Source organism: Leptopilina boulardi, unplaced genomic scaffold, assembly GCF_019393585.1.
Source record: "Leptopilina boulardi isolate dan_hultmark-lab unplaced genomic scaffold, ZJU_Lbou_2.1 LbouV2_389, whole genome shotgun sequence".
Classification (NCBI taxonomy): Eukaryota; Metazoa; Arthropoda; class Insecta; order Hymenoptera; family Figitidae; genus Leptopilina; species Leptopilina boulardi.
This window is the reverse complement of record NW_026137961.1, coordinates 280,742-352,830: the sequence shown is the minus strand read 5'-3', so window position 1 is coordinate 352,830 and position 72,089 is coordinate 280,742. Positions and strand designations below refer to the sequence as shown.

Sequence of the window (72,089 nt, the reverse complement as noted above, 5' to 3'; positions counted from 1 at the left end):
TTATTTTTATATTTTAAAGTTGAGATTTATTTTGATAAAACAAATATGTATTAAAGGGTCTTAATTGTTTTATTGTGTTTTATCCCTTAAATTTATTCTTGAATAAGGTAACTTGGCAGTTTCTTTTAAAATAGCATACACGATCCCATAAAATAAACGGAATTTTTTTTAATTTCGGTAGCTTGGTGCCTCCAGGACATAAAAGATAATAATTTTTATAATTGATATTTTTCGGTTCGTAACATACGATATTTCAAATAATTCAGGATAATTCATATACTTCAAGTTAATTCAAGATAATTTTTAGTGATTCCATATCATTCAAAGTAATTCGAGGTAATTAATGATAATTCACAATAGTTCAGATAAAGAATAATTCATATACTTCAAGATAATTTATAATAATTTCATAGAGTTCAAAGTTCTTCATGTTAATTCTCGATACTTCAGATAATTCATGATAATTTATATACTTCAAGTTAATTTACGATGATTCATTATAATTCACGATACTTCAGATGAAGGTTAATTTATATGCTTTAAGTTAATTCATTATAATTCGAGATATTTCAAAGTAATTCTAGGTAATTCATGATAATTCAAAAGTGTACACCTTAATTCACAAGTTATTTCCACCTCAGAATTTTACTAAAATATTAATATTATTGGGGTTTTACTTTTAATACATGATATTTCATATTTTATTACCTCTTTCCTTATCTATTTGATTCTCCTTTTCCACAAGATTAAAATATTCTGCAATAAGAAGTTAATAAGTTTTAATATATTATTAATACTTTACATAGATATGAATAATCAAAATTGCATTTTAACACGTAAAGCAAATTACAAATTCTTGCACACATTACATTTACGATAAATCTTAAAAAGACTTCTATCCTTTAAAGAGTATATAAGTAAAAAAATGTATTTACCCAGTAAGAAGCGAGCAATAGAGAAAGGTTGAAATTTTGCATATATTAAACATTAGTTGGTCATTTTTAAGTATTCCGAATAGGCGAATTTACATTTAGTAAACATCTAAATATAAAAATTGAATTCTTTTCAATTCCCAGTAAAGATAATTTAATGGAGAAAAGAATTCAAACTTCTTATTTTTCTTAATGCGCAAAGTTTTTTATTTTTAAACTTTTTGAAGCACAGTTTTCTAAGGCTCTCATGTTGAGACCATAAACAGCATCAAAACGTTATATTATCAACAATTTGATATACTTTATGGTCTCAATTTGATATCCACAGAAAAACTGTGAGCGAATAGAAAAAAAATTAAATGTTTGGAGAGTAAATTTTAAATGTCTATTCCTTTCAATCGCCAGTTTAAAAATTTCCAAAGTGTATTGTAAGGGATAATAAATTTGAAAAGTGATGTAGATGTGGTTATTTCTATAAATGAAATACATATATGCTAGGCCATTTGGAGCGCATTTAGAGGAATAATTGACTGCGTCAGGTTGTTAAGAGGAATATGTATAATTTAGAGTATAAATGTTTTCCAAGTCAATAAAAAAGAATAGATTTTTCTACTTTTTTTGCTTCATCGAGGAATTGAATAGAAACGAATTTATTGAATTCACCTATTCAAACGAATTGAAACTGAATTCTTTTCACTTATTCGCTTCATACCGGGTATGTATTACACCGTCCGACACGATTTTTCACACACGAAAAAATCCATGATTTTCAGAAACTAAGACCAAAAAAAAGATACCCGTGTCAGGCCGTTTTGCTAGATCAGGTCATTTTTTGCTTTTAGCGGTAAAAACAACCCTTAAATGAAAAGGTGATAGGAAATCTTGTACAAAAAAATAATTTTTTATGAAACCTGGTATCTCGGGGTTTTCCGGGTCGCTGATTACGAATCTGATGTCAGATTTTCAAAATTCAAAATGGCGGATCCAAAATGGCGGTCGAAATTTATAAAAATTCACCAATTCATTTGAAAGTTGTTACTTAGGGGTTTTTGGGGTCGCTGATTACGAATATGATGTGAGATTTTCAAAATTCAAAATGGCAGATTCAATATAACGGTCGAAATTTATAAAAGTTCATCGAATTCACTTCAAACTTGTTACTTGAAGGTTTTTGGGGTCGTGATAACGAATATGATGTCAGATTTTGATAATTCAAAATGGCGGATCCAATATGGCGGTCGAAATTTATAAATATTAATTATTTTTTATAACACTTGGTGTCTATGGGTTTTTGGGGTTGCTGAGTACGAATCTGAAGTCAGATTTTTGAAATTCAAAATGGCAGATTCAATATTGCGTTTGAAATTTATAAAAGTTCGTCGAATTCACTTGAAACTTGTTACTTGAAGGTTTTTGGGGTTGCTGATTACAAATTTGATGTCGGCTTTTCAAAATTCAAAATGTCGGATCCAATATGGTGGTCGAAAGTTATAAATGTTATTATGTTATTATTCGTAATAGCCCTAAGTAACAACTTTCAAATGAATTGGTAAATTTTTATAAATTTCGACCGCCATTTTGGATCCGCCATTTTGAATTTTGAAAATCTGACATCAGATTCGTAATCAGCGACCCGGAAAACCTCGAGATACCAGGTTTCATAAAAAATTATTTTTTTGTACAAGATTTCCTATCACCTTTTCATTTAAGGGTTGTTTTTACCGCTAAAAGCAAAAAATGACCTGATCTAGCAAAACGGCCAGACACGGGTATCTTTTTTTTGGTCCTAGTTTCTGAAAATCATTGATATTTCGTGTGTGAAAAAAAAAGTTGAATTTTGTCGGACGGTGTTATTGATACTGAAGTAAGTAAACAATGTAATATAATAATTAAGTACAATATTACGTTATTACCTTCAAATTCGTTGTCCAGCAGAAAAGTGTACTCGTCGTCGAGTCCTGCATTTGATAAAATAAATAATACATATATTAACAAATTTTGCATTCAAATGAATAATATAAAGAATATATTGTTAAAAATTTTTTTAAATTCAATATTACCTGCAATTTTGTTTGTTTCTTCATGTAAGATTATTATTTCTTCTAAAAGCTCCAGATCAGAGGACTTTTCTATTGAATCATTTGAAAAAACTGATACTATTTTTTGACAATGTTTTGTCAATTGGACTAATTTTGAAGCAAAAAAAATTATTAGAATTATTATTATTTAAGATTTCACAAGTTATATCGCCGTTTTTATTAATCAAGAGGTAGAAAAAGATTTAGAAAAATTTTTATGTAATAAATTATTAATATTATTCCTTACGTTTTACTGTCCTTAATTCGTTTTTCGCTGCTTCGCGCAAAATGGTGAAAGCTTCTTTCACAGTTAGCCTAAATTGTATAATTTGAGAAAAGAAATTAGGATAGTTACTATTTGTTGTTAACAAATAATAATCTATTCTAATTATTAAAAATAATATTATTATAGATATTTATGGCTGAACATGAATTTGATAACGAAAATTTTTTTTTTATAAAAACTGACGGTAATATTGTCTTGTGGAGTTATCAGATATTCTGGTTAAAATATTGGACTGATTTTGGTCTAATTCGCGATTGGTTTGAAACAATACGGTTTATAGTCAGGTTTTTGTCACCCGGATTTAGTCCGGTTAAAATTTGAATCAATATGGTTTAAGTATAAGTGGTGAATCTGAAATTACTTTGACCGAATCTGGATTTAATCCAATTGTATGCAACTATTGAATCAACGGTTAGTACGGACAAATACGGAGATAATCCGTCTTTTACTATTAAATCTGGAATTATTCTGAAATAATCCGCTTCATTGTCAAGTTCAGGTAATCCGGAATAAGTCTGGTTAAAACTGAAATCAATTCGGTATAAGTATAATTAGCGAATCCGAAATCAGTTTGACCCAATCCGGAATAAATCCGATTGCATGACATTATTGAATAATGGATTAGTCCGGTCAAGTACTAAAATAATGGGATTATTTACTTTTAAATCCATAATTACTGCAAGATAATCTTAGTTAAAATCAAGTTTATGTTATCCGGAATAAGTCCGGTTAAAGCTGAAATGAATATGGTTTTAGTATAAGTTGCGAATCAGAAATTAGTACGACTAAATCAGGAATTGTTCCGGCTCTATAAAACTATTGAATAAGGAATTAGTCCGGTCAGCTACGCAAATGACTGATTTTGGATTATTTTTAAGTAACTTCAGAATATGTCTTTAGCAGACTAATTGCGGATTGAAGAGGACTAAAATCAAATTATAAACATACTAGATTCGGACTGATTCGTACTTACTTTGCAATGAGGTATTTAATGGGACTAAATTCGTAGTTTTGCTTACTGTTTGCAGATAGATTATGTTCGATTACCAGATTATTTCGGACTTATGACTTGTTAGTGTGTTTTATTGATATTAAAATCGAAATCGGATTGTTTCCGACTAACACAGGATTCTATGCATACTGATTTCGAATAGTTTGCAAGTAACTTCGGCATAAGAATTTACCACACTAATTTCAGATTGATGCGGACTGAAATCAGATTTTTTACATACTAAATTCGAACTGTTCCGTTCTCATTTTGAACTTTTATTTTTGAAGTGAAATAATTGCGGATTGTTGTCGACTGTTTGCAAATATTGTGCATACAATTTCCATATTATTTCACTGTTATGTCAAATTAATTTTTTTGTGCGTATTGAATTTAAAATGAAGCGGATTATTTTCTTAATTTTCCCATACAATGTTCGTATTTTTCCTTATTAATTGCTGATCAGTTATTTTCGGATTTGTATTTGGATTGTTTTGGACTTATTGCGGTCTGATTTCAAAGTCAATCCAGATTAATGATGTTCGATTTTGGATTTGTCGTTTTGTTCAGTCTGATTTCAAACTAATGCGGATCACTTAAGTATTTAGTACTGTTTTTCCACTTATCTAGTCTATTCTCTCCGAATTTGTTATAAAATCTAAATCTCTACCCAAATCTTTTCTTAAAATTTAACTTTTTAGATTTTTTATATCAATTTTCGGAAAAGTCATAGCTTTGCAAATTCAACCACTAATAATAATAATAATAATAATAATAATAATAATAATAATAATGTTACTTTTATCTTCAACATAATTATTATAAAAAATTTAAATATGAATACGTCAGCTATGTAAAATTACTAATTTTGTGCTATTCAGTGAACTTACTTATTTTGCGAATATTTTAATTTAAGCATCGTGTCCCCAATTATGACGCAAATTCCCAGCTTGACTTTAGTTTTTTGCCGTCTTAAATGTAAATCCTCTAAATTCTCTACAAACGATATAGAAAAAATTTTTTGAAAATGGAGATGTCACAGGTTTTGATAAATAATAAATGACAATTTTAAAAGACTAGAAATACAGAAACATTTCGATTTTTATACATAAACTCCTTTACTTTAAAATCAGAATTTCATAGTTAATCATATATTTATAATGATACTTCAGATTTTATTATCAAGTGTTCAGAAAAGTTAAAATTTTAATTTATAAGTAAAAGTAAAGATTGAAATAGAAATGAAGGAAAAAATAATTACCAATGAGGTCGGCAAAAGATTTACTCTTAATAACATTTTCAAATTGCTTTTCGCAAATATTAAAAATATTTTGCAGCATGACTTTTTATTTAAATGGTGCTCCAAAAGTGAAATTTTGGAACCTATTTCTGTAATAAGTTTCACAACTTCTGTTGAGAACTTTTCAAATTCTGACCCCGAAGAAATACAGAATTCCCCGAATTCTCGGATTGAATCTAGAATTAAATTTTCGGGGAAGAAAGGAATTGCTAAAGCAGCGCTCAAAACTCCATGACGATCAACAGTCAAATTGCTTCGAAACCATACTTCTGTTATAAGCTGAAATAATATAATTCCATTTCAACCACAGATACAACCAATAGGTTGTAAATTATATATATATATATTTACAGAAATGAGTACAAATACGTGTACGCAAGTATTCACGCAAAAATTAATGGGGATCCGAATTTCCAAAATATGGGCTTAAAAATGAAAAATATTACGGTACCCAAATGGTTCGTAACAAACCACCCATAGACTTACATGTTTCCATCCCTGGGAACTCCCAAGCATTGAAAAATCGGATATCCATATGAATTTTGTTTATTATACTTTTAGTCGTAATTAAAATTTTATAGACGGTAGGAATTCGAAGAATCCTATTAGTAACAGTGATTAATTAAACTTTGAATTGATAATATAAATTTTGAACATTAATAATCTAAATATAATTTGACAGCTAATTGTTGTTTAATAATGAAATCCTTAGATTCTTTTGAAGATTCTTGAGTTCCTTCAATTGATCCATAGTAAAAATAATTCTCATTAAGTTGTCGAATTTGAGGGGTAATATTGTCCTGTTGTCTGGCAATACAAGTATAATTGGTTGTACAATAGATTGACCTAAACATACGAAAATGAGTTAATTAAATTATTACAGTGATTCTGATCACGAAACTTTTACACCACAAGGAGATTACTGATTGTAATCAATATATTATTACAGTATATCTACCTATATTACAAAAAGATATCGCCGCCAACGCCGCCGCCGCCGCCGCCGCCGACGCCGCTGTTCCAAGACTCTGAATATAGCCGCAAGTAAAGAGAAGGGGGGTAGAAGAGAAGGGAGGGGAGGGGACTTGCGGCTATATTCAGAGTCTTAAAACGATATTAACCTCTAAATTTAGGGTGGGGGGAGGAGAAAAGGAGGGGAAGAGAGGAGGGGGATGGGGGTTGGGGCGCGAAGCCGCTGCCGCCGCTGTTCTAAGACTCTGAATATAGCCGCAAGTCAAGAGAAGGGGGGTAGAAGAAAAGGGAGGGGGGACTTACGGCTATATTCAGAGTCTTGAAACGATCTTAACCTTTACATTTAGGGTGGGGAGAGGGGAAGAGAGGAGGGGGGATGGGGGTTGGCGCGCGAAGCGCGCAGGGGGCATAGACCCCTAGTAATATATAATATAATACAATGTATTATTGTATTAATACATTGTAACAATTATTATTATTAATTTATGTTAATTTGTTAACACAAGTTAACAATTCAATTACAATGTATTTATTTATTGTATTAATACATTGTAAAAATGACTATTAAAACTTGAATGTCAAAATATTACCTATTCAAATTAAAAATTGAAAAGGAAATTTGAATATTACACCAATCGAATTCTACCTTACCGATATTAATTTAAATTTAATTTGAAAGATAAAATTTTATTTTTAATTAACTAGTATAAAATGGTTAATTAGATTTTAATTTTAATAATTTAACTTCAATTAACAATGGATTGTTTGGAATTTAACTGATGGAATTTATAACAATACTTTTAAGTTCTTGGAATTATACTAGACATCTTCTCATCTCAAAACTGTCACTGTCAGCAAAATCTCACCGCATTGTCAGTAGGAGAACGATTACGATGGAGAGAGGTACGTACAAAATTTTATTCTTCCTTCTCTTCTCTTCACCTATTTGAATTCTTTACTACTAACTGGTTTATTTATTTATCTTATTTATTTCAGTGATTGATAATTCAAACAATCCGTGGCCGGAATGGCAGAATGATGGGGTGTCGGTCCTTTACGAAGGTATTTATTATTTATATATATGTTCCTTATTTCATTTAATTTTAAGGAAATTTTTAATATGTGCAATTTATTTTCGTTTACAATCATAATTATATTAATAAGTAAATTCAACTTTAATAGGGTGCATTAGTTTCGTAATCAGAAGAAACAATTTGAGATAATGAAAACATTACACCACCAATACATTGATGTAATGACCAAGTATTACGCAATGTAATACTCGATAGTCATACTTACCTTGTTGAATACAATATCAGAATAAATAATCCTGATATCGCATAAAAATTTTTTTTTTTTTTGTTTATAGAATTTGCAACTTAATGTCTACACATTCTTGGCATATTAACTTACAATTAATAGTAGTCAATAAGTATACTCTCTCCTTCTTTTGATGATAATGGAATTTAATGATATCAAGCCTTGACTCTGGGTCAACATTTAATTCTTCAAATTTAAATGGACTATGCATTCCAGAAAAGAAAAAAAAGGACATTGGCATTATAATTTTGGTTACAAAAATGTTAATGACCAATTGAATTGTTGTTAATTATCATTGTTTATAACAATTTACAGAAATCTTAATAATTGTCATTATTAACCATTTTTCTGCAAGTATGTTATCTACTTGATAATTTGATAATTTAGCTATTTAGTCTTTAATAATTGTTACAATAGGGAGAAAAGGGGCGTTTGTGAGAAGCACTCACGCCACCCACGGACTTACTTGTAACAAGTAACGATTAATGCAAGGAAGAATTATTTATGGAGAATGATTAAAAATTGTCATTTGAAATAATCCTTTTGAGTTAATGATAACAACTGGAGGGCGAGCAGGAAAGAAATGTAATTTTGTTAGACACAATTTTACAATGACATTCAAGACAATAATTATATAAAATTTCATTATAAAATAACTTGGATGCGTTAGTGAGGTACGCTCACGCCACCCATAGATCTTACTTGCAGAAAAGTAAGAATTTAGAACAATTTACTTTTATTTTGAATACGTAATCAAAAATATTTTTTTTTTTTTTTTTTTTTTTATAGCCAATTCTTCCGCATACAAACTATGACATCTGCAGAGTAACCCGATTCCGTTTCACGTAACAATTCAACCTCAGTTCATTCACTGTTTTTAATGCAACGTTGTAAAAATATATGTACATTTAAAGGAAGAATTTAATTATTCATTTCTTATATTATGAAACTAGAATTTTAAGGACAATTTCGCCAAACGGCGTAATACTTCCTTTTCATGAAACAGATTCGCCGGACGGCGTAAAATGTTTCCCAAAAATTCCAATTTTCGAATATAAAGAAAACTCGTACTCCAAGACTAGAATTTTATTCACTTCAATAATTTAGATCCTAGTCAACCGAGTGATAACCTGAGGTGGTATCTAATTACAGGTCATTGTGAATGTATTAAAGGGCTTTAGAATAAGAATAAAACAACAAAAGAATATATTTTAATATTATCTTTATGATATTGAATATTTGTCTCTACAATCAGTTAAACTTTGCTTCACCCCAATTGCAAGAAAGAAAAGGGTTAACTTCCCTATAGATTCCGATGATGAATAAAAATATATTTATTTATATATATATATCTTTTTATTCATCTTATTGTATTTTATGTTAATCAATTTCGATTTCGCTGTCGCTAGAATCGTTTTGTGTACTGTATTCGTCTGTTAGCGTTTCGTCGTCGATCAATTGCAAGTTTACTACTTGGGGGGTGCGGTTTTCTTCTTGCTGAGCACGCACTCTTTGCCCAAGTGCTTCTTCAATTGTCAAATCTATTTCTATGGCGTTTCTTTGAATTGGTATCAAACCAGGAACTGGGGGTATTTCTTCCAATTGAGGAACAACTGGGGTTCTTACAATTGACACCCTGGCTACAGGTCTGAATTTAGCAGGTGGATTCACCAAGTTTCTGCAAATAAAAGAAGACGTAGGTAACACTATATTTACTATCTTGTTACCTCTTCCTCCTTTGTTGGATCTTTTTTTCTCTGCGTTGTTCAACTGGTAGTTCTTGTTATTAGGCATTGAGGGATTCAGAAATTCAGATCTCGATAATATAGACAGTATTTAGGGTCTATATGAGTTTCTAAATTGCAATGATTTATTAATCAAAATTTTCATTCGATTAATAATTCAGCTTTTCTGAGAATAAAACATAAAAATTTCAATGCTCAAGTCCTCACGCTCGTCGAAGACAGTCGCCTAAGCGTTAATGAGGATGAGCGTATGAATGGAAATGTATAGAAATTATAAATGTTTTATAATTTATATGCTCTTGCCGCTCTTAATGTTTTAATAAGGAAAGGAAAACAAGAACACAATTGTACCTCGGGCAAGAATTGTAAAATCAGTTTTACAAAAATTGATGAATCATTTAAACAACAACAAAATTTTTATTAACGTTGAATGGATTAATTATTGTCAGCCCAATTAAATTGATTAATTAATTCCAATTTAATTAAATATGACATTCATTTAATATTTATTTTATTCTAAATGTCAACTAACACCAGATATAGTTACGAGGACGGTAACCTGATGCGGCGTCTGGTATCAATCAACAGCCTTATGTGACTTTAAGAAAAGATAAATTACATATGTATATACATATATAACTTATAAGACAAATTTATTTTAACTAAATCATTCTCCAACAATTCAACCCTTTTCAATAAACAATCAAACTTTGCTTTACCTTGAATATCTCAAGCGGCCGTTCGACGAACCCAAAAAAGACTAATACTTATGGTTGTATATTAAAACATGGTTTTTAAATTTTTAGAAAACGAATTACCAAATAAATTATTTAAATAAGATTATTTTATTAATTAATCAATAGTTTTTTTTTTTGCAATTAAATGTCGGAATTAAATGGTCTAATATTAGAAGGGAGACTTTTAAATTATTTAGTATTATGTAATGCTCTTCCGCAGTACGAATTGTAACCTGATGCGGCTTCTTATTACAGGTCAACGTCAGTGTGTCAGAATATATTGCATAGAATTAATGAATTTATATTTCTTTTAATAATGAATTTTTAATTTTTGTATTTTATACAAAAATTATTATTTTTTATTCCAGTAAAAATCAAATTTAGCTTTGCCTTGAATTAAATTCAAGTGGTCGTTCAACGTCCCTAAAAAAGACTGATACTTATAATTGATTATAGAGCCAAATAGTTCTCAATTTTCATAAAGATGAAAATATCAAAAGTTAAAATGAGTAAAAGTGACGAGAAACGAGGAAAATTATCCCACCGCTGCCACCATTTGTTACGATGTAAAAGAGTTTGTTAAATTGGGATATTTAAACATTATTAATCTGCTCTTCGGAGTTTCTCTCGCAACAACCCAAATGATAATAATATCATTTAGTTTATAATTTTATGGGACGGTTTTCCTCTCCAATCGGTATATCTCATCAGGAACAAGGGATTTAAACAAAGGGTAGCAAAATGAATAAGTCTTCTTATTCCGATTAATAGTTAATTTGATAACAATATGTTTATTTACTCGACTATTAATCTTTCACACAACCAACTACAATGCATTTAAAAATGTTAACTCAAGTCAAGGCTCGACTTTATTTTATGAAGTTTCATGAATGATAATTTTTGTTCAGTTATTCATTGAAACGATACAATTTTACTTACGTAACCGCCTTAATTCCTACCGCACTGAAGGAGTAGAGAAAAGTCATCTGGTCTTTTTCCTTCCTATCAGAACGGGCTTTTAGTAGATGATTGTTTATTAGAGAACTATATTTGTCCTCTCTGTTATCTGTGTTGTGTCTGTGTATCGAACAACACGACGTGATACAATTCCCTTCGATTATAATGCATTATTATAATTCTACGCATGGAAATTATTCACTTTCGGGTTGTGTTCTTTAAATCACGATTGGTTACTTAATTCGTCAACAACTATATCGAAGTCAACTCCCACGACACCTTGGCACCTTTATGTGAAATATTCGAATACAGTTACGCGTTAACGAAAACACCTCGATCATAAAAGACACGGAAATTCCTGGTAAAATAATTACAATTTGAATTTGAATTAAGTAAAAGGAATTTCTTAAATCGGTATCAGCGATAATTAAGGTAATCATCTCTTATATTTAACGTCTGCCCAAATCTAGTTGCCCGTGGCGAACCCTTTTGAATCGGCCGAATCTCACAGACGGTCGACTTCGCGATGAACCGATTAGCACGAAGAACTACCGCGAAGAAGCAAAATGTCATCGGTTCACACAAGTTTTAATACAAACAATTGAGGTCGGGGTGTGGTAAAATTGGAAGAGGTGGAATCGAAAAATGAAGAAATGAATTATAATTTCTTAATCATTTCTGATGAATCCCAGAATTTCTTTAATGCTATTGAACTCTGTTACAGTGCAACAGAGCTTAGCTCATCATTTTAGTTACCAGGTTGGATTGGCAACTTGACTTTTATAAGTAATATTTTTACAGAAACGTTGACGTTTCTTATTTCCTTCATCAAACTCATATTTGGTCATTCACGCAATAAGAGTCTTGAAGCTTCTATTATCAAGCTAATTTATGAGCATTCTTTTAATTCTCTTTTAATTCATCATTTTTGAAATGATTCTATTGTAATGAATGATTCGAATCAATAGGGAATAATAGGAAAGGGATAATACTCTATGAATGTAGTAAAACCAACGCGAACACAATGCAACTGCATTTGTCGAACCGTATGCTAGATTCTTACCGTTATAATTTAATACTCATAAAAATTTAATACTATTTCTGGAATAAAATTGTAATGATTTTATCAGGAATTAATTAATAATAATTTGGACTAATTAATAATGTTGAACCTGTATTTTTGAAAGAACTTGCGAAATGCCTTTTTAAAATAAAAGGCCATTCAACAAAAAGGAAATGTTGACGCAATAACTTTTCTCATCCTTATTTCGAAATCACAAATTGGCAATAGTCGAAAAACTTGTGATTGCCAAATAATTCGAAATAAGGATGAATATATATATTCAAGGATGAATATATATATATATATATATATATATATATATATATCGATTTGATTTGATGCCAGGAATATAAGTCTGATAAAATTTATTAAAAATTTTGATAGAAAAAAAAAATTTTAAAAAAACGAAAAATTTTTTTTTTTTAAATTATAAAATTTAGAGATTTTAAATAAAATATAGACTTCATATAGATTAATCAATTCGTTTTAATACGAGGAAAGAGTTTTCTGGACATTAAAAATTATATTTACAGTTTAAAAAAAGTTTTGGTTAATAAACGTATTTTAGAATTTTTGAAAGAATTACAAAAAAAATTTTATGAATATTTTTTAAAATCCTTGTGTGTGATTTTAGGCATTGATGACTGTAATAAGCCTACAAAATTTCAAAACAATCCAACGAAGTGTATTAGAGATAATTTTAACTTAAGATTTTGTGACATACACACACTCACACATTCATCTGGACATTTGTTTAAAACTTCAAATATATGCATTCTAGACAAAAATAAGCCCCTATTACCCATTTTTAAAAAAATCGAAAAGTGTCACGAATACAAAGCTTCGTCGAGAGGGGAGGAAGTAATAAAGTATTATACTTAAGGAAACTTTTTTTTAAACCTTTCTTAGAAACTATGCTGTCCCTATTTACCCCAAATTTTAAGAAATTTTCTAAATCTTGGGGACATATTTTCTAAATGGAGACTGTCAAGTTTCATATAAAAATTGCTATTATTTTTTTTCACGTTTACAGTACTGCTGATCATGCGTCATAATTTGGTCATAACCTAAAAACAATTTGTAGAAAAATTTGAATAGTCGTTCTCTTACCAAGGGTTATTTTTTAAATGTTGTTGAACACTAATTGTAATAACACAGGCACACAAAAAGGAAAATGTGGTTTGGCCGAGACACTACACTAGTCTATTTTCATGTATTTTTTCACGCTGAATCCGAATCCGAAGTCAGAATTATCAGATTGGCTTTTATTCTTGAGATAAACTCAAAAAACTGCTCAGAAAGAAAAATAAATTCAAAAAGTTAAAAAAAATTTTAATGTCACTGCCATAGTGTAATTCCATGTACTTTTTGTCGCTGAATCCGAATCTAAAGTCTGAATTGTTAGATTCACTCAAATTTTAGAGATAATTGCAAAAAAACGCAAGTAACAAAAACTCAAAATACTCAAAATCAGTTTTTTGGAATTGTCTTGAAAATTTGAGCCAATCTGTCCATTCTGACTTCAAATTCTGATTCAGCGTGAAAAAATACATGAAAATGCACTGTCGTAGTGTTTCGACAAAAAAAATTATCTGTGCCCCTAATTCAGAATTTTTATCACTTTTTGGCGATTTTAGCTCAAAGAAATTTTTTTTTGCCGAAACACTATGATAGTGCATTTTCATGTATTTTTTCATGCTGAATCAGAATTTGAAGTCAGAATTGACAGATTGGCTCAAATTTTGAAGATAATTCCAAAAAACTGATTTTGAGTATTTTGAGTTTTTGTTACTTGCGTTTTTTTTGCAATTATCTCTAAAATTTGAGTGAATCTAACAATTCAGACTTTAGATTCGGATTCAGCGACAAAAAATACATGGAATTACACTATGGCAGTGACATTAAAATTTTTTTTAACTTTTTGAATTTATTTTTCTTTCTGAGCAGTTTTTTGAGTTTATCTCAAGAATAAAAGCCAATCTGATAATTCTGACTTCGGATTCGGATTCAGCGTGAAAAAATACATGAAAATAGACTAGTGTAGTGTCTCGGCCAAACCACATTTTCCTTTTTGTGTGCCTGTGTAATTAATAATTATAAATTTTGAATTTTTTTTAGCATAAAAAAATCACATTTTTAGTCGCTGTGTAAGCACAGCTGTCGGGAAGAGACGACAGGTTTAACTAAAATGTCGACAAAAACGTAAAGCACAGTTGTATTTAGTGATGTTTTAGGAGTAAGAATCCGTTGGAATTAAAATCCTAGCTGATCCTTTTTTCGAGTTATGTTTAAATTTAGATTTTAATAAAAGCTTGAAAAAAATGAAACAGTTTTCTTTCAAACTAGACTAATTTTTTAGAAACAATTGAAGTTACTTAGCAACTGCAATTGTTTTTGTTTCCAAGGAGACTCAGTTTAACCTCCTAAAATTTTATTGAGGTTACCAATAGTTTTCGAATAAAAGATATCAATGGTTCTGTGTCTTAAGAGCATTTGAACCTTCGTGACGTCACAAATCATGGCGCATGACACGCAAACTTCTCAGGTATGTGAAAAGCACAATTTTGAATATTTTTTAAAAAAACCTTTTGGAAAATGTTCAGAATAACATAGACTCTGTCTGTTATGTGCGGAAAATTCAAAATTTTGCGTTTAAAACGTTTTTTAAACAATGTTAAGGTCACAAATCATGGCGCATGACACGCAAACTTCTCAGGTATGTGAAAAACACAATTTTGAATATTTTTTAAAAAAACCTTTTGGAAAATGTTCAGAGAAACATAGACTATGTCTATTATGTGCGAAAAATTCAAAACTTTGCGTATAAAACGTTTTTTAAACAATGTTTAAGTTGGTTGTCACAAGTAAGGAAAAATACACGAATTGCTTATATGTAGGCATTGTTTAAAAAACGTTTTAAACGCAAAATTTTGAATTTTTCGCACATAACAGACAGAGTCTGTGTTATTCTGAATATTTTCCAAAAGGTTTTTTTAAAAAATATTCAAAATTGTGTTTTTCACATACCTGAGAAGTTTGCGTGTCATGCGCCATGATTTGTGACCTTAACATTGTTTAAAAAACGTTTTAAACGCAAAATTTTGAATTTTCCGCACATAACAGACAGAGTCTATGTTATTCTGAACATTTTCCAAAAGGTTTTTTTAAAAAATATTCAAAATTGTGCTTTTCACATACCTGAGAAGTTTGCGTGTCATGCGCCATGATTTGTGACGTCACGAAGGTTCAAATGCTCTTAAGATATTGTTAGAAAGATGGAAAATTTAGTCCCACATAAAAAAATTGATCATAAATGTGATCAATTTTCTTATGTGGGACTAAATTTTCCATCTTTCTTCTTTCCAAGAAAACAGAATAAATTTATTCTGTTTTCTTCATGATCACATTTATGATCAATTTTCTTATGTGGGACTAAATTTTCCATCTGTGTCCTGACGCGGTGAAAGGGACCTTATGGTCCAATTGCAAATTGTATTTTAAATGTTTATAATAAAAAATGAATTGAACAAAATAATTTCTAATTTTTTGAAATCAAATTATTTGAGTTGCTCTTTCATTTTCAAAAACTAGAAATTATTTTGTTTAATTCATTTTTTATTATGAACATTCAAAAGTACAATTTGCTATTGTACCATAAGGTCCCTTTCACCGCGTCAGGACACATCTTTCTAAGAATATCTTAAGACACAGAACCATTGATATATTTTATTCGAAAACTATTGGTAACCTCAATAAAATTTTAGAAGGTTAAACTGAGTCTCCTTGGAAACAAAAACAATTGCAGTTGCTAAGTAACTTCAATTGTTTCTAAAAAATTAGTCTAGTTTGAAAAAAACTGTTTCATTTTTTTCAAGCTTTTATTAAAATCTAAATTTAAACATAACTCGAAAAAAGGATCAGCTAGGATTTTAATTCCAACGGATTCTTACTCCTAAAACATCACTAAATACAACTGTGCTTTACGTTTTTGTCGACATTTTAGTTAAACCTGTCGTCTCTTCCCGACAGCTGTGATAAGTATAAATGTGCATGCGTATAGCTGACACAACTTATAATCAGTGTTGTCAAAATCCACGTTTCATAAACTTAAATTTTTGCCTGTCCCAGTGTTTAATGTCCCACTTTTTAAATTGAGGAATCGCAAGAAATTATTTAAATAAAAATTGTTTGTGAAATTTTAAAATATTTTAAATTATTGGATATTATACTTAAAAACATGAGTAAACGAAGTAATAATTACCCTTTTTTTAAAACTGTCCTATCTATATAAAAGCCAGCATTGTATGTCAAGAAAAAATTTACTCTGGAACGTCAAAAACAGTTTTTTTTCAATTTCCTTTGTAAATAATGAATCAATGTGGCTAAAATTTTTGGAGATAGTGTGATATAATTTGTACATTTGAATTAAAATATAGACTTTATATAGGTTAATCAATTCGTTTTAATGCGAGAAATAAGTTTTTTCAACAAAAAAATTATATTTATAGTGTAAAAAAAATTTTTGGTTAAAAAACGTATTTTCGAATTTTTGAAAAAGTGACATAAAAAAAATTATGTGGATATTTTTGGAAATCCTTGCGTCTGATTTTAGATATAGATCAGTGTAATAAGCTTAAAAAATTTCAAGCCAATCCATTGAAGTGTATTGGAGATAATTTGTACACAAGATTTTGTGAAATACACACACATACATCTGGACTTGAAATTTACTGTTGAAACTTGAAATATATGTACTCTAGATAAAAATAAGCCCATATAACCCATTTTTAAAAAATCGAAAATCGTCACGAATACAAAGCTTACTCGGAAGGAGAGGAAGCGAAAGAAAACAGAATTCATCAGAACAAGAAAATCTATTCTTTGATTTGCACATAAATATTCTAAGTTAAGGAGAATAAAAAAAATGTTCGCTGTTATTTATTGTTTTGTTTTAATCAGTTTTTACTCATACAGAAAAAATGTTTTCTGTTTTTCAGGTAAATTAAATTCATAACAATGAACATTGTTCATTATTAAGTAAGTATACTTTTATCCAAACTTTTTATATAACATCTGAAAATTAACACATTACATCATATCAGAATCATTCTATTTTAAAAATTACTTAAAATTTTTGACTCAACAAATTTTCTGGAATTGATATTTGAAATTTTGTTGTTGAATTTAAGTTTATGTGACTCTTAAGTCTGTAATGTTAATTTGTCCGTAACTTTTCTCGTAACATACTGAATGAATTGAGTTAAAATTTTATGAAGGAGTTCCAAATATGATAAGGAATGGTTGTCAATTGCGAAAATGTTGATATATTGTTAAATAATTAATATAAAACACTTGAAAATAGTTAGAAAATATAAGGTTAGGAGTGTCGGATTTTTTAACAATTTTTATGCTTTTATTATATTTATTTAACAATATATCAACATTTTTGCACTTCACAACCATTCTTTATCATTTATATAATTGTAAATGATATAAAAAGGGATCCTTCATAACACAAGTAATGTTTATTTCCTGAACATTTTGCTTCCTCATTGTGATCAGCGAAGAATTTTGTTTCCCAGGAGAAAGTTTAGTATTTTAAATCATTCTGAAATACAACACAAATAAATTGAATCGTTATTCATTATAGAACGTTAGTTTGAGGAAAAAAATATTTGAAAAAAATTCAATGAGTTTTAATAAAAAAATGAAAATGTTACTTTTTGAAAAATCAAAAATTTTGATTATGTAATTGTATATGTTTTAGGTAAACTATCTATACTTTATAGAGATTAGTCAATTCGTTTTGTAACAAAAAATATAATTCTATTGTTTATGAAATTGAAATTAGAAAAAGTTTATAGGTAAAGGTGCATCTTTCATTAATAATTGAATTAATTACTTACAGGTATAAAACTCAGCTTCAAATATAAACTAACAGTCAACAGAATGGAAAAAGAATTTTATGCAAAATCCACACGAATTCCAATCGAAATTTTATGCGAAATTAATACGAAAATTGTGTGACTAATTTTCACCTGGTTTTTATAAAAGTTCCTGCTCATAAGTATGTATTTACAGCTTCAAACATCAGTAATAACTTCAAATATGAGAGATTCTTTTTCAATCGCCCCAGCCCAAAAAGTCAATGTTCTGGGATTGGCTTCATACTTTGGTAAATTGTTGTCATATATGATAGTAATAAATCCCTAAAATATAAACTCATTAAAAAAATATTTGTAGAAAGTAGAGGGGGTTGAAGTTTTGACGTTAAGGGTAACATTGTCATTTTCAAATCCGTATAACTATGACAAAAGTTAATGGATTTTAATTTATCTATAATGAATTTTATTGCATTTTTCACGTACTTTTCAAAAATGTATACGAAATTTAAAAAAAAAATTTTTAACCCCTTTTTTTCAAAATCAACCCTTATTTTTCGATTTTCACCCCTTCGGGTATTTTTTTTTTTTATTTTTTATTTTCATTGGAAAGCTGAGGTTTTTTCCGATGAGCTATGTAAATATGAAAATGGGACAACAATAATTTTGTGAGAAACAGAATATTAAAGTAGGCGGTGCCGATAAGGGTGCCGTTAATGGTAACATTGTCATTTTCAAATCTGTATAACTATGACAAAAGTTAATGGATTTTAATTTATCTATAATGAATTTTATTGCATTTTTCACGTACTTTTCAAAAAAGTATAAAAAATTTAAAAAAAAAAAATTTTGACCCCTTTTTTTTCAAAATCAACCCTTATTTTTCGATTTTCACCCCTTCGGGAATTTTTTTTTGTTTTTTTTTTATTTTCATTGGAAAGATGAGGTTTTTTCCCATGAGCTATGTAAATATGAAAATGGGACAACAATAATTTTGTGAGAAACATAATATTAAATTAGGCGGTGCCTATCTAAATCCTCAAAGATGATCTCCAGGTACACCCCTTATCGGCACCGCCTACTTTAATATTCTGTTACTCACAAAATTATTGTTGTCCCATTTTCATATTTACATAGCTCATCGGAAAAAACCTCAGCTTTCCAATGAAAATAAAAAAAAAAAAAAAAAAAAATACCCGAAGGGGTGAAAATCGAAAAATAAGGGTTGATTTTGAAAAAAAAGGGGTTAAAAATTTTTTTTTTTAAATTTCGTATACATTTTTGAAAAGTACGTGAAAAATGCAATAAAATTCATTATAGATAAATTAAAATCCATTAACTTTTGTCATAGTTATACGGATTTGAAAATGACAATGTTACCCTTAACGTCAAAACTTCAACCCCCTCTACTTTCTACAAATATTTTTTTAATGAGTTTATATTTTAGGGATTTATTACTATCATATAGGACAACAATTTACCAAAGTATGAAGCCAATCCCAGAACATTGACTTTTTGGGCTGGGGCGATTGAAAAAGAATCTCTCATATATGTCATGGTAAATCTTACAATTTTCTATGCATGTTCTTTTCCTATTACTTATAAACTTTACTTTCGTTAATGCTTTTAAAAAAATGCCGTGTTATGTTTTTTAGCAATTTTAATTGCTTTACTGTCAATTTTACGCTTTTAGATAGGTATCAATTATTAAAAGTTCACTAATTAATTATGAACTAATTTTTGTGTTGCACAAAAATAATTAGCTTACATTTTTTATTCTTTTTTACAAGAAATCTAAACTTTTATACTCAATTATACAATAATTTTACTTGTGTAAAAAAATTTTTTAATGAGTTATTCAAGAAAAAACGGTTAGCATGACTCCTAAAACTGATTTTTTTAAATACGTATTTAATTTTTTTTCTCTAAAAACACGATTTTGAGGTAATCTTAAATAAATTTAAATGTCGGGGTTTTTTGGGCACCCTAAATCTGATTTTGAAAACATTGCTATTAACTCTGAAATATTTTCAAAATATTTCAGTCAGATATTGTAAGGATTTTTCTTTGTAATATTCCACTAAAAAATTCAAAACTATTCTAATATTAAAAAATATTGAAGAAATTTTTTTTAAAATATTTTTTAAAATATACAAAATGGATTAGGTAGGGTCAGTCGGGGTAAATCCGAACGGGGGGTAAATCCGAACGCTAATTATTTCAGCTTAATTAAAATTTTTAAAAATAAGTTCGATATGAGAATTTTTACCTCAGATCCTCTTGAAGAGATTCTAAGTATTATCCCATTTTTTGTTTGTTAATTAGCAACAGCATAAACAAAGATAACAAGTATTGCAAAAAAGATTGAAAATCAAAGATGACACTCTTTCAGTATTTTGTCTCGTATTTCAAGAAAAAGAAGCTAAAAATTCATTTTATTATTTATAATTGTTTGTTATGAATACTAGAACAGAAACTATATTTGATTTTTGCCTTCTGTAAAATTTTATTAATAATATCAGACCGTTCGTATTTACCCAAGAAAATTGGAAAACTGGGGTAAATCCGAACGGTATTTTTAATAATTTTTTTTTACATCAAAGCCACACAAAATTGTTTTTATTTGATTACACTATTATTTTAACATTATAAAAGTACATAGAAAAAAGTTTTTCTTTCTATACGTATTCTCGTTAGTAATTAATAAGCAGAAACTTAATCTCTGTTCTCTCGAAGGAGTGTTTCAATTTTTTTGCCAAATGATTTGTTGAAAAAAGTTTTTCAGGATCTTAATAAAATTTGGTATTCTACGGTTTTTGGGGTCGCTAATTACCAATTTGAAGTCAGTTTTTCAAAATTCAAAATGGCGGACGAGAATTAAAAAATTCATTGGATTCGCTCGAAAATTGTTACTCGGGGGGTTTCAGGGTTAGCAAATTTGATCATTTTTAAAAATAAGTTTTAGGAAAGTCCGCCATTTTGAATTTAAAAAATTTGACTTTTATTTTTGTATTTACATTCAATCACTCCAAAATACTTTCTGTAGCAAGTTTTGCAAAAATCCGTTATGATTTGATAAAGTTATTGAAGGTTTTAATTGTGTAATGCATTTTAATTTTTAACCTGTTTGATTTTTGTATTTATATATGATGCATTATTACATAATAGGTTTATTATCGTATTTTTTTTGAGTTTTTATATAAGTTTAACAATTGCAATACTTTAAATTTATTTTCCCTAAGATTTTTCTGAAATACAGTGGCGTTCGTATTTACCCCGGTATTTTAGGAAAGTTGCAAAGTATCGAGGTAAATACGAACGCTAAGTTTCCTGCGATTGTAATTTATCAAAAATTTTTTCTACCCCATAAAATTGTTCTATGGAAGTAAAGTAACAACTTCATGCACCAGAATACCGGAAGTATTTTTTTTTTAAAGAAAAAACTTATGTTATTGTTGAAACTTAGTAAAAGCGTTCGGATTTACCCCGGTTGACCCTACATTAAAATATAATTAAAATATTTAAAAAATTTTAATATATATTTTTAAGGAATATTACTTTAAATTGTTTCAAAATAAGAATTTACAGTGTGTCTACAACATCTGAAAACCGGGAAATATCCGATAATTTTTCTGAAAGTCAGGTAATTTTTCCTTCCCTACTTTTGAATATCTTTAAAAACATTTTTAATTTCAACAATATGGTTTAACAATTTTTTAGTTAGAAATTAATAGCGCGAACAGTAATTCGCGTTTCCCATTTGCATTTTTTATAAAAAAAAAGTTGATTGGTTTTTATAATATATATTTTTAAAAGTGTTTATTGTATATTTATCATTTATAAATGTTGTAATGTTTGTCTTGCACTGGCTTTAAGATCCAATGAAAGGATTAATTTTTGCAAATATATCGGTCACTTTGCGGACCTCGATCAGTTCAATTTATATTTTGAATTTTTAAGATAACGAATATGAAATTGATTGAAATATTGTGATACTACTTTACATACTACATTAAAAATAACAGATTTTATTCTTAGTTATTATATCAATAAATATTATATTCGTTATTTTAACAAATAATTATTTGCAAGGTATTACATTTTTTAGTGAAATAAATGCAGTGATGAATGTCCATATGTGACCAAAAAGTCTGTAATAATTACAAATTAATTGTTTTATTAGATCCTAAAGCCCACACAAAGCAAACATTACAATTTTAATCCAAGGATCAATAAGAGTAAACATTAAATTCTTATTTATAAAGGTATCCAAACAAAAATTAATTTTATCTTTAAATAAAAATTTAAATTAATCACTGCATTTTTTACAACCAATATTATATCTATTCTCAATTTCCTAAATAAAAGATGTTTCTCTTTAAAAAATGTAAAAAAAGTGTTCCTTAACACTTACATCTTTTAAAGTGGGAAATTCGTGTAAATGCACGTTTCTTCAAGATTTTTTTTCAAAAAAGTGGTAAAATTTATTGAATTGAAATAAAGCATGCCTTAAAGGGTACAATATAAGTTATATATAATAATTTTTTAAATTAAAAATATTGAAAAATGGCGGCGTTACAGATGTTTAAAGTTAGATCTTTGTTTTTGCGCAAGTACTTTTATGTATTTTGATGCGCTGATTACGAAAATCATAGTGACATTACCCGAAAATTTGATTTTTATGGTGAAAACCATAAAAAAGTCCCAAAATCTATGGTTTTTTTTGTTTATTGGGTAAGATATGCAAAATTAAAAAAAAACTTTCAGACAAAAGTTATAGATCTTATTAAAATACATTTTTTTCAATTTTGGATATTTTACCCAATAAACGAAAGAAACCATAAATTATGGACTTTTTTATGGTTTTCACCATAAAAATCAATTTTTTGGGTATTGTCACTATGATTTTTGTAATCAGCGAATCAAAATACATAAAAGTACGTAGTATAAAAAAACAAAAATATTTTTAAAAAATTCAAAATTCAAATATTTGAAAAATTCCGAAAATATTGTAAAAATCGTTTGCCCATTATCGGGCTAGGCTTAAAAGTTTCGTAAAAAGAAGTAGTTTTTTTGAAAAAATGTTGCGAAAAATCGATCAGTGCATTTTTTAACTGAAATGTGAATTTTTGATTTTTTAATTTTTTTTTATGAAAACGAGTAATTGATAAAAAGATAATAAAAAAATTGCTTTATGTATAATTTCCAAAATCCTTGTGTCTACTTTGATATTTTTGTTATACAATTAAGTCTGTCAAATTTGATTAAGAGTCGTTAAAAAGTTTTCAAGTTATCGTGTTCATAAAAACTGAGACATGAAATTTTCGTTTTAAAAATTTGTACATAAATTTAAAATTACAATTAACAGAATATTTAAAAAATTAATCAATTGACGTAATTTAGAAATTATTTAAATATTAATAATTAAATATTAAATTTAAATATTTTGAAGATATTGATGTTAAAAATCGATCTCTTCAAACGCCAAGTAATTACAACTTATCACCTTTTTTAAACTATTATAAAACTAAATGAGTTACAACAAATTGGTTACAAAAAATTTCAATGAAGAATAAAAGTGTTCATGAAATAAACACAAAAAATTCAAACTTCATCTTGGCAGTGATTTTTCATATAGTTTATTTAATTTGTTTTAAAATGTAACATATTTTCTTTTAAACTAAGCAACAATCAAATATAGTAAAATAAAAAATTTAATAACAAAAATTAAAAATTTTTCAAAAAAGGAAAAGATTTTTTCTCTATATAAAAATATGTTATATCAGATTCTGATCAATTTTCCAATTGTATGCATTTGTGGATCCATTTTTTGTGAACATGATAACTTTAACAGGTTTTAATGGATTTGGGTAAAATTTAATAGTCTTATTTATCACATTAATATTTTAAATTGGATACAAGGATTTAAAAAAAAACAAAAAAATGTTATCCTTTTTTCCAAAAATTTGTTTTTAATAAAAAAATTAAAGGTGATATATAATAAGATCTTATTTACTACGTTAAGACGAATCGATTGATACATAATTATAGGTTTGTTTTAAATTTAAAGATTTAATGAAAATCAAAAAATCATAAGTCACGTTTCCTTTCTTAAAAAGACAGTGCATGCAAAGCACATGAAAATGTATCGAAATATCTCGATGGTCGAAAAAATCGAATGTAAGAAAAAATGAAATTTGCTGTCCAGAGCATCTAAATCAATATTCATTTTATAAAAATCACCTTAAATTATTGTTCCACATAAATATTTTGCATAACTTACTTAATTGCAATAAATATACACTTGCAAAGCATTTATTTGTTGTAAATATTTGCAGCTGTCATGAATCAGACACGAACATAACCTACATTTAGTTCAAATCACTTCATTGGCCCAAGACAAAATAGCGCGCGTTTTTTTAAAATAATGAAATTTATTAAATTATAATAAAATAATTGTAATAAATTAACTTATTATGAAAATAATATTACCTTGAATTAAAAAATGTTTTTAGTTTTAAAAAAAAATTATTCAACAATTATTATTATTTTTAGACAAATTTTTTTTTGCATTTTGTTAACAATATTATTGAATATTTAATAAAATAATTGTAATAAATTATGAAACATAAATTGAAAATTAAATTGAATGGACAAAGAATAGAAGCAACAGAGTATAATATGTTTTACCTAAAATTAATTATAATTTTCTTATTTTCTCAAAAATTTAATTAATTTTAATTAATTTAAAACATTTTTCAACTAGAAATATTTTAAATAAATCAATTTAAATAAGTTAAAAACATTTGTTGATTTCTCCACGAGGAAGTAAATTTTTTGCTTCACACAATTTACATTTATTAAATCATAAAATCTAAATCTTCATTTTCCACAGATAAGCAACATCAAATAAAAGAAAACCTTTCATTTGAGTCACAGAACGAATTCAAAAGTATGAAATTTTGATGGCCCTGAAAAGGGCCGATTGCTTTCTGATATGCAGAAATGGACAATGTCCATGTCGGTGACAGTTTTCTAATCGGTATATAATGCCATAGATTTGGTACACAATCCTTCCGAAGCGAACATTCATTTGCATTGAATAATTCTTTTGTTCGTCATATTAAATTTCTTACACAGTATTTTACACTTGTTTTTAGTCAGTCTTTACATTTTTCAGGTAAATAGTTCTCGTAAAAGAATTAAGGCCTATCTAGTTAATATATTTTATTATGTTGTTCTTAATATTTTTATTTTTTAAATTCTTTAATAGTTTAGGCAAAATTAAGTTAACAACCTTTTTGACAATTTTACTTAAAAACTAACTTATCCTAATTAAGTAGAAATAACGAAATAAAATTAAGATGCTGAGACATTATCACATAGTATTTGCAAATGCAATTTATATTTAACTTTAAAAGTCAAAAGACTCTTATCAATAATTGGTGCCTCCTGGAGCTCTTTGTCAGTTTTTAAATTTGGTCTCATATACTTGGCATTTTTTTGAAATACTTCGAGTTTATTTATATTTTAAATGCATGTGTTGCTCCATAAAGGGGCTGCATATAATATAATTGGTCTAATTATTGATAAGAAAATAATAGTTTTATTTTTAATATGCAGTCTGCTTTTTTACAAATAAGTGAATCAAACACACTGCACATCGAATGCCCCTTCCTTATTGCATTTCTGATATGCTCAATATAATTAAGTTTAGAATGCAAAGTAACACCCAAATATTTTACACTTGATTTACTTTCAATAGTAATTTTGTCCTGCAATTTAAATTCTGAGATCTCTATTTGTGACGCGTCGCGAAGGAAGGGACCTAAAAGTTCTTTGATTTTGAGGAAATGTTTGTGTCAGTTTTATATTGATTAATCGTTTTTTCGTAATTTTGTAACAATATAATTAGTTTTTATTAAACATTTTGGGTGTAATAAAGGCTTAAAAAGTTATAGTTTAAATTGAAAACTGATCCTCTTTGTACATTTTCATTTAAAAAATTACAATCTTGACATCTAATTTTTGGACTCTTAAGGTCCCTTTCTTCGTGACGCGTCACATTTTCTTTTTTCTACTTTTGTGGTCAAGATTTTTTTTGAGTAAAAAGTATAAATTCAGTTTTATTAACATTAGTTTTAAGTTTCCAAAGTTGGAAAAAGTCAATTACTTTATTTGTTGCCACTTGTAGCTGTTTATGAGCCTTTACTCGGCACCAGGAGGAGGAATATAATGCTGTGTCATCGGCTAAAAGTGAACGTAATAGGTGAATGTAATAGACTACATAATGACTCTCTTCATTCAGCTAGTTAAAGAGTGGGGGGAACTGCACAAGGAATAAAACAATACTCGATGCCTTTTTATCATTATTCTTAACTTGTTCTTGGTTTGGGTTACACAAATTTTGCAGTAATATAAATGACTACTTTTTTATAAGAGATGTAAAGAATTAGAAAAGGAAGAGCAATACGTTTTGGTTAATATCCAAACTTTTATTAAGTTAAATATCCGGCTTTTCGTTCGTTGTAGAGGTATGAAATGTATGTCAGCATTGATTTGCAAGGATTCTCGTAAATATCTGGAATTCCCTTTTTGTGACAGAATATTTTCTACAAAGAGAAATTGTTAAAAATAAAAATTTTTGAATGTAGGATTTAAAATAGCAAAATTTAAAATTCTTTACCAACGAAAATTCGCAATTAATTTTACAATTTTTGATTAAATGTATTCTCCATGTAATCCATTAAATATTTGTACCGGTGTACACTTTTTTTAATAAAATTTATTTCAAATAACCTATTTTTTGAAAATTTTATTTTATTAAAAAATTTGTTAAGAGCATTTGAACCTTCGTGACGTCACAAATCATGGCGCATGACACGCAAACTTCTCAGGTATGTGAAAAGCACAATTTTGAATATTTTTTAAAAAAACCTTTTGGAAAATGTTCAGAATAACATAGACTCTGTCTGTTATGTGCGGAAAATTCAAAATTTTGCGTTTAAAATGTTTTTTAAACAATGTTAAGGTCACAAATCATGGCGCATGACACGCAAACTTCTCAGGTATGTGAAAAACACAATTTTGAATATTTTTTAAAAAAACCTTTTGGAAAATGTTCAGAGAAACATAGACTATGTCTGTTATGTGCGAAAAATTCAAAATTTTGCGTATAAAACGTTTTTTAAACAATGTTTAAGTTGGTTGTCACAAGTAAGGAAAAATACACGAATTGCTTATATGTAGGCATTGTTTAAAAAACGTTTTAAACGCAAAATTTTGAATTTTTCGCACATAACAGACAGAGTCTGTGTTATTCTGAATATTTTCCAAAAGGTTTTTTTAAAAAATATTCAAAATTGTGCTTTTCACATACCTGAGAAGTTTGCGTGTCATGCGCCATAATTTGTGACCTTAACATTGTTTAAAAAACGTTTTAAACGCAAAATTTTGAATTTTCCGCACATAACAGATAGAGTCTATGTTATTCTGAACATTTTCCAAAAGGTTTTTTTAAAAAATATTAAAAATTGTGCTTTTCACATACCTGAGAAGTTTGCGTGTCATGCGCCATGATTTGTGACGTCACGAAGGTTCAAATGCTCTTAAATTAAAAGCAAAATAGTGTGCCAACAAATTTTACACCGTTAAATTGCTCATGCCAAAGTGTACACGAACAGCATTCAAAAATTTTAATAAAAAAAATCTGTAAATTGGATAGGTTTAAAGTGTACACGGTAAACTGAATACACATTACTTTTATTTCTTAATTTGACAAAATTAATTCGTATGCAGTTCAAAGTTATACAATTTAAAGATTAGTTAATTAATTTTTATTAAATTTTTTTATATATATTTTGTATACACTTTCGCCATATACAGTTAAACGGTGTACCTAAAATTTTTAGCAAATTTTTTTTTAATTTGATAAATTTAATTCGTATGCAGTTTCGCCATATGCAGTTTAAGAGTGTACATTTTATTTTTTAATTAGAATTTACTATATTTAGTCCGTACAAATTTTTAAGCAAAAAATAGTCATATGTATATTTGTATATATGTATATGTATATCACTCTTTTTGTCGCCAGGATATCTCGAAAATGTTTTAACCAATTTTAATAAACTAACAATTTTGTGGATTACATGGAGAATACATTTAATTATAAATTGTAAAATTGATTGCAAATTTTCGTTTGTGAAGAATTTCAAATTTTTGATATTTTAAATCCTTACTTCAAAAATTTTTAATTTTAAAAATTTCTCTGTGTAGAAAATATTCTATCACAGAAAGGGCATTTCAGATATTTACGAGAATCCTTGCAAATCAATTCTGACATACATTTTATTTCTCTAAAACAAACGAAAAGCTGGATATTTAATTTAAGGAAAGTTTGGATATTAACCAAAACGTATTGCTCTTCCTTTTCTAATTCTTTACATCTCTTATCAAAAAGTAGTCATTTATATTACTGCAAAATATGTGTAACCCCATGGAAGAACAAGTTAAGAATAATGATAAAAAAGGCAGTATTGTCCGTTTCTGCATATTAGAAAGCAATCGACCCTTTTCAGGGTTTTTTTTGTTTGTTTTTGATTATATGTGGAAAAACAAGATTTTGATTTAATAATTTAATTAATATAAATTGTGTGAAGCAAAAATTTGTTTCCTCGTGAAGGAATCAATAAAAGTCTTTAACTTATTTGCTTGATTTAAATTAATTAAAATTAATTAAATTTTTTGAAAAATTATAAAAATTATAAATAAGTTTTAGGTAAATCATATTATACTTTATATATTTCAATCAATTTGTTTCAATGTAAGGCGAATACAATTATTTTTTGTATAAACTTGAATTTAAAAAAATACAAATTTTTTTAGCTAAAATGAGACATTTAATTTTTTAATTTTCATTAATTCTTTAAATTTAATTCAAATCTATAGTTTATATATATATATATATATCAATTGATTCGTCTTGACGTTAGGAATAAGATGTTATTATACTTCACCTTACATAACCGAAAGGATTATCAAGCTTCCTCATGAGGAACCATAACTGATAGTTTATAAAGAAAACATACTACATATCAAAATGCACACTTAAAAAAATTTAATGTAATTCTGAAGTTATTCTAAGTTATTAAAAACTTCTGCTTTTAATTTTAAAATATAAAATTAACCCGTTTTTCTTCACTTTTTTTCTAAACAATAGAATCGTTAACAAAGAAAGGACCATGTTATAAAAAGATGCATTTGTTTTTAAATGAAATAAGTCGACGTAGAATATAAAACGCGAACAGAAACACAAGCATGTCATAGAAAAGGACATAAATATCGTTGTCTTTTTCTATCTCATGATAGCATTCTCCTCCCCAGAAAGCTCATAATATTCCTTAAATATTTTAATATAATAGATTTAAAATATTGTTGCACTTAAATTTTCTGAAAATTTGAAATAACAAAAAACAATAATAATCAAATAAAAATTGTAAAATTTATTTTTTATAAAGATTTATTAAATTTATGACAAAACATGTTGTTATTGAGAGGAATCACATTCTCATTGACTCGTACTTTTTTAAACAAGTTATTACACCCTCCCAGTCTCTAGTGTTTGCGATATGAGCGTTAAACTATACCATCCTGCGGCATACATATGAACTATGTTCAAACAAAAAACTGTTTAAAAGAAAGTATATTTCTACGTAAGAAAATGTATTGGCCCTCAAAAGGGCCGATTGTTGTTTGTAGGCACTAAATGCCTAACTGCTTTTTTATTAAATGAAGTCGCTTCAGCGCTTGATCTATGGCGCGCATGTGCATAAATATTTCATGCACACGGTTTTTTTTGCAGATAAAATACTGCAGTATTTATGTGCTTTCTTTCCCCCCATGTTTCTTAAAGTATGGAAGGGTGGAACTTTAAAATTCATTGGTCCTCCATTTGTATTTGCTTTGAGGTTTTTCTTTACCGTCCGCGCGTTTGAACATGTCACTGCTCCCCAGAAAGTATTTTCATTTCCATTAATTTCTGTCTCTTCAGTCGGATGATATTGACAGATAATGTAAGAGTTGATTTTTCCATTTTTTTATTAATTATGTTGTAATTTTTAATTGTTAGTTTTTTTTATGGTACAATAAGAAAAATTATAATTTATGAAAAAAAATTTCTTAGTTCATTGTGAAATCAAATGTGACAATAAAGCCATAGTGTGAGCCACTCGCTACCCGGTAAGTAGGCTTGCATTATAAAGAATTGATATTTCGAATTTTAATGCTAAATTGAATTCTTTTTAATCAAATTAGTTCTATGATTACTCAATTTTTTTTATTTCCTAGAAATGAGAATAGTTGCTTTCTTCATTTAATGCATTTCTATTTAGAAAAAATATGTAAATTAGCACATATATATTTTAATGCTTTTTAATACCTAATGAAGGGAACAAAAAAAGATTCTTTTATTTCTCTTAATTAAATAACTTTAGAGATAAGAATATTTTATGTCAATTCATTGCAAATGTAGATAATTAATTAAAATTCTTTTAATTATATTAAATTTTCATCCGGATACGAAATTTTAATACAGTTTAATAAGAAATTTTGTAATTAAGGGTATGTGGGAACCTCTCACGTGACCTAGTATGAGAAAATGTGTTTTGGTATTATACGTCTTACTCTAAAATGAAAAAAGATTTTTGTCTAAAATTTTGAGGGAAAATAGATTTGCTTTCAAGGAATCTCGCTGTTCTCCGAAATACATAATTCCTTGCACCAAACGAAATCATTTTTCCAAAATTTTAAACCGAAATCATTTTTATTTTAAAGAAAGTTTCAAACCACAAAAAACATCCTTCGCCCACATACCCTTAATGTCATTTTAATGTATTCTTTTAATAATACTAAAAATTCAAATATTTATAAAAAAATTTATATATATATATATATGAGACGTTTCACGTCAACCGGCCCAAAGCTATGTCCAAAATTCTATGCAATAACAATAAACATGTAATACATGAAAATACTCGTAAACTCATTCCCTTTCAATTGCAGAGTGGCAGAATTGAAAATTCAAAATGGCGTCCTTACTATGTCAAGTGGAAGCGGCTAACTGCAGAAATAAGTAAATATATTTATTAAATTTCTTTTAGAAAATTATGCAAAAATTTTAGGTCACCACATATTTTAATGTTTTCGAGGTCGCTGATTACGAATCTGAAGTCAGTTTTTCAAAATTCAAAATGGCGGATCCAATATGGCGGATTATTTTTTAAAAATTTATTGAATTTGCTTGAAATTTGTTACTCGGGGGGTTTTCGAGGTCACTGATTACGAATCAGAAGTCAGTTTTTCAAAATTAAAAATGGCGGATCCAATATGGCGGATTATTTTTTAAAAATTCATTGAATTTTATTGAAACTTGTTACTCGGGGGTTTCCGAGGTCGCTGATTACGAATCTGAAGTCAGTTTCTCAAAATTAAAAATGTCGGATCCAATATGACGGAATTTTTTTAAAAAATTCATTGAATTTGCTTGAAACTTGTTACTCGGGGGTTTCCGAGGTCGCTAATTACGAATCTGAAGTCAGTTTTTCAAAATTCAAAATGGCAAATCCAATATAATTACTTTGTGGCCTTTAAAAAGGCCGATTGTTATAATTATGAACTGTAAGAATGTGGTAGCCTTGAAAAAGGCTGATTGTTGTAATTTTTAAACCATAATTTTTTGGTGGCCTTAAAAAAGGCCGTTTGAATTAAATTTACAAAATACATCCAAACCAATGTAATTATATTTTAATATTGCATAACTGCAATAGGATGAGGTGTATTTGAATATTTGAATATTTTTAATTGTTTCTCTGATGTTACAATAAAAGAATGAGCAGATTGAATTTTTGTAACACTAGGTGCTCTAGAAAATCTACTAGCAAGTTTTCGTTTCACTCTCTCGTGTTGTTGCTTGTTGTAAAAGAAAATCTGCGAAGTCTTGATATTTTGCTTAGCCCATAGGTAAAGAGTCCTTGCATTTAAAATGGCTTTGTCTGGTGAGGATTGCAAGCTAGCACGAGTAGCTTCTCTCTTTAACCCTCGGAGCTCACACCTCTTTTTTCGAACAAGTAGCACAGTCTGGGTCGCTGTGACCCTGTTTACTTTACAAAACTCCCCCATTTTTGAACTATTGGACTGATCAACACAAAAAAAATATTTTTTTATTCATTGAACCTTGTAAAATAAGAATATGCAGTTTAGAAATATTATTAAATTATTTGCATATTGAAAAAAAAATTCGTGAAGTTAACTAATTAAAAAGAAAAAATTGAATTTAAAAAAAATGTAACTTTTGTAATTGTTAATATTTTAAGCTAAAAATTGGGATTTATATTCTCGAAGTGTGTTAGAATAAGGGAAAAAATATCACTTTATTTTATTTTTTAAAAAGGGTATTTATTTTGTAGTCTAACGAAGGTAACTTTTAAGACGATAAAAATGTGATTTTCGACACAACTATTTAAAACTATACTTTTTTAATAACATATTTACTAGTATTTTATTATTTTCTTTGGATTATCATGTTACTTATTATTCCTTATTAGTTAGTTACCACTATATGGCCTTAGGTTCGTGTTGTATTGCCGACTTTTCAAATTACACTTCATTGAAATTAATGACAGGGTCTGTGTGACCCAGTATGTGCTCCGAAGGATAAAATAGCTCTTATGCCATCACATGATACTTTACAGTTGACACACTGAGGGTTCAATAAAAACATTTGAACATCGTGAAAAAAATGACAATCGCTAAAACATATCTTACGAAGTCTGAATAAGCTCTTTTATAATTTAGATAGCGTCCATGTTTTTACGATGCTCAAATGTTGTTACTACTTACATGAACATTCATGAAAATAAATTATTATTACAGCCGCATTTAAAAAGTTACTAAAACTTCGTTAATCAGTTAATAATTAAATGTACCGAATCAGCCACATTATTTGATTATTCGTTTTCTTCCTGTCGATTTATACAGTTTCTTTGACTCGCAACAAGGTGAATAATTTTATCTACAAATATTGTACCTAATTTCCTTCTAAATCATAGCAGAGAGTAAAGAAAAATTAAGGAAAAGTTGTGTTTAAGGAAGACCTCAGGCATCTCAGAACGCTAAGACTTCAGATTCATAATCAGCGACCTCCAAAACCCCCAAGTAAAAAGTTTCAAGCAAATTCAATCAATTTTTAAAAATTCGTCCGTCATATTAAATCCGCCATTTTCAATTTTGAAAAACTGATTTCAGATTCGTAATCAGCGACCTCGAAAACCCCCAAGTAACAAGTTTCAAGCAAATTCAATGAATTTTAAAAAAATTCGTCCGCCATATTGGATTCGCTATTTTTAATTTTGAAAAACTGACTTCAGATTTGTAATGAGCGACCTCGAAAATCCCTAAGTATCAAGTTTCAATCGTATTTAATGAATTTTTAAAAAATAATCCGCCATTTTTAATTTTGAAAAATTGACTTCAGATTCGTAATCAGTGACCTCGAAAACCCCCGAGTAACAAGTTTCAAGCAAATTCAATAAAATTTTAAAAAATAATTCGCCATATTGGATCCGCCATTTTGAATTTGCAATTGAAAGGGGATGAGTTTACGAGTATTTTCATCTATTACATGTATATTTTTATTGCATAGAATTTTGGACATAGCTTTGGGCCGGTTGACGTGAAACGTCCCATATATATATATATATATATATATAGGGCAAATATCTTGAAGTGATGTAATTGCCAAAATGTAAGCATTGCATTTTTTGAAAAATTAAAACGATGAAAATAATTTTGACCTATATGATTTCGAAAGATTTTTTCCAGCTCTTTCGAATGCTGCAAAAATATTTTTAAAAAATTAAAAATTTAACCCTTTCATTGTAAATCAAAAATGATGTTTTCCAACTGTTAACATGGCCGGTATCTCCAGTCTCCCCTACAATATTTAAATTAATTAATTTTGCTTCCTCATGGAGGAAGTACTACAGAACCAAAATTTTTCGAATTCCATTTTTTGATGTGTCTTTGTTTTTCGATCTCTATTATTTAAAAAATCACATTTTTGACAAAGTGTTAATGAAATAAACACTGACAATTCATAATTCATCTTGGCAGATTTTTGTTTCAAATAATGTTTACAAGCTTAAAACTATTGTAGGCCATCTCATTTTAGGTTATTGAATCAGTAAATCTAAATTAATAACGTCTTGATTTTTCACAAATAATTAGAATCAAAGAAAAAAACGTCTTTACTTGAATCATGGAACGAATTCCAACGTATGAAATTTTGATGGCCCTGAGAAGGGCCGATTGTTTTTTGAAATGTAATGATGTAGATTGAAAGCAGTGGACGACGTTTATTAGGGTGAGAGTTTTCTATTTGATGTATTTGACTTTAATGGCGACGACATGGAGCACATTCCAGTGGTGCCAGGCTGCACACCAATTCCACTCCCACCATGCCGCCCGTGCGCCTCCCACCATACGGCCACACACACAAGTGTAAAGCGTGCGCTTACTCTTGTAGGTGTGCCTATTTTTCGTTTTCCTCATATTCGCCCGCTTCAGCTGAGCGACTATGCCTGTTTTTACCGACAGCCGGTTAATTTCACGCGCGAACTTTTAAATTCTTTATAATATAAATATACTTTTATTAATATTTTTATAGATATTTATTAATAAATAATTAATAAATGATTAGTAATTAATTAATAAATAACCGATAAATAATTATTACATAATTAACAATAATTTTTAATTAATAAATTAATATTTAATAATTATTAATTAATAAATAATTATTGAATAATTATTAATCAATAAATTATTGTTAAAATAATTGTGCTTGTACAATTATTTATTTATAATTTATTGATTAATAATTATTCAATTATTATTTATTAATTATTTATTAATTAATAATTATTAAATATTAATTTATTAATTAAAAATTATTGTTAATTATGTAATAATTATTTATCGGTTATTTATTAATTAATTACTAATCATTTATTAATTATTTATTAATAAATATCTATAAAAACATTAATAAAAGTATATTTAATATTTAATTATTGAATAATTATTAATCAATAAATTATTGTTAAAATAATTGTGCTTGTACAATTATTTATTTATAATTTATTGATTAATAATTATTCAATTATTATTTATTAATTATTTATTAATTAATAATTATTAAATATTAATTTATTAATTAAAAATTATTGTTAATTATGTAATAATTATTTATCGGTTATTTATTAATTAATTACTAATCATTTATTAATTATTAATTAATAAATAATTAATAAATAATAATTGAATAATTATTAATCAATAAATTATAAATAAATAATTGTACAAGCACAATTATTTTAACAATAATTTATTGATTAATAATTATTCAATAATTATTTATTAATTAATAATTATTAAATATTAATTTATTAATTAATAATTATTAAATATTAATTTATTAATTAAAAATTATTGTTAATTATGTAATAATTATTTATCGGTTATTTATTAATTAATTACTAATCATTTATTAATTATTTATTAATAAATATCTATAAAAACATTAATAAAAGTATATTTATATTATAAAGAATTTAAAAGTTCGCGCGTGAAATTAACCGGCTGTCGGTAAAAACAGGCATAGTCGCTCAGCTGAAGCGGGCGAATATGAGGAAAACGAAAAATAGGCACACCTACAAGAGTAAGCGCACGCTTTACACTTGTGTGTGTGGCCGTATGGTGGGAGGCGCACGGGTGGCATGGTGGGAGTGGAATTGGTGTGCAGCCTGGCACCACTGGCACATTCTCAAGAAACACGTTCAGAGTTTGTTAAAGGGTGGGGGGAACTAACAATATGATTGGCAGATTAATTTTGGGGGGGAAAATGAAACTGCACAAAAAATAAAACTATTTTTGATGCCTTTTCATCATTATTCTTAACTTATTCTTCGTGTGTGTTGCTTACGTATTGGTCTGAAAATTCAAGTGTATATTTTTGCATGAATCCTAAATTCGTAGAGAATGGTAGATTATGCGATCGCATAATTGCATAATTTTCTAAAATCAAGTAAAACCATAATACTATTGTGTTAGTTTGTATTTCGGACCTTTTGCAATACGTTTTAAAAGCGCATAATATTGCATAATTTATATGTCATTGCATAATTTTACTTTTTTTGCATAATGACCGCATAATTAGCTCAAAATTGCCAAAATAGTGCTTTTTTAACTAAACCAAGAAAAAATTTTTTTGTTAGTCTCTTTATTAAATTAAAAAAATTTTTTAGATAAATTAATCATAAATGAATACTCATTTCGTACCAATTTATTTTATTTTTCTGAAAAATATATCATCTTTTAATTTCTTACGTTTATTCACGGAAATGCAGACCTCTAGAATAAAATAATTAACATTTAAATAATTAAAATAATATTATTAATTGTACTTTCTGAAAGATGAGATATTAATTTTCAAGAAAAAAATTTTAAACCTGCAAAATTTATTTGTTTATACAATTTGCATAAGATAAATTTTTTTCTTATATCGCTTCTACAGAATTTTTTAAAATGATTCGATTTCAATGAAATATGGCTTATTTTCTTCAGTAAATGATTCTCTACGACTTCACCGTAAGGATTTTTAAAGAAGCAGGCCATTTTGCAAATACAGCTATTTGTTTAAAAAAATTTTAATTTTTTTTAAACAAATAGCTGTATTTGAATCGTTTGCTGTAACACGTTCCCACGCCTTCTCAACTAAAACTCTATCAGCAGCGTTTCTTGCTTCAACGTTTTTTCGATTTTCGGAATATGAGATATCGTGCTCCTTACAAGCGGCGTCCAGAAGATTAATTAATATTGATAACCAGGCAGATGTAATTCAAATGGTAACTTATTTATAAGACTATTGGCTAAACCTTTCCCTCGAGAGCGATGATGAATAATCATACCTTACTCTATGAAAGTTTAAAATAGAATGACTGAAAGGTTATATAAGCGCTGTATTTATACATTTTACAACAGTCTACATCAGGATGCGATTCAAGGAACAACCTAATAAGCTGCCAGTCGTAAATCTGGACTCAATTGTTGAACAACAAGAGAAGAAAGTTAAGCGCCATGGTAGTTTATTATCAGGTAGTATTCGTGCAATTTTCTGTGGCCCATTAAATTATGGTAAAACAAATGTATTACTGTCTCTAATTCTAGATCCTAATGGTCTTAGATTTGACAACATTTACTTATACTCAAAATCATTACAACAACCAAAATATAAGTTCTTAGAACAAGTTGTGAGTAACGTTGATGGAGTTGAATATTTACCATTTAGTGATCATGAAGAAGTAATTGCTCCTAAAGATGCAAAACAAAATTCAATATTTATATTTGACGATATTGCTTGTGAAAAGCAAGACAATGTAAGGGCATTGTTTTGTATGGGTAGACATGTTGACGTTGATTGTTTTTACCTCTGTCAAACATATGCTAGAATTCCTAAACATTTAGTACGTGATAATGTCAATTTATTAGTCCTTTTTCGTCAAGATGAGAAAAATTTAAGACATGTGTATGATGATCATGTTAATACTGACATGACATTTAATCAATTTCGAGAGTTATGTTCAACATGTTGGAATTCAGACAAATATGGCTTTGTAGTAATTGATAAAGATTCTAATTTAAATGATGGAAGATATAGAAAAGGATTCGACAGTTTTCTAGCACTATAAATACACTATAATTTTTTAAATATTGTTAGTATTGTTTTAAAGCTTGAAATATCAACATGTTTCATAAAGAGAAAGAGTATCTACGTCAAATTGCTAAAGCTAGTGAGGCAATTAGATAGAAGCATCGAATATTAAAATTAGGGAAGGAAGCTGTTGAAAATGTTTTGAATGAAACCTTTAAACCAGTAGTTCAACCTTTACAAAAAATTATTAACTTGACAGATTATAAACATGAAAATGTTAAAATTGAAAAGAAAGAAGAGATTGAAAATAAAGCTGCATCTGATGATGATGATAGTGATGATGATATAAATTATATGAGTACTGATGATGGTGAAACACTAAAATCCGTATCTGACATTGATAAATTAGTTAGTAAATATATATTCTTGATAAAACATAATAGAAAACAATGTTTGGATATGCTATATGGAGTACGCAAAGCTAATTATGGTTCCCTTATGATTGGTAATAAAACCATAATCTTTAAAAATCACATTGTAGATAAACGTTTTAAAATTACCTCTGTGTTATTAGAACTTTTATTTAAAAACAAACCTGAAAAATCATACATTAGTGAACATGATATGAATAATTATAAACAAATTCTTACCACCTCCAATGCACATAGAAAAAACTATAGTTCCTCTAACTCTATTCATAGAGATAGAAGTTTTAAATACATAAATATTATATCAAAATTATTTCCTTCTACAAAAGAATCATCTATAAGTAGTAGTTCACTACCTAAATTTATGATTGCGAATAAAAGTTTTAAACCAGACTATATTTATTGGGATGTGAGGCTAAAATCATATATTAAGGTGTGCTTTAGTAAATGTCATTCATTTCAATAATCAGCATTGATCTGTTCGGACATCCTCTCCGTCAAGGAGGAACTGTAATAGCAAGACGTGGACCTACTGGAATTGGATTTAAAGTTAATTCAAGTGGACACTTTGATATAGATAATAAAAGACTTTGTAACGTTAAAGACGCTGAAGAACTGCATGATGCGGTAAATCTAAGACTTGCACAAAACATTGTAAAAAACGAAATAAAAACTATTTTCCAAGTTACGTCATCATTAAGATCATCTATTGATGACTTGAATCTTTTTATGCAAATTATTGAAGACAGAGTTAACGAAAAACTAAAACAAATTGAATCACAGCAAAATTTATATTTAATGCAGCTAAATTTATTAAAGAATGATGGCTGATAAAAAGTTAACAGTAGTAACTGAACTTCATACACAGGCTAGAAAAAATTTCCATCGCCGTCGCGTAGAAATGCGTGATATTGATGACACCTGGCAAGCAGATTTAGTTGAAATGCTACCTTATTCAAAAATAAACAAAGGTTACAATTATTTACTTACAGTCATAGATATTTTATCAAAGTATGCTTGGGCTCTTCCAGTAAAAAGTAAAAATAAAAAAGATGTGACTAACGCAATGAAATTCATATTTGAAAAAGGACGTATTCCAAAGAACCTTCATTCCGATAAAGGTAAAGAATTCTACAATTCTCAATTTGAAGCTTTAATGAAAAAGTACAAAATTAATTTTTATTCAACATACAGTAACTTGAAAGCATCTATTGTTGAAAGATTTAATAGAACACTTAAAAGGAAAATGTGGATGCAATTCAGTTTACGAGGAAATTATAAGTTGTATGATATATTACCTAACCTCATTTCTACTTATAATGACACAAAACATAGAACAATTGGAATGAAGCCTAAAGATGTTACTGCACAACATGTTGATATTTTAAAAGATCGAATCTCGAAGCTCAGAAAAATTCCGTTAAGACGATCTAAATTTAAAATTGGTGACAAAGTGCGAGTTAGCAAATATAAAAATATTTTCGAAAAAGGTTATACTCCTATTGGACTACTGAAATATTTACAATTGATAAAGTGGAATCAACTCAACCTGTGACTTACAAACTCAAGGATTACCAAGATCAACCCATCAGTGGAGGATTCTATGAAGGGGAGCTTCTAAAAGTGAAATGTTCAATGTTGAATCAATGTTGAATCAATGTTGAATCAATGTTGAATCAATGTTGAATCAATGTTGAATCAATGTTGAATCAATGTTGAATCAATGTTGAATCAATGTTGAATCAATGTTGAATCAATGTTGAATCAATGTTGAATCAATGTTGAATCAATGTTGAATCAATGTTGAATCAATGTTGAATCAATGTTGAATCAATGTTGAATCAATGTTGAATCAATGTTGAATCAATGTTGAATCAATGTTGAATCAATGTTAAATCAATGTTAAATCAATGTTAAATCAATGTTAAATCAATGTTAAATCAATGTTAAATCAATGTTAAATCAATGTTAAATCAATGTTAAATCAATGTTAAATCAATGTTAAATCAATGTTAAATCAATGTTAAATCAATGTTATAATGTATATATGTAAGGAATTTTTAAATAAAAAACACATGAAATTAAAATACAATTGTTCTATTTATTTCTTTTATCACAGCCTTTACATTTCCCGACATTTTTTCTCGAACTTATCAACTATTTACAAATCGTCGAGATTTGGGATCGCATAGTGACCCCACGGTAGAGTGTCGGTACTCCCCGGTAACAAGTACCGTTTATCGTCTTGTGGACTTAGGGCTACCTTCAACTGTTTCACAGTTTCGACATTGTGTAGCCGCGATCTAATGTTATACTGTGTTCGAGTTTGAATTTCAAAATCTCGTAGACATTTAACATAATCATTGAAATTAATAGTCTTTTTTACAACTCCGGATTTAATACCTTTCGCTTTCTTAATAAACTCTTTATCTTCAACGCGTACGCTATACATCTTACTCCGCAAGCCAACAAATTCCGTAACGATTTTGCCATTGCACTCATCATTCATGAGGCCAAGCACTTTTTTGATGGCTTGCGGAATACCGTACGCGTTGTTTGAGGGGTAATCTGACGTATCAAACTTGTGGATATCTTTTTTCATATCTTTGTAAATATCTGTACAATTGACTTCGTAAACTAGACTGTCTGTATCGGTATACAGCAGTTTACAATTATCACCGTACTTTTCCAACATATAGCTGTAGTGGAAATCGTAGATTAGCGTCTTAGATATATCAAGTACACTGAGCCCCACATAGATCGGTTTGTTGAGCAGTACCTCAGTTTTATGTAACTCAATGGCAACCAAATTTTCATCGAAAATCGATCGACTGTGGAAATTCGGCCGTGCGATGAGAGCTTCGGCTCCGTAGCGGCCAAACCATTTGGTGACAAGCTTCACATCGACATGCTTACGGACATTTTCCATCGTCTTACCATACACCGCGTTGTTCATGAGCTTGAACAGATTTTTCTCTAACTCATTTTTGGCGTTGTTTCGCATTATTGTGTTATAATCGATGTAGGGTTTAAGCCAAGGTAATTGCTTAAACTATAAGACACGGTGGATTTTAACAAGCTTAACACTGTTTGCAAGAACTTGCTTTAGCGTTCGATAGTGAATGACATATTTTTCTTTGGGCAGGAGAGTAGTTAATAATTTCTCTTGCTTCGATAAAGGTGGTTTTGCATTTTCAGCGCAAAATGGCATATCTTTATGAGTATCGTGGATGTCTTTAGGATACTCCAAGTCGACTTCCAAAATGTACCCGACTGAAGCGTCGTCAGGTACATTAAAGTCAAAGGATTCATCAACGTTGTCAACCCATTTGAAACCTCCATATGGGAGCGCTTGTGCCATTGCCTAGCCATACAAATTGTTGACATCGAAGTACATTATATAACTTGTATCTTCGTTTTCATTGAATTTCTCCATATAAGGATTAATCGCTTTGGCATAGCGGTTGCAACATTGACTAATGCCACCTCTGATACCTGACTCAAGAAACATGATCATATCGATGTCGGTTATAAGTTGCAATGTTATGCATGTATATTTCAGCATAGCATCATGCATGCTCATACTCTTCATCAGAAATGTCGGCATCGTAAAGAGTACTGTAAAACTTCTCTTTGGGAGGTAATTCAGTCTCATCAAGCTTTCTCCGCGAATCTAAATACTCATAAGGGAATACACCCTTTCGCGTTAATAATTTAATTTTATCCTGATCCGTACTGGTAAAAGCGCTGTTTACAATTTTATACTCGTCTAAGTACGATGCGAGTTTTTCTAGGGATGCTGCCATGAATCGAAACGAGTCGATAAATCTTAATTTGACCTCACTCCCCTTAACATGTTTTGTGAAGGAGATGTACTTCTTCTTGTTAATGGGAAGGAGGTAAATTTTCCCTTCAAAGCTCGTCGAAATCGCGTGGATTATAAAATGTGCGTCATAGCCACTTAAATTGTGAAACACTACGGGGATCGTTTGACAATCTTGATAGTTTAAATTACAAGACTCATGTGCAGCACCCCTATACTTGCCAGTAAGGTGACAATGATCGCGGACTTTCTTTACATTCACCGGTATTTTCTGATGACAAATGTGACAAATAGTCGCTCGCTTGAATTCATTGATTTCCTGAGGAGTTAAGGTAGTCATTGGTATTGGATTTTTAAAGATATTATCAATTTTCTCAGACAATTGCCTTAATTCTTCAGCAAACCATTTAGCAGGGTCGGTTTCCTGCTTCGGACAGGGTACATACGTTGATTCGGAATCGTCATAACTACATTTTATATAATAACCAATACTCAAAAGCTTATGGCGCTGAAATACTTCAGTCTTACTCAGATTGTTTACATCTTCATCGGCGGGAAGAAGTAAACTTTCGCAGTCAGCGTAAATCACATAAGGAACTTTTTCCTTATTTTTATAATTTTTGAACGTGATTGTACACTTATCAGGCTTTGGTAATTTAATTTTACACTCATTCACCTTTTTACAATTTTCGATGTGTTCATTTAATTTTTCTACCGAATAAAAATAGTGCAAGCATCGGTCACAGATATACTTCTTTTCTCTGCGATTTAGACAATTGCTTAAACAATAATCGCGATAAATCTTTTACCCACACGTAGTGAAAATTCATGAAATCACCATCATCGCATATTACATTCTCTTCAACTTTCTCATCCGCATACATATCCGCAACGTATAAGAGATTTACATGTTTATCTCTTTTCTCCGCAGTAAGGTGAAGAGGATGCACCGAAAAGTCACCGTAGAACTTTGAAAGGCCATAGACGTTAATTGAGATGTCATTCAGCTTTTAAAATTTTGGGACATTTTTTAACGCTACTGGGAATTCAATACCTTCAAAATTTAATTCATCTTTAAATTTATTGTAGCTGGCAACACGCTCCTGATGTGACACGTTTGAATGCAAGGCTCAGAGTACCGCCCACTTAAAGCACTCGTTGTCCCTGTTTACAACATTAATGCATGCATGCTTGTTTTTAATTTGCGGAGGTAAGTTAATGTAAGAGCTTGCAGGCAAAGGGTTGTATTTATTTACATTAATTTCTAACCTTATAATCGATTGAAGGTTCCAATTCGTACCCTTTGCGTGAAACTCTTCCACGTTGCGCAAGATTGGCTGTTTAATGTTCTCATCGAACCAATCATCTATGAGAGTTGTGGTGAAGACACTGTTAGCCTTGCATCCGAAAGAAATAGGCTTCACAACCTCTTCGCCATTCTCAACCCTCTTAAAGTTGTCGATGAGAACACCGTACACCAAAATGGGGCCGTACTTGTTCAAAGCATCTCTAATGCGGTCCTGAAACAGCCTGGACGCATCGTCCAAAAACACGCTAATATCAATATGGACTACATTCAGGACCGCATTAGTGTATAGTCTATATGCAAAAGCACTCTCACACTCTTCCCAGCGCACGCGATTATTAATGTCTGGATCACCGATTCCAGCGCCATCTACAACGTGCGACTCGAATAAAGCCCGATATCGAACGATGGATTGCAGAATGCACACATATCTCTGCTTTTGATGTGTAAAGTACATCGATTTTAGAATGCTCGACAGCAAATTTTCATGTCTCGAGCATTCTGCAACCCATCGCTCGATAAATGTACGCCTTATACCTACGTCACTCAATTGTGGCACCAACTCAAGAGCTTCCTTGATGAGTGGTAAGGTGACGTCACACTCATCAAGGATGGTCCTGTAGTTGGGATGTTTACGTGGTCCCTCGGTGGTTGTGACCTTCCGCTTCATCTCTATAATCACGAGAAACACACTTAACCTAGAAAAGAACAAACTTAACCTAGAAAAAACACACTTAACCTAGAAAAAACACACTTAACCTAGAAAAGAACGTACTTACAAACTAAATACTTAACCTAAGAAATACAGTAAATATAACAAAAAAGATAGTAAATATAAATAACAAAAAATACAGTAAATGTACAACAAAAAAAAACAGTAAATGTTTAACAAAAAAAAGACAATGTAACAAAAAAGACAGTTAGTAACTGGCAAGGGAGACTGTTGCGACTGCGAACAGAAGAAAGAATGTCTAATTTCGCTCGCGATCCCGAATATATACCAGAATATTTGCTCGCGCATACGCCGTATAACGTTTATCCCTACTCTGACTTTTCACGCACTTCATTCCCCACTCCATTCACCCTCACTCCGACCTTTCACGCACTTCATTTCCCACTCTTACCTTTCGTGCATGCGTAGAAAAAACATATACTTATGGAAAAGTGAACACGTTTATTATAAAAAAAGTTAATTAAAAATTAAAAAAGTCAATTAATAACAAGGCGCATGACAGTACGCTGGCGGCGACGGTAGCGACGCTGTCGCCGATCTGGGCCGGGTGGCTGCACCCTGGGTAGTGTCGTCAGCTACCTGGACACTGGGGTTGACTGCGCCCTAGGTTGCGGCGTCGGCGACCTGGACCTTGGTGGAGAGCCCAACTCCACCCAAGATGGCGTCTCTGGCTGGTGCCAATGGTGCGCTGGCGAGGTTGCTGGCAACGGCAACTCATTGCCTTCATTCTGCAACTATAGATATTATATTATATATATATATATATATATATATATAGTCTTTAAATGAAAAATTAACGAATTTGGAAAAAAAATGCGTGACATTGGAAAAAATGTATAGTGATAACAGTGTAGAAATGCCAACGGAAATATACATTAACGAGAACAATAATAATGAAGATGTAAATAATTTTAACTATCGGGACAGGTTATTGCAACGCAACAGTAAAATATTTGATAAGACAAATACAAAGAAAAAACCTGTTATTAAAGAAACAAATGAAAATTTAAGGAATAACAGGGGCGAAAAAGGCGGACAAATAGAGACCTAAGGGTATTGACTATGGGCATTTGAAATATGAATGGAAAGAAAGGCGTGCGAGAAGGAACAATATTGTGGTTAGATATCGTGATCCTGAGAAATCTTTGAGCCAAGATGATTTGTTGCAAATAACAATGACAAAATTAGGTTTAGATGGAAGTGAATTTCGGCTCAAATAGGGAAAAGAAAACTATATATATTTGGAATTTAACACCCTCGATGTTAAGTTAAATGTAATGGATAATAAAAAAGAGTTTAAAGGTCTCGATTATAGGTTCGATGACGATCATACGACAAGGGAGATAGAAATTCAGAGATGGTTGAGGCAGGTAGCAGAACAGGAAAGAGAAGATGGATTTCGTGTAAAACTGGGATATCTAAGGTTGACCGTGAATGAAAGGATTTGGAAATTCAACGAGAGAACGGCGAAGATGCAAGAATTTTTTCGAGAACAAAAATACAACTAATGGAGAAAATAGAAGGAGCGAGATCTGTAAAATGGTGCTGTGGAATACGCATGGGTCAAGAAGGTTTAGTGAAATAAAAGACTTTTTAGGAGACTTTGATATAATGATTTTACAGGAAACGTGGTTGGATCAGGATAGTGCTAAAAAGGCCTTAAATAATCTAGATTTAAATTTTAAATATTGGGTGAAGAGTGGAATTAAAAAAGCAGGTGTTAAAAAGGGAAGATTATCGGGGGGACAGATTGTGGGAATAAAGCGTGATATAATTGAAGGTTGGAATGTATTAGAATGGGAGTTTGGGATGATTCTAAAATTTAAAGATTTATTATGTATAGTTTCCGTTTACAATAATGTTGGTGACCTGTATGGAATGTAAGCTTAAATATGTATTAGAAGAGGTTATGACAAAGTATGAAAATGTATTTATTTGTGGTGACTTAAATGCAAGAGTTGGGGAGGAGCAAATATGTAATGAGGGAGGGAACCAAGATATAAATGTAAATTTAAGAAAATCCGAGGATAAAACTGTAAATAATAATGGCAGAAGATTGATAAAGCTATGTGAAGAATTGGGTTTGATAGTGTTAAATAGAAGATCGAATGGGGATTGGGATGGTAAAATTACTTATATAGGAAGTAACGAATTGTACCATGGTTCTGCAATTGATTTGATAATAATGGTTGACAGAGATAATTTGGATATAGTTAAAAAGCTTGAAATTATACCAAAGATAGAATCTGATCACCTGCCTGTTTCTTTGCATATTCATGGGAAGGGAGAGAAATTTTGTGAAATTGAAATGGGAGATTTAAGATTTGATAATAATAAAAATAAAGGAGAAAAATTAATATGGGATAAAAAAAAGGTACAAAATTTGAGGGAGGGTATTAGGGAGGGATTACGAGGAATGATGAGAGAGGGAGAAAATGGGTATGATTGGGAAAATCTTAGAACATTAATTTGGACAGCCGCAAGAGATGTAGGATTGGTGAAGAGGGTAGGGGGCATAGGGGAAAGGATAAAACTAAGCCAGTATGGAAAATTCTCAGAGGAATGCAGACATATAAAGAAGGAGGTGTGGAGAAGCTTAAGGGAATGGTTGAAAGATAGATGTCCAGAAAAGAAAAAAATGTTAATAGAATGTAGAAATAGACTTAAGAAAATTGAAAGGGATGAGAGACAGAATTGGATAAAGGAAAGATGGGAGGAAATTAGCAAGGCGAAGGATGTTTCAGGTTGGTGCGAAGCAATAAATAAATTCAGAGTAGCAAGAAGACAAAGGATAACGAGCGATATCAAAGATGAGCAATGGGTTGAGCACTTCAAAGGACTATTGAAAAAAGGTTTTCTCGATCAGCTACTGATTAATGAAGGGGTCAATCCATGGGAAAGATTGACAGGCTTAGATTTAGCTTTATCGGTTGACGAAAAATTGAATGAATTATTGAGTGTGGAGGATGTAGAGGTGGCAGTACGTAGGATGAGTAATGGAAAAGCTACTGGAGAGGACGGAATTCCAATAGAATGTATAAAAGTATTATGTAGTGAAGATGTGGAGGTTTTAACTTCGATTTTAAACAAAATTTGGGTGGAGGGAAAATTACCAATAGGGTGGGAAAAAGCCAGAATTGTGCCATTATTTAAAGACGGTGATGTAAATAAAGTGGGTAATTATAGAGGTACTTCTTTACTTAATGTAGGATATAAAATTTTAACGAATGTTTTAGCGAATAGGCTGAATATTTGGATTGATGAGGAAAAAAAGTTGAATGAAAGTGAGGCAGGTTTCAGGAGAAATAAAGGGACAAGGGACCATATCTTTGTACGTAACACATTAATAAATAAAAGGTTGCAACAAAAAAAGGGAAAGCTTTATGTAGCATTTATAGATTTCCAGAAGGCATATGATACAGTCAATCGAGAATTAATGTTAAGAAAAATTTGGGAATTAGGAATAAGAGATAGGATGCATGCAATGATTAGAGAAATTTATAGAGTTACTAAGGCAGAGGTGCAGACTGAGGGTAGAATAACGAGAGAGTTTGAGGCAGATATAGGAGTTAGACAGGGTTGTGCATTAAGCTCTATACTTTTTGACGGTTTTATTGACGATATAGACGAAGGATGGTCAAGAAAAGGTGAGGCAGGGACAGTGATAGGGAAGGTAAAAATTAGAGTTATGAAATATGCAGATGACATAGCGGTAATAGCAGAGGAGGCAGACGAATTGAAAAAAATGTTGAAAACTTTAGAGAAGTATGTGTCAAGGAATGGATTGAATGTGAATACGAAGAAAACAAAAATTATGGTTTTCAGAAAAGGAGGAAAAAAAAAGAACGAGGAGTGGTAATTTAAAAAAGAAAGGTTGGAAGTGGTAAATGAATTTAAGTATCTGGGATATTGGTTTAGTACGAAGAACTCAGAACAAAAGCAAATAAACATGATGGCGGGAAGGGCGCAAAAAGCAGCAAATGCAACGTGGGGATTGATTAAAAGAGCAGGGAGGGATAATGGAAAGGACAGAATTTATTTGATGAATGCGTTAACTAGGTCTGTGGCGATGTATGGAGTAGAAATTTGGGGCTGGGCTAATCTAAAAAGTATTTGTAAAGCACAGGGGAGATATTATAAAATGGTGTTGGGAGTAGCAAGAAATACTCCAAGGTATTTGTGGAGGACGGAATTAGGAGTAGTGGGTATAGAATATTCAGTTAGGGAAAGAGTATTTAGGTATATTAGAGATATTATGGAAATGGATGAGGATAGGTGGCCTAGAACATGTTTAAGAGAGGAAATGAGGGCTATTTTAAATAAGAAACCTACGAAATGGGGAAGAAATGTAGAATTGGTTTTGGAGGAATAAGAAGTTGAGGATGTAGGAAGGCTTATTTGGAATGGGAAGATGCGGCAGAAGTGTATAGAAGGTGGAAAAATGGGTTGAATAATTGGTGGAACAGAGAAGTGTCAAAAGAAAGAGAAGCAATTGGGAAATCAACGTTTAGTAAATTATATAAAGAAATGATGCCAGGAGAGAAGGGAGCTGAGTATTGGGGAAAGCATGTACGGAACAAGGAATGTAAAGAAATTTGGGCTAGGATGAGATGTGGGAATATAGGAAGAGCTTATAAAAAGGGATACAAAGAATGGATTTGTCGATTATGTTCATGGGGGGAGGAAACATTGATATATTTGCTTTGCTGCGCTGAAGCTTGGAATTTTGCAGGAGGAAAAGGTTAAAAAATGCATGATGGATTGGAAAGGTGACAGGCAGGAAGAGGAGTTAAAGGAAAAGCTTGTTGAGACTTTGAGAGGGGAAGTGTTAGAGGAGTTGTGTTTGTTTATTATATTATATTATATTATATTATATTATATTATATTATATTATATTATATTATATTATATTATATTATATTATATTATATTATATTATATTATATTATATTATATTATATTATATTATATTATATTATATTATATTATATTATATTAATACTCACGTTATATATGGACACCTTCGTCACATGGCACTCATAGCATGTGCACCACTGCTCCATGGTCGACCGCTCGCTGTAGTCTGTACGGGTGGAGTGTGCCTCTGCCGTGGTGCTCCGACTCTTATAATCCTCACCCCACCGTGAGCGCTCACCCCACCACGCGCTCTCAACACCTTGTGTGAGCGGCCGTTGAGTGAAGCTCCTACAATTTGAAGACGCCGTCGGTAACGCGCGAAATTTAAATCCAAAGCAATATAAGTTAAAATATTTAATATATGTTATAAATTATTAAACTTACCTTAATTAAAAAGAAATCAAATTTATTAATTGTAAGTATTTAAACTTACCTTAATAAATTAATAATATGTATAAAATATTAATTCAAAGAAAATGTAAAGTATTAATATTTGGTTAATATCGAAAGATTATGAAACTAATTTTACATAAAAATAAAGCGTAGAAAATAAAACTAGTGTGAAAATCTATAAAAGTATAGAAATAAATTGTATAGTAAATGAAAATTATGTAAATTCTTAGCAGTGTAAAAAAATTTCAAGTTATGCAAAATAAAATATAGCACATTAAATATAATACTTTTAAAATAATATACAACACCAACAAATAATATAACACATGCAAAATACAAATAAAAAACAGTAAATTAGAAAAAATAATGTAATGAAAACTGTAGAATATACATATGTATGAGGTGCGCTAACTAAAAAACATTTTTATCACATATGTACATTTACTAAAAAATAATATAAAACAAATATAATCTAGACTTAATAATAATTGAAATAATACATTTTAAAAATATAATATATGAAAAATTAAACATTTAAACAGACGATAGTAAGCAAGCATTTTTCAAATGTGTAAGAAAACTAAAAAACACCATTTTTATAAATGACTAAAAGAAACTTTGAAAATGAATAATAATGGAAATTACGAAAAAACATATAAAACGAAAAAAAAGGAAACATGCAAAATTGTCTGTAAAAGAAACTATATAATAAAAATAATATAGAAAGACTAAATAATGAAAACTAGATTAATGTGAAAATAGAATGATGTCTTTGAAACTGAACTAGCAAGATTTTCACAATTTTAACATTAAAAACAAAAATGTCAAGTATAAAAAACTAAAATAGTCAATACAAAAAAAAGATGAAAGAAATGAAAACTGAACTAATAAGAATTTCACAATTTTAACATTAAAAACAAAAAATATTTAGCATAAAAAATGTAAGGGGAGTCAGCACCTTTAATTTTGACCCCCTTAAAAAACTAAAATAAATAGTCAATAAAAAAAATGAAAAAAACTAAAGAAATGAAAAAATAAAACTAAAAACTAAAAGAATAAAAAAGCATGAAGTGAAAAGAATTAAAAATCTACCTCATAATTCTCATTGCCCTCCGAAGGCGTTGACGAACAGTTCCTCTTAATGGAGGAGGCTCAATTAATATAGCCCGCCTTGGAGGAACAACTTCTGGCACCGGCCTTGCTTGACGAGCTGCTAATCTTGCTTGTTGTACTGGAATTGGTGCAGGAGGTGGTGCTGCTTCTACCGCTGGTACATTTTCATAAACTTCAGCTAATTCCACCTCAATCAGTCTTGGTGGTTGTGGTGGTAATCTTGGAATTTGCCTAGGACGTGTTCTGAGGCGGATCCATGGAGCTGGATCACGACTGTTATCGTAGACAAATGGAATTTCAGGAGCTAACATTATTAATGCTTCTGCCACCGCAACTTCAACATTCATTATTTGCTCCAATGGCATTGGGATATCTTCTGGTGGTAATGGAATATCCTCTGGCAGTATTACTGGAATCTCAGCTTGTATTTCCGGTAGTATTACTGGAATCTCCTCAGGCATAATAGCTACTAGAGGTAGTTGATCCCACCTCCTGCACGGTCTAATAAAAAGTTCCGGTCGTTCAGGATCGTAAATTTCCTCCCGCATTCGCTCCAAAGCCATGTTCATTTGATTCTGAAAATTTCAATATAAAGATAAATAAAAAATTTATACTGATTTATAAGACAAAAAAAATAATATATAATACTAACATTTTTTACTCTGAAATGGATATGATTAAAATTGAAACATTTTCTTTAAAACTTTACTATTAAATTATGTTCAAATTTATGTATAAGTGAAAATTTGACAGGTAAGGTTAAGTTTGACTTGTAGATTTCACAGAGGAAATGTATAAGAATGGAAAAAAACGTTTTTTATAAACGTTTTCTATTTAATAAAGTTTAGATTAATAAATTTGAAAATTCAAAAATTATTTTAACTAAAACTAGACTCACGTTTTCTCTCTGCATAAAACGAAAACGACATTCATTATCGTTGCAATTACATTTTACAATCTTATTTGACGGATTCTATAGAAAGAAACAAAAATATATTTATAAAATTGTTCTGTAATATGATTATAATAATAAACATGTATAGGTATTATAATTACCATAATTAAAAGATTATTTATACAAAAAAAAACACGATGTGTCTAAATTTAACAAGTCTGTTTTTATCATAGGTCAGGTTAGGTGGTAACATGGCGGCTCAGGGATCAGACATTAGAAAAAAATTTCCCACATTTATCACAGTTTATTTAAAAACACAATGTTATTGTAGTTAATGCATTAAAAAATATTTCTATAAATATAAAATTAATAAATTGTTAACGTATAAAATAATACATCTAAAACATTAATATAAACTTTTAAAAATTCCCGCCATACATAAAATGGTATAAAGATGTAGAAATTACATACATGAATTTCTAAGGTAAATTTAAATATATGTTAAATAATCACTTAAATTATAGATAATTTAATAATTGTTATATATTTATTATTAAAATTTATAATATACACTGTATTATTTATAAATTCCATAGTAAACTATTACTAGATTTTTTCAACGGAATTGAATAATGAGAACGTTTTATTCTTTCAGGGTCGGAAGAATCTCAATTCGAGAGTATCGAAAATGAAATCAGCACGAAAGTATATTTGAATTTAAAAATGCTAATATTACAGAATAATTTAATTATCTAACTTACCTTAATTAATAAATTGCTTATAAATTAAATTTATTAGAAATAAATAATATATAAATGATTTTGCTAAATTTAAGTAGTATTAATTAATATATAAATTAGTTATAAATAAGTATATATTTTAAGGTAGTATTACACTTTTCAAGCAGTAAAAAACGGGTTTAGAAAAAAAAATTTTTTCTCGCTTCTTAATTTATTTAAAGGAACAAATTTTTTTTTATAACATTATATGGCATTAAAACTTTTATAATAAATGAAATAAAATTTTTTTATTATCTCTCTTTGGTCACTAGAGGGCCTTAAAGTCAAGGCAAAAAAAAAATTTGGGCAATCGGCGGACAGGCTACAGCCTCTCAGGGACATCAGATCTGAAAAAACAAAAAACCGTTTTGAAGCTGAGACATGTCATTAAGCATCCCCCCTAACCCCGATAAAAAATATTGAAAATTAACGAAATGGCAGCGATTTAAAAAAAAAATGTCAAAAATTAGGTCTTTTTTGGTTAGTTTTTGGATTGTAGCTAAAATCCAAAAAGAAATAGATAATTGGATTTAGGGGGGATGCTTGAAGAATTTAATTACGAAAAAAATGATATTTTTTTCAAAAAAATTGGTTCATTAGAACTCGAGTTATGCTGTCCGCCAGTTTCAAAAACAACGTTTCGAGAAAAACTCGATTAAGGCCCTCTAGTGACCAAAGAGAGATAATAAAAAAATTTTATTTTATTTATTATAAAAGTTTTAATGCCATATAATGTTATAAATCAGTTATAAATATGAATATATACTTTAATCTTACCTTAGAAAACTAGTGGCGCCATCTATCTGAAACTAACTTAGCTGAGATTAGAACATATACATATTTTTGCCCGCGAAATTTAAAAATAAGTGGCGCCATCTATTGGGTGGTCGGTAAACTAACTCGGTCGGTAAAACAAAGCACCCTATTAGCAATAAATAATTTTCCCGCCAAAAATTAAAAATTCATGTAGCCCAATTGGGCTATTTACTAGTGACGCCATCTGTTGGGTGGTTAGTAAACTAACTCGGTCGGTAAAACAGATTCCTACCTTACCAACTGTGTTTGAATTCGGCCAGCTGCTGATAATGTAGAAATCTACCTTACCGACTGGGGGTAACTTAGCCGAGATCAGAACCTGGGGCAGTATCCCTCTAGCCTTACTACTGAGTACTTCATTTCTTTTTCGCTTACCCTTACTAAATTACGAACAACCAATTGGATTATTAGTTTCCAATTCCACGACACTCGTCTGACCCACCGTTTGTTAAGTACACTCGATCTATTCAGCAGCAGTCATTCTCTCTTCTTCCGTCGCCCCTCGATTATTCTCAAGTTTAATGATAATAGAGTAAATGAATATTGAAATAATTTTAAGAAATGAAACGTTAGTGTAACCATATAGTATAAAAATTTTTTAAAGAGAACAAATTTAATTTCAAATTTTATTGGTATTTACTTCCACTTTAAAGACATTTTTTGGTAAAAGGAGAAGATTTTTGATTCAAAACTATTATTTCAAATATATATCGTATGAAATATTTAATTTTACTCGAATAGTATTTTATTATTTGTGCTATTTTATGTAAAACGTTGAATTATAAAAGTATATTTTTTTATTTTCAGGGTTCCGTACCCGAAGGGGAAACCCTATTAATGAGACTAGTGAAGCCAGGCATGTACCCAGCCTAGCAGCCACACGAATTTATCTAGAGGGCTGAAATTTGGTACACATATGTATTTTGGTGTGTAGATTGCAGGAAAAATATAACGAATCTCATAGGAATTGATTATCATAGCGTTGTCAAGAAAAAACCATGAATTTTTACGAAAAATCCCTGAAAATGACTCTGTACCCCCCCTGGTGGCCACATTTTTTCACATAGAGATCTCAAATTTGGTAGACTTATGTATTTTTACGTGAAAATTATAGGAAAAATATAGCGTTGTCAAGGAAAAATCAAAAATTTTGAAAAAAGCGTTTAATCCTCCGGACATATTCCCGAATCGAATTTCGCGAAAGTCCAAATTCCTGAATGTAAAATTTTCCGAAAACCTTTTTCCCGAATACCTTTTTCCCGAAGGTCTATAAACCCGAAATTTTTTTTCTTTTTTTATTAAAAATATTATTTGTAGCATGTAATTTATCATTATAGTTCATTTATTATTAGTATTCAAAATACTAATAGGAAGAACTGCCCTCCTTCGCCCTCGTGCTGGTCTTCCGTTTATATAGTTTTCCTCGAATTAATTAAAAACAGGAATAAGTTCTTCAGGCGCTCCTTTTTAACCTACAGCGTATAGTAATATAATAATTAGAATTGAGTGACACATCCTTCAACATGATAACATTTTCACCTGGTTCACACGTTACAGAAATCACCCGAATAGTACATGTCTTCCTTCCAAGGTTTACGGCATTTCCATTCTACATATTAAAAATAAGTATATACAAAAAATTTTATAAAAAATAGCATTAACAAAACTGACAAACTCAACACTGACAGCAGTTTAAAAATATTATAGTAGTTGCTATGGTAATCATAACCGTTCAATTTTCTATATACATTTCAAATGTTTTTATCTGTAATTTTTTTTTTAAATTTAAATATTTTCGGGAATATCTCCATTCGGGAAATTTTGCATTCGGGAAAAAGGTTTTCGGAAAATTTTACATTCAGGAATTTGGACTTTCGGGACATTGCCATTCGGGAAATTCGATTCGGGAATATGACCGGGAATCGTTTTAATAGTGTGTCCACACACTATTTGACCAAGACAGTTCATATTTGGTATACATACGTATTTTTGCGTATAGATTACAGAAAAAATATAGCGAGCGAGATTGGAATTAATGATCATATTGTTTTTAAGTAAAACTCATATTTTTAGAAAAAATCATGGATTTTTCGAATAACAAAAGAAGAAAATTTTATCTTAAGGGATTCAAATTTATACATTTTTACGTATTTTTACGTGTAGATTACAAAAAAAATATAGCGAGAACGATTGGAGTCGATTATCATAGCGTTTTCATGGACCATTTAGCTTCCTGATCATGATACAAATAGCGATCAATTTTATAAATATTGGTAAAATATAAACTTTTTATACATCAATAGATTCGTTTTGATGCCAAGAATTATAATTTTGACAAAAATTAATTAAAATTTCTATATAAGAAAAAGTTATTTCAAACAATACAAAAAACGATTTTGTTCAAAAATTTCAAAAAATGATTTAATGTATAGATTTCAGTAAAATATGAACTTTATACACAAACACACATACATCTGGACATTTGCTCAAAACTTCAAATATATTAATTCTAGATGAGGATGAGTCCATATAATCTTCTTGGAAAAATTGAAAATCGTCACGAATGCAAAACTTCTTCATGAGGAAGCAAAACTGTTTTGACACCTATAAATTATTTTCTTTTAATTTTTCAATTTTTTTGAATCTGTTTTTCAAGTTATATTATTGCTGTTGAGTCAATTGAGTTCACAAAGGGTTAAGAAACAATGATCAAAAATTTTTTTTCTACTTATTGTCTATGATTTTAAGAATAATAATATTAATATCTTATTAATATCTTAGTTTTCACGTCCATTATATAGTATGGAAACTTGCAAATATCTCGAAAAGTACAAATTGTCGTAAAAAATGTTTAAGACAAAAGTTGTTCCAAACAAAAAGATCTACATCTTTGAAACTGAAAAATTGGCTTGGGGCCCAATGTTGGGCCATACAATGAAAAAAGTGGTTTTCTTAAATAAGACCACTAATTTTCAGTATCAAATTCGTAATCCCTATGAAATTGTGCGTTCAGACATGTTGTATAAGTGCCCAAAATATTGATTCCAATGTCTGGGATTGGGCTCAACATTTTTTGACAAACAAATAAATAAATTTAAAAAAATCCTATCTTGGTGGTTTTTGGGGTCAGAGGATTAGAAATTCGAAGCTAATTTTCAAATTGGGCACAGAGCCCAATGTAAGATTCCACGGCCCAATGTGAGGCCCACAGTAAACAAATTATTTTTCTTAAATAAAACCCACTAATTTCCAGTATCTGTTTCGTAATCGTTGTGAAATTCTGGGTTAAGACTTGCAGTACTAATGCCAAAAATATTGGGCCTAATGACTGGGATTGGGCCCAATATTTTTGGAATTTGTACCTCAAGTCTAAGCCCAGAATTTCATAACGATTACAAAATGGAAGAAAACTAATTTTTTACTGTGGGTCTAACATTGGGCCCCAAAAGATAAAATTTTTTAAAATTTATTTATTTGTTTGTCAAAAAATGTTGGGCTCAATCCCAATCATTGGGACCAATATTTTGGGCACTTATACAACATGTCTGAACGCAGAATTTCATAGGAATTACGAATTTGATACTGAAAATTAGTGGTCTTAATTAAGAAAACCACTTTTTTCATTGTATGGCCCAACATTGGGCCCCGGCCCAATTTTTTGGTTTCAAAAATGTAGATCTTTTTGTTTGGCACTACTTTTGTCTTGAACATTTTTTACGACAATTCGTACTTTTCGAGATATTTGCAAGTTTCCATACTATATAATGGACGTGAAAATTAAGATGCGCGCGTCCCGTCGCGCCGCACGGGACGTTTTAATTTTTTTCTCGCTAAGTTCTTGCTGTCTCATTATGAAAATTAGAGAAGTTATTCTTAACATCATAGGCATTAAGCAGAAAAAAAATTTTTTTAAATCGAAGAGGTAGTTTTTTCAAAAAATGAATTCAAAATTTTGTTATGACTTTTTCCGGGCAAAAAAAATTTTTTTCTTCATGAACTATTTTTTTCTTAAAGTAGCATCTTTTTGTGAGAAATTTGAAAAAAAATTGATCTCATTTGGTTAACAAGAAAAAAAGTTACATAGTTTTTTAAAAAAATGACATAAATTTTTAATTAGAGATATCTTAAAAAATTTTGAAAAATTGTTTGTGGGCTTTCATTCTGTACAAATTAAGGAACATATTCACAAGGTTTCAATAAAATTGCTACAATCATCAAAAATTCTTGTGATCACATCCCATGGAATTGCTCATAATTGTTACCAGTAGGGAATATAATTCCATTATTTATTTGTATGTAGATATTTTACTATAAAAAACAAAATTTAGTAGTTTTTAAAAATTTAATTCCAAAATTAGTCTGGATAAAGTAATAATAAAATATTTTCCAACAAGATAGAAGAAGCCTCTTGAAAAACTCTACAAAACTGAAGATAAATTTTTTCTAATTTTTAAAAATTTCATAATTTTCGTGACCAACTATTTACCAACCAACAAGGTGTAATTTCAGCCCTCTAGATAAATTCGTGTGGCCGCTAGGCTGGGTACATGCCTTGCTTCACTAGTCTCATTAATAGGGTTCCCTCTTCGGGTGCGGAACCCTAAAGACAAATATTTATATTTGAGTTACGGAACGTATTCCAACGTATGTAATTTTAATGGCTCTAAAAGGGCCGATTGTTTTTTTAAATGCAGTGTTGTACATTTAATAATATAGGCGATGTATATTATAAAGAAAAAAAAAAATACAACGCATAAAAATTTTGTGGCCCTGCAAAGCAAAGGGCCGATTTTGTATTTCCTTTTTGAAATTAGAGTTTATGTACAAGCATATGCTTCTGCATTGCTTTCATAAACTGTCCATTCAATGTGCGCTATCTTATTTTTGTTCTGGGCGAGCTTTCCACACTTAAAAATAAAAATAATAATAATGCGTCAGACTAATCGATCATCATTATTCCAGTTTTGCTTGGCCTCGTGACTGTAAATCACATTTTGAAACAAAATGGATTTCCTGTCATCTGAAACGTCGCCTTCTCAGAGGGAAAACCAACTAATTCTGGAAAATCAAAAACTCCATCAACATGTTGCGTCCCTGCAAAATATGTTGCAGACCCAATCTATTAAAATAAAAGAACTCAAGCAGACAATTCAGCAACTATCAGCAAAATTAGATGCCAGGGATCTTCTAGATGCTGAAAGCAATGATTTTTCTTCAAGTGAATCAGTGTTGTCTGCATTCTCTAAAAACAGAAAGCGCAAAAAAACAAAACTAAAACCCCTGAGACCATTCAAACCTTAAACCAGTTCTCAGTTCTCCAAGATGAAAATGAAGAATCCATGGACATCCAAGACAGCGGGAAGGATCAAAACCCTTCCAAGAAGACTACTGATGACACTCCAAAGAAAGAAAGAATTCCACCTATAGTGCTTCACAATAAGGATAAATGGTTACAAATAAGTTCAAAACTCTCTTCAAAAAATATAAACTTCTCTAAAGCCAAAACAACCTCTGAAGGAATTCGCATAGAACCATGTTCATCAGATGACTTCAGAAATGTCATTAAAACCTTAAAAGCAGACAACCTTCAATTCCACACTTGGCAACTTCCTTCAGAAAAACTACTGCACGTTGTACTTAGAGGAGTTCCCGAGCCGATCGAGACTGAACTTCAGGAACTAGGGTTCCATCCACAAAAAGTTTCGCGCATGAAACGAAGTAAAGACAAAACCCCAATTCCACTTGTATTAATTAGTCTACCCAAAAGTGAAAAGGACATCTATCAATTAAAACATCTAGTCAATGTTATGATAACCGTTGAAAGTCAACACCAAAAAGCTGTAGTTGGACAGTGCTACAGATGCCAAAGATTCGGTCATGCTCAAAGCCGGTGCTCGGCTAATCCTCGCTGCGTTTACTGCGCTGGAAATCACCCAACATACGAATGTAAAAAAGAAAAAGTTCATGCCCGAAAGTGTTGTAACTGTGGTGAGGAACACACTGCATCCTTCAGAGGTTGCAAAAGCTGGCCTAAACCTAAAGCAAAACCTGCCCAGAAACCCACACACCAAAGGAACTCTTATGCGAACGCAGTGAAGTCAACTGTTGAAGAAACTGACTCGAATGTCAGTAATCCAACTATGAGTAATGGAGAATTGTCACTTACTCAACTTTTTGCAAAATTCACATCTATGTACAGCCAAATGCAAGATCTTGCCTTACACTTAGGCAAACTATTCCAAGGTAATCAAACGTCAAATCAACATGGATCTAAGTTCTCAAAATAATTTAAAAATTTGTTACTGGAATGCTTGTGGAATAACAAACAAGAAAACTAAATTGATGAACTTCTAAACCGAAGAAAACATATATATTATGCTACTGGGCGAAACTTGGCTCAAGAAGGGAAATAATTTAACCATACCAAACTATATAACTTATAGGACGGATCGCACAGCGCAACCACATGGTGGCACAGCAATACTAATTAAAAAACACATTCAACATACACTTCACCAATCTCAAGACTCTCAAATAGAGAACACATGCGTCATTCAAAGGACGTCAGGACCAATCCTTATCATCGCTGCTTACTGTTCACCAAATAAGAAAATCACTGAAGCCGATCTAAATACCTTTTTCTCAACCAACAAGAAAATACTTCTCATGGGAGACCTTAACGCCAAAAACACTCACTGGGACTGTCATTCTACGAACAAATCGGGCAAATCTCTTCTTCACTACTTCGAAAACAATGACATTCAACTCCACATACCAAAGTCACCAACTAACTATAGTATAAATGGAAGACCTTCGTCCTTCGTCATGTGGAATCGGTTTACATATTACTTAAAAAATAATATGGAAAACATCAAAGTTCTAAAAACAACTGAAGACATTGATAAAGAAGTAAAACTTCTTACTCACGAAATTAAATACTCAAACCTGTACAAAAGTTATCTCATCAAAGACCAATATTATTATCTTGCTGCCAACCGAACTACGTCAATTAATTAAAGAAAAAAGGAAAGCCCGGAAAAAATCTCAAAGAACTCGACATCCTAATCATATCCTGGCTACCACAAGGTTAAACAATGATGTTCGTTCAAAATTGCAAGATTTTCACAATGACCGATGGAACAATAAAATGGAATCTCTCAACTCGGACCGCTTCAGCCTCTGGAAATTAATCAAATCACTCAAAACCAAACGATATTCTATACCCCCTCTTCAAGGAATACACGAAATTGGTTATACAAATACTGAAAAAGCGGAGATTCTTGCCACCAGCATCGAAAATCAATGTAAGCCCAACGAAATTGATGAAAATGAGGAAACAGAGAAACTTGAAGAAGAAGTACTTTCTTCTGTGGAAAAAATTGTTGGAAGTACACCTACTCCTATCACCACGGCAACTATTCAAGAATTAGAAAACATTATTAAAAAACTTAATAACAAAAAGGCTCCTGGAGAAGATTGCATTTCCAACACATCTATCAAGCAGCTGCCCAGAAAGGCCAAAGTCAAACTTCTAAATATTATAAATGCTAATCTACGTCTAAACTACTTCCCAACAGATTGGAAAAAAGCTCACATTATCACCATTCCAAAACCAGGCAAAGATCATAAAAGACTAGAAAATCACCGGCCGATATGTCTTCTCTCTTCCTTTTCCAAGATATTTGAACGTATCATATTGTCAAGACTTCTGATAGAAATTGAAGAATTAGATCTAATGCCTCCAGAACAATTTGGTTTCCGCAAAAACCACTCTAAAAACCTGAAAATTCTCAGACTTGTGGAAACAATTCACAAAGGTTATGAACGTAAAGACTGCACGGCAATTGCCTACCTGGACGTATCAAAAGCCTTCGATAAAGTCTGGCATGAAGGTCTTATTCATAAAATAACTATGGCGGGAATTTCCACAAATCTAGTCAAAATTATTCACTCATTTCTTCAAAACAGGAATTTTGCAGTCAAATTGGAAGATACTTTCTCCTCAACCAGGCCCATTCTGTCGGGAGTACCGCAAGGCTCTGTTCTTGGTCCAATACTTTACAACTTGTACACTCACGATATTCCAAAAAATACATATTCTCAAAAAGAAGTTCGCAAATGACACTCCCGTTATAACTCAGTCTCGTAGTCCTAAACTTGCAATATCCAGACTTCAAAAATCCCTGGATGAAGTTGTGGACTGGATGGACACCTGGAAAATCACCATCAACAAGGAAAATACGCAAGCAGTATTTCACACTAAAAAACGTGATCCACCTCCTGATAAAATCGAAGTTGTGGATAAAGTCATCAACTGGTCGAATGAAGCAAAATATCTGGAACACGCACACCAACGAAATCAAGAAAACAGGATTCATGGCAATAACTAAACTCTGGTCTCTACTGAGTAGCCCCTTTCTAAATCTAGCTTCAAAGAAATTAATTTACGTTACTGTCATTCGTCCTGCTCTGACATATGCAATTGCCTCCTGGGGCCAGGCAGCAAACACTCACATTAACAAGATCCAAGTAATACAAAACAAAATATTAAGGATAATAACAAAAGCTCCATGGTTTGTCTCAAATGAACAACTACACAAAGACTTGCAAATACCTAGTATACGCAAATTCTCACAGGATATAGCCAAAAAATTATTTCTACAAGTCGAGAATCATGAAAACATACTACTGCAAAACATAATTGATTACAACCCTGAAGACTGCCGTCCAAAAAATCGGCGCCCACGCGTAGTAGAAATACTTGACGTGGGCCTTTACTAAAATCCTCAATTCGATCATCTTCTAAGAATAACAAATACTACATTATCAGACAACAAGGGTAAAGAAGCAAATGCATCAACCTAAAAATAAACATTTTCGATCATAGATAGATAGAATGCGTCAGACTGTCGAAAGCAGTCTCTTGAAAGCTGTATTTCATGAAAAAAAATTTGTATTTAAAATGTCTCCTAATAAATGAAGGGTAGAATGACAAAAGGGGTCAAGCGCCAATTTATCGAAAATGAGGTTTTTGCATACAAAAATCAAAAAATTCATTTACACATTTCTGTAGAAGGATTTCTTTTTTTATTGTGTATTTAAATAAGTTTTTAATAGAAATTAAATTAATAAAATAGCCTCAAATTTACTTTATTGCAACCTGATTAAAAAACAAAAGAATGTGGTGAGTCAATAATATTATGCACGGAAAGAAAAGGTATCGTTGTCCCAACCATAAAAATATTGTTGGTCATAATATTGTTGAGGCATCTATACATATAGCTGAAGCAGCTTTCAGTATGGATACATTGACAAAAAAGAATGGTTGTGGAGACCATATAATATTTGTACCTATGATTTGGATATATCAACCATAGCTTTAGTTGAGGGAACAATATTGGTTTGGATTTTAACAATTTTGTTATCCTATCCATTTTTGAATTGCTAAGGCCCCTATAGACGCCTGCGCACCTTGTCTGCGCGGTGATGCAATATATTACGTCTATATTACTCGCATTAATTCCAAGCGTCGCGAAACGTGCGTATATGTCCGCAGTTCGAAACCTTTTCTATAATCATTTGAGAATATTGATCCCGGATAATATGTTTTTTTAATTTAAATAATGGAAGCAGAGTGCATAGATTTACTTTAAAAAATAGGCTTCGAAGAATATATTCCGCAGTTTGAAGGTAAGTAAATCATTTGTAGAGGTTATCTTTCCACGTGTTCAATTTTATAATTCAATTTTTATTTGCTTTTTTACTTTAGTAAAACTTAATAATATACACATTTGATGGAAATGATTTTAGTTTAAAGATTTATTATTTTTAATTATTCGTAATTTTAACTGTTTCCATAATTTTTTATTAATTTTTTCTAGAAGCGTTATTCAAAGACACAGCGAGTGTGCTGGAATTGGCTTCTCAGCCAATTATATTAAAAGAATTAATACACCCTCTTGGCCACAGAGTTAAATTTATTTCCAAAATTAGAGAAGAAAATCAGAGAATTCAAAATGTAAGTTTTTTTTATTTTAATTATTCTTTTCTTTTAAGAGAAAAAGAGAAACAAATATTTTGTAGGTTAGCTTAGCACGTGCACTGAGAAGAAAGCCAGTTTAGATAATTACAAACAATTTGTAAATGTTGTAATGTTTCAATTTACAACGGTATTTTGCTCAGTGTTTTTTGTTGTAAATATTTAAAATCTAATTCATAAAAACTTTTATAATACAAATTAATACAATTTTTTAGGTTAAAATTGTCACCAGTTATCAAAATTAATTTATCAAATTATCTACTTAACAATAATTTTTGGAATGTTGTTTCCCAAAAGAAATGAAATTTTTTTTTGGAAAACTGTTTGAAATTGATGCACATAATAATTTTTAAAAAATCTATCAAACAAATAAATATAGTTAAAAAAAATATATAATATATCATTAAAAAATTTTGTTTTAGAACAATTCTTATCAAAAAGAAACTAATTATGAGAGTACCAGTGAACAATCACAGACTGATGTCATTCAATCTGATGAAAATAATGTGCTTATAGAAATTGATAACTCAATTAGCACATCTGAAGTATTTAGCCTTATTGAGACAAATGGCACGTCTTCTGACATAAGACAACTAAATTCAGCGCAAGAAGCCATAACGCTAGGATCTGCGACGATTGCAACTGCAGCAGCCGAAACTACAACGGAACGAGATACAACGCCAGAAAATGCAATTATAGAAAATGATGTCGTAAAACGTTTAAAATTAACTGCAGAAGGAAAATTACTACTGAAAACATACGAAAAGGATGGATTTGATAATAAATATAGATTGAGACTATCCGCATGCATTATTTGTGCAGAGTATGGTGCGGATACTAATAAAATAATACCACCAATTCGTTTTAAAGAGTTGTCTCGACAAATCAAACAAGCGTTTTTTAATGAGGATGAATCTATTTATTATGTTCCGGCTTTTACTCCAAGAGGAGGGAAAACATTGATTGCCAAAGGCAAATTATATGATAAATATACATCCATAAATAGAGAATTGAGAGATGCCAATTTAAGAGACAAGAGACCTAATCAAGGAACAGCGGTTCCTCTTAATCTAATTCCTCAAGAGGGTACAGATGATGACGTCGAATCATACCTCAGATTTTTGGAAACTTGTATTCAACCTTGGAATTCAGTAGTTGAATATTGGAAACGAACATCGATTCATAGATTAAATGAACTTCTGAGTAATGTTCAACCTAGTGCCAATGTTCATTCCTATTTTGATAAATACGAGTGTTTGAAGCAACCAGAAGGACTTACATTGGTACCATTTTTTTTATAAACACATAACTTATTTAATGTTTAACTTTTATTGATTTTATTTAGCTTTGAGTAATTCTGTTCGGAATTAAGTGTAATTTTCTCTATTTATTATTAATATTTTTACTTTTCTCTATTAACATAGCTGGAGGTGGACTTCAATATTCGTTTTCCGCAAAGTCATCTCGGGATATTTTCACACTGGGTTCTATTTTCTAGTAAAGTGAAAAGAGAACTTCAAAAACTTGGACTTAAGGAATTTGGTAAGATACACTTTAATAGAATATTTTATAATTTAAAAAATTTTCTTTTGCTTCAATAAATTATTTTATTTTTTGCTTGTGTAGAGTCAGAAGCAGATCTAATTCAAAAATTCGTTCAATTATTCTCTGTAAGTCCAGTTAAAGTGCCTAAAGGTAAAGCCTGGAGGGCATCTAGAGTTAAATGGTACAAGGTTTAATGTTACATATTAAGGTATGCTATTACTATTCACTTATTTATATGATTCGAATAAATTTTATTGTAATGAACTGAAATTTATAATAGACTTTAAAAAAATTTGATTGATTTAACTTAAATTTAAACTATGAAAATTGTATAAATTATTTCAAGAACTTTTTTAGTTTACTTAATATATGAAATATAATTAATTATTATGTTCTAAAATATGTATTTTTTTAGGTGATCGCTGATTTCGAGAAAAAACTTGAAAGAATCAATGCTCTTGCAGTTCAAAAAGGATTCTCTGTGCAACCATTTCCACTTGTAGTTGGTGAAAATCTCAAAGAAATCACTTCCAGTTATGTCGTCATCGATGGGCGGCCCATCTTGGTAGAAAGCCCGCTGCGTGCTCTAGAAGTAGCATTTAAATGCTATTTTGCTCTACACTGCGAATACCCGATTCAAACTCAAAGGCAATGGACGGTGCTTCAGAAGACGCTATTTAACGTCCACGTTTCAAATGACAGAATCGACAAAATTGCTAACCTTCCAGAGGTAAAAAGATTTATCAAAGTTCTCACATGCTAATTTACTAAAGAAAAAGGTTTAAAGTATTTAATTCACGCTTCTAAAGCTTTAAATATTATTGTTAACTTTTAATATTTCTAATGTTTAAATTAATATGATATATAATGTGTTCAAGAGACTGAATATTTTATGAAGTTTTAAGTCTGTAGACAGTTATTACAGAATTTATATTATTACTATAATATTGTACCATTTAAAGTATTTGAAAGACTGATTACTTTAAAAATTAGACTGGTTACAAAATTTATAAAGCCAAAATGCCTGTGTGTGGTGAATATTATGTTTCCGTAGATTATATAGATAGCCTTTATCTTCATTCAAACATTGTTCATTTAAAAGGAAAAAAAGATATTTTTAAATGTGGAGAAAAAGATTGTAACAGAAGTTTTTCTAATTGGCACCAATTTTCTAAACACGCGAATAAAAATCACAGCTTCGATTTTGAAATAAAAGAAAACAATTGCCATCCCTCATCATTGAGTGACGAGATCCAACAGCGTCAATTAGAACCAAGTCAGTCCGCGGAGGAAATTCTCCATGATTTTTGTAATTCGCCCGAGTCTAGAAATGATATCTCGAAACAGTCTACTAGTTTTATAGCTAAACTTTATTCTAATCGACAAATCCTTAGGAACTTTGTTCAAACCATCGTCGAAGATACGAGCGAGCTTTTAACAGATCTCACTTTTTCTTTAAAACCTAATATATTCGATATATTAAAAAACGCTAACGTTAATGAAAAAACTATTTCTTCTGTTGAACAAGAATTAGATAAGTTTCACAATTTATTTAACTCATTGACATCCGAACATCTTCGAATGAAGGCATTAATAAATTCTGGATGTTTTATCGACTCTGTAGACTACAAAATTGGTTCAAGAATAGACAATGTCTTAAAGCAAGGCCATATGATTAAACAAATTGTCCCTGTTAAAGCAAAATATTTACCCTTAAGGTCAGTTTTGCAAAAGGTATTTAGTTTTCCTAAAGTTCTTTCTAAAACAAAATTGTATATGCAGGAATTAGAGCAAGAAACAGAAATTCTAGAAAATTTCATTCAAGGAGAATTATGGCGCTCAAAAGTAAGGAATCATTTCCAAGGAAAATTCGTTATTCCTCTGTTCGTATATTTCGATGAATTTGAAGTGAATAACCCTCTTGGATCTCATGCCGGAATCCAAAAATTAGGAGCTGTGTATTATTCTATTCCATGCCTTCCTCCTGAGGTTTCTTCTCTTGTCGAAAATGTTTTTACTGCTTTACTATTTCATGCATCAGATCGAGTCGAATTCGGAAATTATAATGTTTTTAAAATACTAATCGAGGAACTCAATTTTTTACAACACGAAGGGCTGCTTATCGAAACGGAAAACGGTATAGAAAGAATTTATTTCGCGTTAGGTCTTATTTGTGGAGACAATCTCGGATTAAACTCTATTTTGGGCTTTAATGCAGGATTTAATTCTAACTATTATTGCCGCCTCTGCAAGGCAAGCAAGCTTCAAGCACGCATAGATTTCGAAGAAAAAAATGCTCGAGAATTTTCTTATGACAGTGACGTTTGTAATTTAAATTCCAAAGAATCAGGTATAAAAGAAGAGTCGGTATGGAATAAAGTAGACTATTTCAAAACTTTTACTGACTGGTTACACGAAGGAACCGAGGGAACTGCTGGTTTCGATATGGCCTTAATTTTAGATCATTATGTATCAAACAAATGTGTTGAAAATAGACTTTCCTTAAACGTTTTAAACGACCGGCTGCGTAGCTTTAACTATAAAGATAACGGAATAAAAAACGTTCCTCCCCTTATTTTACAATCCGAAATTAAAGAAAAAAAATTAAAAATGACCGCAAGCGAAATGCAGAATTTTATATTAATTTTTGGGATGCTTGTTGGCGATCTCGTTCCTCATGATGAGGTGTGGCAATTTTACCTCATTTTAAGACAAATAGTCGATCTTGTTCTCTCACGACGCCTTCAAAATGGTTGTGGTAATATATTGTCAAATTTGGTAAAAGAACATCATTTTTTAGTTAATAAACTCTTTTTAAATGACAATTTGAGGCCTAAGGCACATTTGTGGGTTCATTATAAGAAATGTTTAGAACAATCGGGACCAATTATCAATATGAGTACTGCAAGATTTGAATCGAGTCATCGCGAAAAGAAAATTGATGCTAACGCAACATGTAGTCGAAAAAATATCACCCACACGCTCTGTTTGAAGGAACAACTTTGTTTGTGTTATAGATTTTTAACAAAAAGAGGCCTCGTTCCAAATCAATCTGATGGTCCCTTTGAGTGTTTAAACGATATATCCGAATGTTATAATTATTTTCTTTTTAAAAACAAACTGCCTCAATCTTTTGTGGGACCATGTCTCTGTTTAAACTGGGTTCAAAGAAATGGCCAGTATTATAAACCAAATGTTTGCATAATAATTAGATTAGAAGAATGTATGGGTGAAAGTCTCCCTGTATTTGGTTTTATAAATTTTATTATAAAAAATGATCTCGGTGATGTTTGTTTAGTGTGCAATGTTGCAAGAACTACTGGTTTTAACTACGATTTACATGCTTATAAATTATATGAAACTTCTGAAGTTGACTGCGTCCTTTTAAACAATTTACATTCACCTTTCCCAGTCATAATTTGTAAATGGGGAAATTCTTCAATGTTTGCGACACTTAGGCACGCACTATAATTATAATATTATATAATAAAAATGCGATACGATTGTTTATTTTGTTAACGAATTTGTATTTGGCGATTATTTCAAAAAAATAAATACGTTTTTATGGGACTCAATGTTTTAAATTAATCAAAAATAACCTTATTGATAATATTAAACAAATAAAATAAACATAAATTGTAACCATATAAAATGGTTGCTTCAACAATATTAATATGGTACACTAAATAATGGTCGAAGCATCAATTAAAAATGGTTGTCACAACCATATTAGCATTTGTATGTTTTCCAAATATATGGTTCCCACAGCCATATATTCTAGTTGTGCTAACAATTTAAAGCTAGCTATTTAATATGGCTGGAGCAACCAGAGGTATGGTTGAGACGTATTTTTCAATATAATATGGTTGAGACAACCAAAGGTATGGCTGTGGCAACCATTCATTTTTTTCCGTGTGCATAACTTAACAAATTTCAAAACATTGCTTTTTTACAAATCGAAAATGCCTCGCAGATGCGGAAAAAAATTTATTAATAAAAAAGATATTGTTAAAAAGAAACGATATGAAGGTGAAATGTTTTTATGAATTTCATTCTTCACATTTTTATCCATCTGTTCAATTTTGATCAAAAATATTATTTTTTTAGGTTTTATTTTAATATTTAATTTTAATTTTATTTTAATAATATTTTACATAATAAAATTAATAATAATAATAATATATTTTCAATTTTAAACAATTTTAAAATCATTTTGTTATTAATTTTTAAATATTTGTATGATTATACTAAGTGAACAATTGAATTTAAAGATGAAAGTATTGCTCAATTCCAAAGCAAGCAATTAATTCGTAATTTTCTTGCAAACAAACAATTTTTTAAAGGAATTTTTTTTTCTATTCATTTCGTCGATTCCATAGAAAGAAACTAATTTTCCAGTTTTCCTTTAAACTGTATATTGTTTTTATAATTAATGCTTAAAGAAAATGTGCGCAGTTGATATAACCTCAAGGAACCACAGTTTTTTTTTAAATTTTATCGTTAATATGTAGGTTTATTTCAACAAATTGTTGTTTATTTATTAAAACATACTAATATATCGAAACGGTTTTCTCAGTTTTTTTTTTAAATGACCTGCAAAATTTTTAAAAATGTAAAAACAGTGAATTGGCGCTTCACCCCTTTTGTCATTCTACCCTTCAATTGAAAAAACTAAATTCCTTGACTCAAAACGATTCGATGGATCTATTTAAGTACATATTTCTTTAAAAATAACTGATAATAATAATATTATTATATAATAATATATAATATGAGGAGCCGGAAATTAGAACTCTCCGCTCGGCTGAACTCCGTAGAGTAAGTCAAACGTTCGAAAAAATGATAAAAATTGAAATTCAAAATTTTTAATTTTGAAAAATGTCTGCGTGGAACTTTGTAGTTCAGAAAACTTCCAGTGAGACATTTGTTTATCACTATAAAAGGAAGTTTTCTGTAAAATATTAAATCAATTCATTAAAAACTTTTAAAGTTATTGAAGATTTAAGAATGCGCGGTTGGCGCGCAAGTAAGTCCAATAAGTACGCTATTCGCACAGTCAGCTGTTGCAGTTTTTCACATTGAAATATAAATTTCTATATTATTATTATTTTCTATTCTCAATCAACATTTAAAGTTTTTTTGACATTTTGAATAAATGGTAAAATATCGCTCTTTAAAATTTTTTGTTTTATTTATGTTTTAGTTATACTCTCTAAATCTGAATAAGTTAATATTTACTTATTTTAACACTAAAATCGTCCATGTAAAAAAATAAGTGTATATTCATTTATTTAAAACTAGCAAAATTAAACGCGCGCAAGCGCGCCAAATTCAGTATTTAATTGTTTGTTATAATGAAATTAAAGATTAATATTATCAATAATAATTTAATTTATAAGAATATTATTACATATTAAATGATAATAATGAAAATTATATGTTTACAGGCCTCGGATTATACGACTTTTTCCGACCTTTTTCAAAAATACGACTTTTATCGACTTTTAATAAAGTACGACATTTTATTTACATTTGAAAAAAAATGTAAATAAATTACATTTTTTAGTATAAAATGTAGATCTTCTTCAGATCTTCTTCAATTCAATTATTTAACAAATTTTGAACTAAAATGATTCTTCACTAAATTAATTATTTTTAATCATTTTAATAAAATACATCACAAATTTAATTATATCAAAATTATTTTTCAATTAAAATTTTTTTGAAATTTAACAATTGTTTATAATTTTAAAAAAATATCACAATAAAATTGAATTATTTTTTAAAAATTTCAATTCAAAATTTAATTATTTGCCAAGTTTTCAATTTAAAATGAAATAAAATTCAATTATTTTCTAAAATTTCTATTCAAAATTAATTATCCAAATTTTCAATCAAAAATGAACTTAAATTAAATTATTATCCAAAATTTCAATTAAAATTCAATTATTTTCCAAAATTTTCAATTCAAAATGAACTGAAATTCAATTATTTTCCAAATGTAAAATCAAATAAAATTTCATTATTCTCAAAAATTTGAATTCAAAATTAATTGAATTTTCAATAATTTGAATTTAAAAGCATCTAAAATTTAATTATTTCTAAAATTTTCCATCGAAAATTTTTTTTTTGAAATTTAATAATTTCAGTTATAACTTTAAGGAAATTCAATTATTTTTAACTATTTTAATAATATTCTTTGAAAATTCAACTATCTGAAACCATTTTTCAATTAAAAATGATTTTCAAATTATTGTATTTTGTCCGCATTTTCTAATAAATTTTTAGTGAAATCATCTAAAATTTTAATTAAAAATCACTTAAAGTTTCAATTAATTTCAAAAATCTCAATTTTAAATCTTTGAAAATTCAATTAAATTTAAAAAATGTTTTCCAAAAATTATTTGATAAATTATTTTTAGTTCTGTAAAATTTAATAATTGGTGAAAATTAACAATATCTTTTGACATTTAATTATTTCTAAAAATTTCAACTTTAACCCTTCGAAAAGGATTATTATTAAAAAAAAAATTTTTTATTTAAAAATTTGTAAAATATTTTTGTTAAAATAAAAAACAAATCCACTTTTTTTTGGAATATAAATCGACTAAAACGACTTTTTTGTGTCTTTAAGTTGATTCGAGGCCTGTGTTTTTATAATTATTTAATAGGTATTCGTTGGCCCCTGGTACCTTAAAAATAAATTTTTTTCAAATTACTATCTTGTACGAATTGTCAAAATTTGACACGTCATAAGATTACTATTCAAAAAAACACGTGAAATCAGAAAAGGCCAATTTCAAGTTAGGACAGAAGGACAGACTAAGCACTTTATTATTATATAATTTATCTGAACATGTTTTTTTACGTGGACAAGTTTTGACATATTCAAATTTGGAGAGTATGAAAAAAAATTTTGTAAAATTTTGGTTTTATGATTTTACCAGGTTTATAAACTTTAGAAAATAAATATGATTTGTGTAATATTTTAGACATATATATATATTTTACTATTTATTCAAAATGACAAAAAATCTGTAAATTATACCTATCTGTTTAAAAAAATAACATTCGAAATATTGGATCAAACATTGTAATATTAATTGTAAACAAATGTTAATTGTGAATAGAAAATAATAATAATATAGAAATTTATATTTCAATGTGAGAAACTAATTATATTACATGCATGCAACAGCTGACTGTGCGAATAGCGTACTTAGTGGACTTACTTGCGCGCCAACCGCGCATTCTTAAATCTTCAATAACTTTAAAAG

General features: G+C 29.6%; 2 protein-coding genes across 2 annotated transcripts; one reads left to right on the top strand and one right to left on the bottom strand.

Annotated features, from left to right (window-relative positions):
* Positions 1-40,614: 40,614 nt before the first annotated feature.
* Positions 40,615-41,457, bottom strand: LOC127288485 (uncharacterized). The gene has a single exon (XM_051315962.1). It carries the CDS (start codon positions 41,455-41,457, stop codon positions 40,615-40,617), a length of 843 nt encoding a protein of 280 aa, XP_051171919.1.
* Positions 41,458-65,832: 24,375 nt separating this feature from the next.
* Positions 65,833-68,283, top strand: LOC127288484 (uncharacterized). The gene has a single exon (XM_051315960.1). The coding sequence runs from the start codon at positions 65,833-65,835 to the stop codon at positions 68,281-68,283; it is 2,451 nt and encodes an 816-aa protein (XP_051171917.1).
* Positions 68,284-72,089: the final 3,806 nt, after the last annotated feature.

Coding starts and splice junctions, on each gene's coding strand:
- LOC127288485 (XM_051315962.1), bottom strand. CDS start 41,457: ATGCGAAACAACGCCAAAAATGAGTTAGAGAAAAATCTGTTCAAGCTC.
- LOC127288484 (XM_051315960.1), top strand. CDS start 65,833: ATGCCTGTGTGTGGTGAATATTATGTTTCCGTAGATTATATAGATAGC.